Source organism: Protopterus annectens, chromosome 2.part0, assembly GCF_019279795.1.
Source record: "Protopterus annectens isolate FY-2018-M chromosome 2.part0, PAN1.0, whole genome shotgun sequence".
Taxonomy (NCBI): domain Eukaryota; kingdom Metazoa; phylum Chordata; order Ceratodontiformes; family Protopteridae; genus Protopterus; species Protopterus annectens.
This window is the reverse complement of record NC_056728.1, coordinates 668,994,709-669,066,797: the sequence shown is the minus strand read 5'-3', so window position 1 is coordinate 669,066,797 and position 72,089 is coordinate 668,994,709.

The following is a 72,089-nucleotide window of genomic DNA, read 5'->3' as shown; positions in this document are numbered from 1 at the left end:
TATCCTACAGAAATATAGGAACATTCATCTATACACATACACATCATGTTCAATCATAGCTCCATGTCAGGCTGTGTACACACCGAATGGTGCACAGCAATAGTTATCTCACCCCACAAAGGGGGAAACACCATTGATAATGGAACATAGTGCACAACTCCCCTGCTGACTCTGGTCTGTACGGCCATGAACCTTGATCAACGTATTTGATGTACTTGGTACAGATGTAGATGACAGTAGGGTTGATTCACACTGCATATCATGACCTTGCCAGGTTGTAGGACACCATCACCCTTACTGTGTTCCAGCTACACTCAGTAAACAAGGTGTATATTCCTATGTCACAGGAGTGGTTGGCAACTGGACTGCTGGCAGAACCAACATTACAGAAGGATAATAAAGAAAGGGTACCTCCTAATGCTAAAGTACAGCTATCAGTATCAAGTAAAAACAGTATTCAAAATGAAACGCTGTACAACAATGGCCAATGAAGTAAAGTTCTCTTGGAGAATAGGTAGTGTGATTAAATGATATAAAACTTAAAAGTGCAACATATATAGCAAAAAACTTGCATACATTTCCAGTACTTAAATTAAATGCACTTACAAGATATTCACGCTGTGAATGCAGTTATACCATAGCAAAATGATGGCTCCAAAGTATCCAGTCTTATGATGGCTTCAAAGTATCCAATCGTTTTGGTCTGATACACAAAGTATCCACACTGAAGATGTAGTAACTGCTATGTGACTGATGAACTGTGATAACAGCTTAACTAGTCTAACATATCAAATAAAAGCTTCTAGATTTAATGGCAGTTAAAATCCTTTTATTGTAGGCAAAGTTAAAATCTTCATGTCAAGTTAAAATCTTGATGTAGAATAAAACAGTCCCTATGTATTCCAAACGATAAGCGCTTTCGGTATCTTCTTCAGATCGTAGAGATTGGGACTGGAAGTTCCTTTTTATAGTGCTTGCTTCCTTTACTGTTGAGACAATTATTCAGTTATCACACTGTCAATCAGCTGTTTAAACGCACCAATCCTCTTTTCTCTCAGCTGGGGGTGTTCCATTTCCTATACCTTTTGCTTTTGAGGGGTGTGACCAGTCATGAATTATTAAGCCAGACACACCTCCATGTTAACTGATAGTTGGTCTTCTAGTTTTTAGTATAGGTTTCAGTGGAATGATGTTATTCAAGCCTGGCTCAATATCAGCACGGAGGTTCACAATCCACTTACTCTCCCTGCATTCAGTAATATTTTCAATGTCGCCTTTCCTTATTCCACTATATACATTCTCTACCACCTTATAAGTGAAAGAATGACCGACATTTCTTTCAGCATGCATTGCTAAATCATTATGTGGATCTTTATCAATGTCTCTTTGATGTCTCAAAATGCGATTTTTAAACATCTGATTAGTTTTTCCTACATAGAATGCAGGGCATAGTTTACAGGTAGCCATGTACACCACATTGGGGGTTATACAAGTGGCTTTGACATTAAAGGTGTATTTCTTCTTTGTCCTTGGATGTTAAAAATTCATTATTACAGTCAATCAGTAGGCATGCTGTGCAGTGGCCACATTTGAACGTGCCTTTATGTCCAACGATTTTATGTTTGCTAAACCCATCCTTTGTGCAAAGTAACCTCTTTAAATTTTTCTTATTCTTGTAGCCAAAGCATAGTGTTTCACCTACAATGTCTTTTAGCTTGGCATCCTGGGTGAGGATTGGCCAAAACTGCCTTATTATGGATTTAACTTGTGTGTTGTCTGTGCTGTAAGTTAACATCACTCTGGTGGTTCTGTCTTCTGTCTTGTTTTTCTTTGGGATAACTTCTTGAACATTCACATCTTTTTCATTATAGCCTCTCTTTATTAGGTTTTGTTGTAGAAACAAAATTTCCTTTTCTCTTGTCTCATCTTTGCTAAATCTTTTATGTATTCTTTGTGTTTCATTTTGCATAATATTTTTAGTGACATGTTTAGGATGCATGCTGCTTTTCAACAAGTAATGATTTTTCCATGTATTTTTTCGATGTAATTCGGTTTCCAACATGTTTTCGTTAAGAATAACATTCACATCCAAAAATGCAACTTGAGTATGAGAGTTTTCTGCTGTGAAGCTTAAAAAAGTAGTCGTCCTATTTAGATATTGATGGAATGATTCAAATTGTGGTACGGTTCCTTCCCATAAAATAAAAAGATCATCCACAAATCGACCATAAAATTTGATGCATTCATACCATGGATTATTTGAGTTCAATACATGCTCCAATTCCCAGTCTACAAGCACAAGATTTGAGTAGCTGTTCGCACAAGGGGTGCCCATCACACTGTCAATCAGCTGTTTAAATGCACCAATCCTCTTTTCTCTCAGCTGGGGGTGTTCCATTTCCTATACATTTTGCTTTTGAGGGGTGTGACCAGTCATGAATTATTAAGCCAGACACACCTCCATGTTAACTGATAGTTGGTCTTCTAGTTTTTAGTATAGGTTTCAGTGGAATGATGTTATTCAAGCCTGGCTCAATATCAGCACGGAGGTTCACAATCCACTTACTCTCCCTGCATTCAGTAATATTTTCAATGTCGCCTTTCCTTATTCCACTATATACATTCTCTACCACCTTATAAGTGAAAGAATGACCGACATTTCTTTCAGCATGCATTGCTAAATCATTATGTGGATCTTTATCAATGTCTCTTTGATGTCTCAAAATGCGATTTTTAAACATCTGATTAGTTTTTCCTACATAGAATGCAGGGCATAGTTTACAGGTAGCCATGTACACCACATTGGGGGTTATACAAGTGGCTTTGACATTAAAGGTGTATTTCTTCTTTGTCCTTGGATGTTCAAATTCATTATTACAGTCAATCAGTAGGCATGCTGTGCAGTGGCCACATTTGAACGTGCCTTTATGTCCAACGATTTTATGTTTGCTAAACCCATCCTTTGTGCAAAGTAACCTCTTTAAATTTTTCTTATTCTTGTAGCCAAAGCATAGTGTTTCACCTACAATGTCTTTTAGCTTGGCATCCTGGGTGAGGATTGGCCAAAACTGCCTTATTATGGATTTAACTTGTGTGTTGTCTGTGCTGTAAGTTAACATCACTCTGGTGGTTCTGTCTTCTGTCTTGTTTTTCTTTGGGATAACTTGAACATTCACATCTTTTTCATTATAGCCTCTCTTTATTAGGTTTTGTTGTAGAAACAAAATTTCCTTTTCTCTTGTCTCATCTTTGCTAAATCTTTTATGTATTCTTTGTGTTTCATTTTGCATAATATTTTTAGTGACATGTTTAGGATGCATGCTGCTTTTCAACAAGTAATGATTTTTCCATGTATTTTTTCGATGTAATTCGGTTTCCAACATGTTTTCGTTAAGAATAACATTCACATCCAAAATGCAACTTGAGTATGAGAGTTTTCTGCTGTGAAGCTTAAAAGTAGTCCTATTTAGATATTGATGGAATGATTCAAATTGTGGTACGGTTCCTTCCCATAAAATAAAAAGATCATCCACAAATCGACCATAAAATTTGATGCATTCATACCATGGATTATTTGAGTTCAATACATGCTCCAATTCCCAGTCTACAAGCACAAGATTTGAGTAGCTGTTCGCACAAGGGGTGCCCATCACACTGTCAATCAGCTGTTTAAATGCACCAATCCTCTTTTCTCTCAGCTGGGGGTGTTCCATTTCCTATACATTTTGCTTTTGAGGGGTGTCACCAGTCATGAATTATTAAGCCAGACACACCTCCATGTTAGCTGATAGTTGGTCTTCTAGCTCTTAGTATAGGTTTCAGTGGAATGATGTTATTCAAGCCTGGCTCAATATCAGCACAGAGGTTCACAATCCAGAAGAAAATCACCACCATGTTACAAGATGAAAAGACATACCATAGAGTTACACCAATCCAGTTAAATCGAACTATACAAAAAGTGTCTTCCTTACTTCAGGATATGTTGACTGAAGGCCAAGTAGATCTGGACCTTTACAATTTTTTGAACATCACAAAACCCACTGTTCCAAATATTAATGGACTTCCTAAGATTCAAAAGGACCTTCATAACCCTCCACTACGGCCTATAGTAGCAGGACAAGGGTGGGTGACAGAAACAATGTCACTATTTGTGGAGAAAGAATTGAGAACTATTTTAAAATATTTTTATACAGTTCTGCAGGATACTGATGACTTCTTAAGAAAGATAAATCAAACCATGAATAACATTACGGATTATGACCACCTACTTGTGACCACCCTGGATGTGAATAGTTTATTCACTTCCATTCCCAACGAAGCAGGCATAGAAGCTGTAAGAAAGATCTTAAGCCACAAAAAAAACTGTTAATGAAACCAGTAGGAGTTGTGCTTTATTAGATTTATTACTGTAAAATAATTATTTTGTGTATGGTACATCAATCTATTGGCAAAAATGGGGGGTAGCCATGGGCACCCCTTGTGCGAACAGCTCCTCAAATCTTGTGCTTGTAGACTGGGAATTGGAGCATGTATTGAACTCAAATAATCCATGGTATGAATGCATCAAATTTTATGGTCGATTTGTGGATGATCTTTTTATTTTATGGGAAGGAACCATACCACAATTTGAATCATTCCATCAATATCTAAATAGGATGAATGCTTTTTTAAGCTTCACAGCCGAACACTCTCATAATCAAGTTGCATTTTTGGATGTGAATGTTATTCTTAACGAAAACACGTTGGAAACTGAATTACAATGACAAAATACATGGAAAAATCATTACCTGTTGAAAAGCCGCATGCATCCTAAACATGTCACTAAAAATATTATGCAAAATGAAACACAAAGAATACATAAAAGATGTAGCAAAGATGAGACAAGAGAAAAGGAAATGTTGTTTCTACAACAAAACCTAATAAAGAGAGGCTATAATGAAAAAGATGTGAATGTTCAAGAAGTTATTCCAAATAAAAACAAGACAGAAGACAGAACCACCAGAGTAATGTTAACTTACAGCACAGACAACACACAAGTTAAATCCATAATAAGGCAGTTTTGGCCAATCCTCACCCAGGATGCCAAGCTAAAAGACATTGTAGGTGAAACACCATGCTTTGGCTACAAGAATAAAAATAATTTAAAGAGGTTACTTTGCACAAAGGATGGGTTTAGCAAACATAAAATCGTTGGACATAAAGGCACGTTCAAGTGTGTCCACTGCACAGCATGCCCACTGATTGACTGTAATAACGAATTTGAACATCCAAGGACAAAGAAGAAATACACCTTTAATGTCAAAGCCACTTGTGTAACCCCCAATGTGGTGTACATGGATACCTGTAAACTATGCCCTGCATTCTATGTAGGAAAAACTAATCAGATGTTTAAAAATCGCATTTTGAGACATCAAAGAGACATTACCAATAAAAATCCACATAATGCTTTAGCAACGCATGCTGAAAGAAATGTCGGTCATTCTTTCACTTATAAGGTGATAGAGAATGTATATAGTGGAATAAGGAAAGGCGACATTGAAAATATTACTGAATGCAGGGAGAGTAAGTGGATTGTGAACCTCCGTGCTGATATTGAGCCATGCTTGAATAACATCATTCCAGTGAAACCTACACTAAAAGCTAAAAGACCAGCTATCAGCTAACATGGAGGTGTGTCTGGCTTAATAATTCATGACTGGTCACACCACTCAAAAGCAAAAGGTATAGGAAATGGAACACCCCCAGCTGAGAGAAAAGAGGATTGGTGCGTTTAAACAGCTGATTGACAGTGTGATGATTGAATGATTGTCTCAACAGTAAAGGAAGCAAGCACTATAAAAAGGAACTTCCAGTCTCACTCTCTACGATCTGAAGAAGATACCAAAGGTGCTTATCGTTTGGAATACATAGGGACTGTTTTATTCTACATCAAGATTTTAACTTGACATGAAGATTTTAACTTTAACTACAATAAAAGTATTTTAACTGCCATTAAAGCTAGAAGCCTTTATTTGATATGTTAGACTGGTTAAGCTGTTATCACAGTTCATCACACTCACATAGCAGCTACTACATCTTCAGTGTGGATACTTTGTGTATCAGACCAAAATGATTGGATACTTTGAAGCCATCATAAGGCTGGATACTTTGGAGCCATCATTTTGCTATGGTATAACTGCATTCACAGCGTGGATATCTTGTAAGTGCATTTAATTTAAGTACTGGAAATGTATGCAAGTTTTTTGCTATATATGTTGCACTTTTAAGTTTTATATCATTTAACCACACTACCTATTCTCCAAGAGAACTTTACTTCATTGGCCATTGTTGTACAGCATTTCATTTTGAATACTAACACTACAGAATGTGTCTGACTAATACACACACATCAAACCAGTGCCAGCCACAGTAATACAGGGGTCATTCCTGGTACTCCCCCTCTTTGTTATCTATACCACACAGACTAATACAGAAGGCAACAGCCTATTGATGTTTGCAAATGACTATGAACTAGGAGCAATAGTCGACTCAATGTGTGCTGCGTTCAACATACAGAAGGGCCTTAGTGTGTCAGATGTGTGGTGTGTGATGTATGGCCACAATATGACAGCTAAGTATTGCATTGTCATCCCCTGTGTTACAAACCCTGTACCCATTAACTATCACCTAGGCAGCGGTCAACATCAACTGTGTGTATGGGATGCAGCTGGACAGTACTTTCCTTTGATAGTTATGTCACTGCACCAGACAGGTAGTCATATGTGGCACCCCTAATCATGACAGGGTGCCATCCAGGAATATAGAGATAATTGCTCAGCCATACTCAACACCCATGTGACCCATAATAGATCACATATTTCTTTTAAGGGTTATTGCCCATGTGTGGATGACCTACACTGCCCTTCCCAATCCCTAGCTGCACTATGTAGCATGCAGCCTACCCTGAATAAAGCCATGTCCTAGCCGATGGTGTTGGACATGCTGCACGTAACACAACCTGATCCCAAATAAACACATACGTCATGGACATCCATCTTTCTAGTACAAGGATCACAACATGCTTGACAGACCTTTGTCCCATACATTTAACATGCTCTTGCCATACTATGCATCCCTGTCCAGCGAAGCTGCACATCGCCCCTCTCTGTGACATGGTGTGATGACCACATGCCAAACAAATCAGTAACACTGTGGATCAGTTCTGTGGCACTGCTTGAACTAGCCACTGAAACTTACCTGTCTGTTGCCTACAGCTAGGTAACCAGTCTGCCTTGGCTCATAAATGGCCCAGGGCATATAGCCTACTAGATCACTATGACCATACACGCTATAGTTGATATCCTACCCTGCAAATACCATCAGGCTAGCTATTGTCCCATGTGTTACACATGTGCAACTCAGGCAATACATGGCAGGATGCTACACAGCTGTACAGTGCCATGTAGATGTATATGGCAAAACACATACATGCTTGCAAGTCTGCAGGGTCACAGGTCATGTCCCTAACGGCTATGTATGACTATATATATGACATATACACAGCATTAAGGTCAATTGCATTAATGTGAACACATCCAGGCATGTGCTGATAGGTAAAGACACCAGCACAGGCAAACAGACATGCCCACGTCAAGACAACATCCACATGGTATATGAGCAATGTCATCACATGATACACACACATATATGGCGATAACATCACATCACCAGTAAGTGTCAAATCTGTGTGACTTATACATGTCAGTGGTGTTAGTGTCACGTAGATTTACAAAGACGTATTTGTATTCTTAATAAATGTGATACACATGTATGTTCAGCTGTACTGCTGTACTTCTCTGTGAGTTACTGTGACCTGTCTCCATCATTAGGTCTTCCAGGTATACCACATAGCAGACTGCCGGTGTACAGCCGCTTGAAGGATGAGGTCCTTGTAACATACCTCCTTGACAACCACACAATGCTCTTCAGCCATGTGCCACAGGATGCACAGAAGTGAGATGCCCTGTGGGAGGAACTCTGCAGGAGGGTAAATGATGTTGGTGGTCACAATCGCACCTATCAGCAGGTGCGCTGACATTGCACTGACCTGATAAGATGGGCGAAACAGCATGCTAATGCAATCGCCAGGGAACAAGGTGCAACAGGTGGGGGGGGCACTCACCCAGCCCCCACTCACACATACTGAGGAACTACTGGCCAAACTGGGTATACCTGCAGACCTCCATCCACAAGCATTAGCTGGTGTTGTGATGGTGGGTGTCTCTCAACCACCGAGCCTAGAGTTGCCTGGTAAGTCACTACTGCACTTAAAATGCAACTATATTTCACATAGTTACATGTGTTACTGTACAATATGTAATGTAACATCATATGCAAGGCATGTATGCACACATGCCACTTACTATAGTCTGCTACTCTATTTATGCACAGATGTGCATACTCCATAGTATAGTGCATTGTACTGGCATATGCGCTAACATAGACATTGCACCCTGTAGCTATCACACAGGTGTGGATAATGATCTTACAGCTGTGACACTCCTGTTTAGGTACCTCTGGTGTTTTGCAGTGACAGCAGCCTGTGTCAGGTGAGATTGTTATTATTTACCAGGCTTGATAATGCATGGAACATATTAATTGCATGCTATCTGTCATAACACACATGCACATAATGTATGGTGGTCCTGTTAATGGACACTGGTCAGACCTGCAATGCATCACAGTGTTTACCTATGTGAAACAATTGAGGACTATATGAAACACCTGCACTAAGCCTTCCAAACTGTCATTGCCAGATGTGTGGACAACAGTGAATACAATGGTGGAGGTGTGTTCTACTGTAGGGACAGGTACTACATATCAGCATTACACATGTTGGGAATATGAATAGTACTGTACAGAGAGCATATGTGTGCACACACTCTAAAAGTGTTGGAGCTGTAGTATGACCGGCCCACAGGATACACCCTTGTGGAGTATACCCTTGCTATGAATGTCACATGAATGTCATGTTCTATCTGACATGTCCATGACATGTAGTGGGCTGACTGCAACACTGCTCAACTATCCTGCAAAACATGCCTCACATCCCATACATACCACTCTTTGTTTGCATAACCCTGTCCTCAATGGAGCATATGACATCTATGGGTGTATGTCATATGGGATAACACTGACATGTGAAATAAGATGGCCATCACAACCATTGGACAGAACATCTGTACACATGGCCATGGAGGATGGCCAGAGACATGAAGCAACACACACAGTAGAAGTGATGTACATGTGGGTACACCCTGTTGTACATTGGCTCGACAAAATACAACTATGGCCTTTGTGTAATGGTGATATTGCAGATGTGAAACCCTAAACATCATACAGGCCTGTGCACAGCTTGTGTAGGCATAACATGAAACCACCACATAACATGTCTTGAACATCTTGAGTGTGTCATGACATGGAAGCATTCACCTATACAGTATCCAAATACATACATTTGTTGCACAACATACACATACAACCACATTAAGCCACAGATACAGTACATTCACCTTGCTGGCAGACATCACTGTCATGCCTGCTCCTCATGTGTGTAAGGTAAACAGATGGCAGGTGGAACATAGAGTACTGCTAAGTTAGCCATGTGTGGACATAGTTGCCAGGCATCAGTAATATGGTTGCAGATGTGCAAGGGTGTCATCCGTATACCCTTCTGTGACCTGTGTTACACATTCCACATTAGGGTTTAGTGTGTATACACCTCAGTGACGTGGGTCACATTCCACATTAGATATGTATTGTATGTGAACATAGTCATGGCTATGAACTGTGTCAGTAGCTCACACTGTATAGCAATTGTGAAGCCACAGGATGCCCTGCAATGGCTATGTACATCAGCTCAATGTGCAGTATGTCCCTGCATATTTGTAGTGTGGACAGACAGCATTGCATCAGCTGAAGGCCCATGTTAGTGTAACACATCTCTGCATAGGGACACCATTACCGTACTGTAGATTGGAAAGGACACCATTGTGTTACACATGTATGCATGTCATTCAACACATCAGCAGAAGACATGTCATACTACATGTGATTGGCAAGGTCTTACGCCACACAGCAGGCTGGTGTACTGTAAACCTGTGCTGGTCTGTGGCACCATTGCAAAGTAGGGACAACCATGTCAAGCATGTGTGTACAGCCACATGCACAATGTCTAGACTCAGCTCATGGGTAGGTGGAATAATGTTGAACAGACATGCACTGCTTTGGGGGAGATATGCAAGCTAGGGCTCAGGCAAACATAGTATGCAACAGACATACCCTATTGCCCATGTCCTCACACATAAGGGTGGTGGCCAACAGAAAGCATCAGTGGCAGATGTACAAAGGTCAGCGATGGTCTGTTAACATGTGGTGTATGTTGCACACACCATGACAGTGCAGTGCAATGGTGCAAAGTGAATGCATTGTGTTGCAGGTATGGGGCACAGGCTATTAACACAAATGGTGCAATACAGGTATGTATGCTAACCACCACTATAATTGTGTAAGGTGCATGCCATCTGCTATAACACATGCATGCTGTTGTGTGAAACTCAGGGATGTATGATAACTACCACTATAATTGTCTAAGCTGAAACTATAATTGTCTAAGCTGAATGCCATCTGCCATATCACTTGTATGTAGTGTGAGTGTCTGAGTGTCTGTGTGTCTCTGTCTGTGTGTCTCTATCTGTGTGTCTGTGTCTGTGTGTCTCTGTCTCTGTGTGTCTCTGTCTGTCTCCATCTGTCTGGTATAACTTGTAATGTACAGTTCTTGTTATCCCCTCACAGGTGTTGATGTAGGTGCGTTGCCCTCTTGCGGTCCACCTGATGTTAGTGTCCACACAGACTCTAGCAGTGATGATGATAGTATGATTGAGGCACAGGCAGAGTTGTCAGGGGCTGAATCTGTGCCATTGGTTGCCATTCCACCTGTCTCCCCCTCACCCTCAAACACAGTTCCCCTGCCTGCACATACCCCATCACCACTGACCATAGAGGAAGGACAGTTGGTGAGTGGTAGCATGGAATAGGAAAGTGTGGAAACTATGGAAGATGTGTCTGCACACCATGATCCCAGTCAACAGACTGGTGATGTCCCACACAGGCATGTGCCCAGCACTACTCATAGGAGGACCACTGGCCAACATGCCCCTATGAGACATAGCACATCAGCTGGAGTCACCAAACGCATGTTTCAGGCTGTAGTGGTGGCACAGGCACGTGCTGAATGGTGCAACAGAGAAGGTGTGAGGCTTCAGAGGGCTGCTGTCCATTCATTAACTGACAACATCCAGGCACTTGCAAATGCTCACCATTATCTTGCAGATGTTTTGGATAGACAATTGGGTGACATAGTGGGAGTCCTTGACCATGGCATGTCAATCTTCGAGTGTGGAATGTCTGTGCTGGGACACCTGGTGGGAGTGAGGCATCGAGCATGTGGACATAGGTCAGCTACATCACCTGTTGAAGGTCTACATGAACATGCTACTGCACATGCCCACTCTCATAGTGGCAGTAGCAGCAGCAGTGCAGCTGGTGCTGTGCAGTCCACATCAAGACACAGCAGGTCATGTGTACAGCACAACACAGCTGTGCTGTGCACATGGTGTGCAGTCCACACCAGGCCACTGCAGGCCACGTGCTCATGGTCCTGGATGGTCCCAACAGGGACACGATTCCAGTGGACATGTGTCATCAGACAGTACCCAATCTGGACCTCTGCCTTTTAGTGCCTGTGCAACCCCTGGCAGGCGCAGGTCACGTGGCCATGGCCGGATAGTGTGAACTGTGACACCTGCCTTGTACAGTCTGCAGATGTCAATAATACCCCTGTGTAGGCCAGCCACATGCCAGACCTGTGTGCATGCATACACGCACACTGGAAACAAATGTAGGGCACCTCAACACATGCACGGATAACATCCACACACGCCCAATGATATCACAGGCCCTAACACATACACCTGATGTCATCCAATGGCGGAACCTAGGCCTCTGGCAAACATTATCACCCTGTGCATATGATGATGCCTGTGCTGCATTCCTGTCATCCACAACATCAGTGCACGGATATTTTCATATGGTCTGATGCACAGGGTGAGCATACTAGGTGGACAATTGTAGATTAATATTGTTGAGTAGTGTTGACAGGCAGCAGACATTCAATGTATTACAGTTTTAGAATGCATTTTGTATATCTGACAGTATGTATCATGTGTGACAACACTAAAAGCATGTTGATCTTGACATTCTGCCTTCCTCTTTCAGGTGTAGTTGCATGTGTTGGGGGATGTCGGTGTTTGTGGTTAGTGTCCCATATGTACATGTTGACTACCCACAGGTCAGTATGACAATGCCTGCATGCACTTTGGAGCTTCCACATCACAGTTATATTCTCCCCATGTTTCAATTATGTTTACTGTTCTAATGATCCAAGAGCATGATAGCTGTGTCGTAAGCTACTGTGTTTAGAGCCGTCACAGCCATAGTAGGTGACATCACAGGTATAGTTACCTGGAGCGTGGAGGATGTAAAAGAGTGGTATGCCGGATGACAAGGGTAAAGGCCGGTGGAAATAGTGGCTTCTCATTGGAAAGCAGTAATACCCACTGCCATGACAGCATGCAAACACAGACACACCCACACACTCAGGGATTCACAGACAAAGTAACACACACTCTGACACAGACACACACAGTTGCCAGTGTTCGGATGAGAATCCCTGCCTATGTCATATCATCATTATAGTACTACACAATTACAAGACGTGCCACAGAGATTACACATGTACAGGTAGTTGGAATAGCCTAAGATCGTGGACATCGGCAGGGATACTACAGTGCAGTGAGTGTATGTGGGGAGGGGGGTCCATCAGTATGATATGTAACAACAGTTCACACCCTGGGGTATACATGTTAACAGGTGGTTAGTATGCCCATCTATGATTGATGATATCCACAGGGATGCTAGATTGCATTGAGTGGATGGTTGGAGGGGGCATTAACATTTCACTATGGTAAAATACAGCCTCACTCCAGGGACCAGACAGCCATACACACGGACAGCCACACACACACACACACACACACACACACACACACACACACACACACACACACACACACACACACACACACACACACACACACACTGTGGCATTCAGAAAGATATACACCTATGTCACACACATAAAGACACTTTACATGTGTGAGGTTTAACCACCTGCCTATGCCTTTCTTTCTACACTTCAATCAGTACTGGTGTCAACAACAGTGTTTAGGAGAGTGATAACATGTGGGATGTATTCCCAACATTACATAACATATATGGACACACACACCCACACATGCCAGTACTGTGAATCAAACACCTGCCTATCTCATAATAGGTACTACAGAAGTACAGCACTATCCCATCCGGTGCAATGCTTACTGACTCTTTCCTTTGCCAACTGTGCTGATATATGCACAATATATGCACAGGGGAGGTATTACTGTTACAGGTATCATGATATTTGCCTTCAGTGTCACCCTTAAAGCATACTACATTGTCTGTCTTCCACTTTAATTAACAAAACCTGACCTTAGCAGTTACACAGGTTATTGTAGGACTGGTTGTAACACACCAGTGAGCTGTCCTCAGTAATCCTTCATCTGGAAAGAAGCCCCACCATTTTGTAGTCATGGCCAAACATCTGTCCATACCTCATGTCCGGCTTACTGTACTTAGAGCATATCACCATATAGAGTTGGCAATGTTGAGGCTGTATTGCAACAGCATGATGTACTAAGACAACAGTCACCTTCAGACATCATGCACATACATGGAATCTACACAAACATCAATACATGCACACATATGCGGTCTACATCAGTAAGTGCACTAGCAGGTCAAGAGGATACATTCCACACCTTCCCCACACCATGTGTAAAACATAGTCAACCATTACACCATAATGGATGTTGTATTCATGTAGTGGTAGGACACCACCACCTTGACTGAGTAGCCAAGTGTACATACATGAGAACAACACATATCAGTGAGACACACACAACATTATTCCATGTCTTGATCCTACAAACTGTTACCTGACTGTGCCATGGTGAAGCCAGGGCATTGTAATGGCCAACAGTGAACACATCATATTTGCCACACACACCTCATGTTTACTGGAAGAGTGTCAGCAATGTGCTCTATTAGAGCTAGGCAGCACACTCATTCAAGCATGTGTGAGGTCTGTGGCTTGTAAACATCTCACCCCAGCATGTACTGGCTATTGTGGTACTAAGGCTAATGTCCAGACAGTACACAGCATGCATGGCTTGCAATTGTTGACATGGGGTATATATAGAAGTTGTGGCCACACATGGCTGTACATGTCATGAACATATCACCTGTGACTACTCAGGAACATACAGAGCAGAGCTGTATTTCCCTGAGTCTGTCAATACAGGCCTTGTATAGGTCCTATGGTCCTGCTATTTGGGTATGTTTGTAGGCATTGCATTAGGTGGACATGTCTAAAGACATAAATGCCACATGGGGTGTTGTATGATATGATAGGTGTCATGGGTGACCAGTAGAGAGGGATTATTACCCCTGTTAACATAGATATCAAACCTTATGTACTGTTAGCATACGATCTGCCATGTGCATGTGTGTAATGACCTTAGCCACCTGTATGTAGAAAGGATAACGAAAGCTATGGTGATGTCATTTATGTTGTATGAGTGTGGGATGTACATATCCAGGGCAGGTACAGTTAGGTCATATCCAACCATGAGGGTGTTGTTTACTGGTGTACAGCAATAGTCGACCATGTTAATGAAGACAATATCTGAGGGACCCTGGTATGTGTACAACTGAGCTGGCTACAAACAGTGGTATTATTGCATTGCATAACACATTATGCAGCTATGTCTGTACATGGGTACGTTGCACAGCTGATGTAGGCCTAGGTACATTCCACCAATCGAGGGTTATCAGGTGGTCTATCATACTATATCATACCACATATGGATGTTTGTTGGTAGTCTGGGGACAAGGTGGTGGATATATATGAGGATACAACCTAGAATGCAGCATTTCCCACTGTCTCCTGTACCTAAATCATATGTGATGTGTTATGTCAGAGTAGTGGTTTTTACATGTGAGTAGCCTTTATGAATATGTGTGCACCATTACTTGGAATGGTCCATACCACTATTATGGCCCTCATGTCTGGATCTGAATTATATGGTGTTAGTGCAATTATGCACTACAGAGCCTTCAGCCAGGTGTTCCTCACTGCATAGATGCCAGTATTCCCCATTGTAGGATCTACATTGAGCAAATGGATTACTGAAGCCACACATCTAGCAATGGTTAACATAAGCATCCAATGCAATTGTCTTGTAGGTGTCAGGGTGTTACTTCTGGGTGTAGGACATTTGCCTTGGAATGTGGCTATATGGGTAAATGCGACCTAGGTATTATCCACACACATGTGAAACATGGATGCATGTGCTCTGTGTTGAAGGGTCATCATTCGGTCATGACAGCCTGGAATGACAGATACTGGACAACCTCATAATAACAGCAGGGCATTGGCTCATTGTTTTGGTCTAGCAGTTGCCACTCATACCATGACATCACTGCGAGTGGCATTAATGTGCTTGGTAGCAAATGCCTCATGTAAGGTGATGGATAGCAGCAGAACTTGTGTATATGACCAAAGTGAGATATAATTAGGGTAGCAGTCCTGCTAATAATGACAACTACTAACACAGCCGGGAGAGGGTCATCTTGACACCTGCACCTCAGTACCATTACACAAAGTGTCTCACACATTATGCTTGCACATGCCACTGTTCCATGTATAATGCTACTATCCACAACCTGCTATCAATGTATGCCTTTTAGGGCAGCAAGGTGTGTGACACATGCTGTAGGTAGCATCTACCTGTGTGACCCAGGTAACCTATTCTCTGTCACCCAGGTAACCTATTGTCTGTCACATCCACACATGCATGAATGTGTATACTTAACATATATATGTCAGTACTTCATGTACTTGTATGCATGTGTATCACACAGCACAAACACTGATATATCATTTACAGGCCACATACAGGTATCAGGTAGTAAACCAGTAGGATGTGCATCTATAGTAACAGGTAAGCTGTACATAGCTGTAAACCTGTGTGTTTACAATAGAAGTCTATTACAATGTGTTCTGTATATGTAAAGGAATGAACATGCACACTGTGGCCTTCAGTGGTTAGAATCAGAGTGCATCCCAAACAGCCCTGTGCTACTAAGTGTATGAGCGTACCCACTGCCACCTTGTGTAATTTGGGTCAGTGTATCCAACAAGCCCTTTGTTACTAAGTGTATGAGCATGACCAGTATAACCTTGTAGTCATAGTGCATCCCAAATGGCCCTGTTCTACTTAGTGCATGAGCGTGTCCACTGTAACCCTGTATAGTGATAGTAGTTGTCCATTCCACAGATGGCCATACTTCAGTTCAGGTTCCTGTTGTGCTATAACTATACCTCTCAGGCCTACCTGCAGATGATGTGTCTTGTTTGTGCATACAGGTTGTAATGGACACCTACTTTAAACACACAGGTTTACAGCTATGTACTTCGTGACTGTCAGGCTCTCTGTTGTTGTCCTCAGTCTTAGAAGGGCAGTCTGACTGCATTAGAATGTGTAAGCTCTGTGGCATGTCTCGTAACTTCATAGTACTGTAAGAGTGATCTGTAGATAGGCAGGAGTTCTGATCCGACCACTGCCAACTGTGTGCATGTGGTTGTGTGTGTGACAGCAAATGCCTGAGTGTGTGTGTGTCAGCAAATGGCTGAGTGTGTGTGTGTGTGTGTGTGTCTCAGTTTATTGCCTGTGTGTGTGTGTCAACAAATGCCTGAGTGTGTATGCCAGCAAATGGGTGAGTGTGGTTGTGTGTGTGTATTTGTGTCTGCATCCTGTCATGACAGCAGGTTTTGCTGCATTCCAAAGAGATACCTCATTTTGCACTGGCCTTTATCCTTGTCAACTGCTAAACCTCTCTCTTCCCCCCTCCCTACTGCAAGTAATCGGTCCTGTGATGTCACCCAGCTCAGAAGTGGAATTAGAGTAAGTGTAATTGTATGTGTTCTGTGGCACATACCCCAACTGCATACCACTGTACTAGTTACATTTACATAGGCAAGACATGTATGCACAATACTAGCAAGTGTGTGCATGTTTGTGTGTGTGACAACCCTGTACCAGGCATACGTATGTGTAATGTCTTTTAGCACACCATGGTAGCCATCTGTGGTGACTGGTGTCTGCAATGTATTACATACTTAGAAATGGTAAAGAATACACAGTCAAGCAAGACTACAGTTAGATATGTTATTTTCCCATGCCACTGTCGAGCAGTGACACAGAAGTGGTTGCTGGGGTGTAGGTCCATACCCATCATTCCCCCACACTAACTCCACAGTCCCCAGGGTAGATTCCTTTGCCATCATTCCCCACTCCAAACTCCACATACACAACAACCATCCCTTCTCTGGTGAACTGCTTAAGATTTAAATGTTATAACACAAGAGATGCCTCTGTTTTGTGTACACAACAGTTCCTTTGGAACCCTTCTGTGTCACAAAGTGTGTTCAGTCGTGTATATAAATATATATATATATATGGCTATGACTGTGTCTGTGTATATGCATATATATATATATATATATATATATATATATATATATATATATATATATATATATATATATATATATATATATATATGTGTGTGTGTGTGTGTGTGTGTGTGTGTACACATCCCATAGGTGTGTGTGTGTGTATATATATATATATATATATATATATATATATATATATATATATATATATACATATATATATATATATATATATATATATATATATATATGTGTGTGTAGTTATGACAGTTGTACAGATGTACACTTGCCTTTGTTGTTTCACAGAGTACAGTACATTCAAGGATACTGTACATATGTACACAGAGTGAATGTCCCATTTGTTTTCAGTACTGTGGAATACCTGTAGTAAGATGTGCTTTATAGACTCCATGCAACATTTATACAACCCAGATGGCTTAGTAATACATCCAGTGACCTCAGTGTTCATGGTTCAAGGTTCAAGACCTTCAAGCCTTGTTGATACTGGCAATTAGGACTGCATAAGACAGTTGTAAGCAGGTGTAAATTTGGTTTTGTGACAGTAAGCAGAGGGTGCATGCAGGTAACAGACATGTACAACTCGCAGTACACTTGACATGCCCTTCTTTGGCAGTCCTGCTAATGTCACCCACCTACAAATACACCTCTGGGACTGCTGTAACCCAGTAATCTCCATGGTGTGTGCTGTAACTGCATAATGCTGTAGTGTGTTAAACTAGTTAAGTAGGGTTTCTTTTCCAACACATGGCAGGTGTGTGTGTGTGTGTGTGTGTGTGTGTGTGTGTGTGTGTGTGTGTGTGTGTGTGTGTGTGTGTGTGTGTGTGTGTGTGTTTTACAGTCAGAGCCTGTGTGGAGATGGCTGTGAGTTTCTAACCACTGGACACGTTGGGGAGTGGATTTTGTAGTTTTCCTATATGATGCCCATATTATATGTCACAATGTCCACCTCATGAGGAGTACAGATGTCAGTCAGCCAAGGGACTGTGTTGGCAAGCCATACCCCAACATCTGGCAAAAGGCCTGGTGAACAAAGTATGCAACCCTACTATTACACAGAGTACGTTCTGAACCCATGTGTCATACATAAACACTCTTGCCTAGAATATCCCGCTATGTTGCTAGTACCCTGCACATTGATGACAGATAGCAGACATGGTGTGATTGCAGTGGGCTGCAGAGAGCATGGCATCCTGTACATCAGTACAATTGGCACATAATTGCAGACAATGTGCCTTCACTATGTTCCCCACTGGATGCCTGCAACATATGTGGTGCCATCAAATGTGATCCACAGAGGCCATACAATGCCTTACACATGTGCCCTTTATGGACCAATGCCACTGATATCAGGGAATACCTGTATCATGCTATCAATGCAGATGCAGGGTCAACCTGCTGTCTATAAGCAGGTCCTGCCACACTAGGCCAGTATTGGCATATCTGAGGATAACAGTCTGTGTACAAAACATGTGCCAGCCAAACATGTCACTGTACATTATTGTGGGATGTGCACATCCCAGGCAATGTCCATGTCAAGGACTATCAAACACAGACATGGCATGCATTGCAAAGCTATGGCCATGCATAATGGTAACCAGGATGTCAGGACATTTCATACAATACCCATCTGTGTGGGACATTGCAGACACTACACCCCTGTACCACACTGCACACCATTGTTGGGTGACATGATGCCAAGGATTACCCCTCACCCAGCCTTGTACAGCCATCTTGCACAGCCAACCATTACGCACCCATGAAGCAATGCACACATGCATGTCAGTACTGGCACCTTGTGTCTGCATGTGGGGTATGATGATCCCAAACACTGCCACTCCCAGTATAACCCTCATTGGCATACCTACAGATGTCAAACATGTTCACATGCCCTAGCCTATAGAACCTCTGGATATCCCCTGTGGTGCACGTAGTACCTGTGCATTACTGCAGTGTGGCAAACTAAGTAGTTAGGAAGTGTATCTGTGGGCCTGGCAAAGTGTGTCAATGTGAGTCCATTAGAGAGTGTGGCTGTGTTGACAATGACATCCGTTCATGTGGACAGCCATGTGTGCTACACCTAATGTATGTCTACTATATCTCTATTGCAGATGCCGCTCACCAGCACACATATATGTTCTTACAGTACACTGACATGTCAGCTTTGTGGCACATGGAGTAACTGCATGCAGTTGTAATAGTAATGACTAGTCAGTGAGGTGTTTAAACCCCTGTACTGGTAGGTGTGTGACAGACGATGCTTAGGTTTTAATCTCCAAGCCCTTCTCTGATGTACTTTGCCTCTGTCTGTCCCTCCCACACACTCTCTGGTGGATGTGGAGTTGTACACTTGCTCAGCAGCAGCTTGTGTTTTGTAAGTGATGGTCATGATCAGGTGATGGCCTTTGCACCTATTGCAGTCTTCCTCTAGATGATTGCATGTGGAACAGCTGTGATGATGTTCCCATAGCCAATCGCATGGAAGCACAGTACAATATCTAGGAACATCATGTTGGTGTTTGCCCATGACAGTCGCTGTGAGCAGTACCTGGATCTGGTGTTTGGTAAATGGCATCACAGATGATATCTGGATATTCTTCAAATGACATACAAAGTGGGAAATAGCCTAATGACAAAAGGGTGATGTGCCAGACATGACTACAGCATGTAAGTGTAGTTATGCTTCATTGAGACTACTGCCTGTTTAACAAGTTGTGTGTGGTAATGGCTATTCTGCATGTTTTAAAACCAACAAGACAGTGCTCTGTGAGAGACCCCTATCTGTAGGGCCATCTGTAGACTGGTCAGTGTGTGGAACCATTTGTTTCCTGTGTTACTCATTGAACACACATCTGTGAACTGCAGGAGCATAGTGTGAGGATTGCAGCCAGTACATGGTGATAGTGATGAGTTACTGCCATTGCATCCCTGATTCGGCATATGTCACATGAAACAGTGGCATGACAGACACTGTCTGGGGTTCTCAGTGACATACCAATAATGAGCCACTGTGCATAGCTGCAGTCACAAGTCTTCTACGCTTTGTACAGATGTCATGCAGTATACATGCATGTGTTGTGCTCCCTCTGCAAATGTATACCATCTGTTGTGTTGAGTTGATGGTCATATCTATGCATGCTGTTATAAGTACTCCTGAATGCTGTTGACTATTAGTAAGCCATATCTGTGTTTAAACTGCAACACCATGGGCTGTGTGGGTTTGGAGGTCCCGGCAGAATCTCATGTCTCACTTCAGCTGGCCAAGACACTGAGCACCAGCACATCTGGGGCCAAGCCTTGGACCTCCACCTCTGTTGGCTCTGCACCACCTTCTGGTGTAACTGCCATTGAGGATGGGGCTTGTCCCCCCTAGGAGCAGGTCCAGACAGGAACATGTCTGTTGTCATACAGTCCCAGATGTGGTGCATAGGGGGCTCAATAAGGGATTTCAAGACTAGATACACCAGCTGGAGGGCAGATTGTCACATTTACAGGGTGAGCCTACCCCTCCTAAACAGCCCCCAGCACTGCCACCTTTGTGGCTGTTTTGATGCAGTTGTGGCTGCCCATGGCTAGGAACTTCCATCCCACTGTTCCATCTGGGGGCTCATGGGCATTTGACTGCTGAATACCCCATCCACGTCCAAGGTGTATCCCCCCACATGTGTCATATACCAACTCTGTATGCTGTCTTGTCTGTCATCCTACCCAACCTATCCTCCACGTGCATACCTACTTTCCTTCCCCCACATCCCACTCTCACCCTACGGAAATGAAAGGCCAATCGGTTCCTAGAACAACATTTGCCCCATACATAGCTGCCCATTTCACACATGTGTCCACTGGACACATGTAACCCTTTTAATATGCATCACAACATACTCCAGTTGTCCTCACCCCTGTCTCTCAGGTACATGATCCTGGTATGCACATGACTCCTAATGATTCCAGGTACATGTGATGCAGATGACCCCATTGTACACACAAAACTACCAGTCCCTCTATGGTTACCCCATTTACCTTTATCATGATGAGGATGTTGCACATAGCACCTTGCAAAAGTACTTTTCTCACATAATGACTGGACAGGAACTGTTGTGTTAATGTAAACAAAATTCACAGAGTGATGTATTTGGCCAATGTACAAATGTTTGCATGTATTAATGACACATGTCTGTCTGAGGGAGTCTTGATATTTCATGGGACACCACCACTACATAATACAGGCATTGCTGGTGTTTCCCTTTTCATTCCTTTGTAATGCTTTGTTATCACATGGGATGTTCCTGATATATCTATATTTATGTATGTATCTATATCTGGACATAAACATTCACACATACATCTACATGATGGAATACATGTCCTATACTGTTGAATGACTGGAAGCTTACAAACATTTAAATGGTTTACAAACATTATATATTTTATTTTTATTTATTTATTTAAATTTGTTGACCGGGAGTGTCCGACTGGACGTGGGTCCATTTTCAGCGGAGGCCCGGGGAGAAAAGCTCCACAGTAAAATAAACAGACAGTAGTTACATTGGATTACATAGTGATTAACAATTTAACATAGAAATTACTTACAACATATTTACAGATGAAGAACATAGTACATCAGTAGACAACTAGAATCTTATCTGTGAAGTACATAACAGGCATTAACAAATGTAACAATGCGAAGTTCATGCTGTATAATAAGTACTAGGCTTATGAGCATCTGAGCTTGCTATCAACAAGGTAGTTAGTGGAGGTGAAAGAAAGGTAGTAGTTGGATGGGATGGATGATATTAGAGTGGGAGTTGCAAGGGCATAGCCAGCATGTTTTTAGGTGTGCTTTTAATAAAGTTTTGAAGTTGGTGCATGATGGTACGGAGGTAATTGTGGGTGGGAGTGAGTTCCATAATTTGGCTATGGCGTAAGAGAATAGTGCTTCACCAGCAGAGTTATTGGCTTTAGTGATCTGCAAGTGATTTTTGTTGCTGAATCTTAGTGGTCTGGTGGTGCGATAGGGTTGGAGTAGATTCTGGAGGGATGGGACATTTAGTGGATGGTTTACTAGTTTGTGGGCGAGTGAGAGTTGATACCACTGAAGGAGGTGAGGGAGTTCAAGCCAGCCCAGTTCAGCAAGTGAAAGACAGTGGTGACTATGGTAGGATGCCCCTGTGGTGAATTTTGCGATTTTGTTGTAGCAGGTCTCTAGCTTGTTTGGATCACATTGCCTTAGGATGGTATATACTGGAGAGGCATAAAGTAGGGTGGAGATAAGGTGGGAATTTGCTAATGAAATCTTTGCTCCTTTGGTGAGAAATTGTTTATTTCTGTATAATGCTCCTAGTTTTTTGTGGACTTTTTTTATGGTCATGGATATGTGAATGTCAAATTTTAGTTTATTGTCTATTTCCACTCCTAGCAATTTGGTGTGTTCAGTTGGATATATAGTGGTGTTGTCTTTTGCTGTGATGTTAAAGTGAGAGTTATTTTGAGTATGTTTGGAGGGTTGGAAGATGAGTAGTTTAGTTTTGTTTGGGTTGAGTATTAATTGGGCATCGGATAACCATGTTTCAACAGAGGAAAAGGCTTCCTGTGTGACTTTTTGCAGTTTGGGTAGGGACTGGGCTGAGCAGATGATGGTAGAGTCATCTGCGTATTGGATGAGTGTGCCATGTTTGGTGGCAGAGGCTAGATTATTGGTGTAAACAGAGAAAAGTAGGGGTCCAAGGATGGATCCTTGGGGAACCCCTATGGAGACAGGTAGTTCGGGAGATATGTCATTCTGCCATACAATGGATTGTTGGCGGTCAGACAGGTAACTCTGAAACCAGTTGGTGACTGATTGTGAGAAGGATAGGTTATTGAGGACAGAGATAAGTTGTTTGTGTGGGACCATGTCAAATGCTTTAGATAGGTCTAGGAAAGTAGCAGAGGAGAGATAGCCATTGTTTTTATGCTGAAGGATAGTGTTTGTAAAGGAGAGTAAGGCAGTGGTGGTGCTATGGTTTGGTCGGAAACCATGCTGAGTACTGGAAAGGAGGTTGTTAGTAAGGAGGTAGTGTGAGACCTGAGAGTGTATGCATCTCTCTAGTATTTTGGAGAGTGGAGAGAGAATAGCTATGGGGCAGTAATTGGTTAGTTCTGCAGAGGGTCCGCCTTTGTGTAGGGGAATTATATGTGAGACTTTCCACAATGTGGGAACGTAACTTTCTGACAGAGATCAGTTAATCAAGATGGATACTGGGTAGGCCAGAGCATCAGCTGTGATTTGTAGGTATTCACTTGGGAGGTTGTCTGCTGCTAATTTGGTGGGTTTAAGTTTAGTTAAGAGTTTTTTTATGTTGGAGGTAGGTACAGGAGAAAAAGAAAAGGCAGTGGGGAGATTACTAGTTGAAGGTGTGGGTTGGAGGGGAGGGGAGTTGTGTTGTTTAGCTAGTGATAGTATGGTTTGGGTGAAGTGTGTGTTGAATGAGGTAGCAATATTTTCTGAGGAGTGAGGGATGTTAGGAGGAGGGTACCGACTTTACCTGGGTGGAGGATGGAGTTTATGGAGGACCAGAATTGTTTGGGGCTGTGTTGTGAGGAGTCTAGGGCAGACTGGTAGTATTGGAATTTGTCCCGTTTTATTAGCTTTTTGACTCTATTGCGTAGTTCTAGGAATTTCTGTCTAGCAGCGGGGGTTTTGGTTTTGCGCCAGTGCTCCCAGGCTTTATCCCTGTTTTTCATTTCTGACTTAGTGGTTTTCTGTAGCCATGGGGAGGGTTGTGCTTTGGTTCTGGAAAATCTTATGGGGGCATGGTTATTAAGGATGTTCAGGAAGGTAGTATTAAAAGATTCAACTGCGTCATCTAGACTGAGGTACTTTAGAGCATGCCAGTTACATTCTTTGAGGGATGAGATGAATGTGAGTTGGTTAAAGTTTATTTTTTTACGTATTTGATGATAGATGACAGGTTTAGTTTGGTACAGTTATTTTTTGAGTAGGAATGTTGGGGAGTGATCACTGAGGCTATCTGATAAGCAGCCTGTTATATATGACTGGGGGTTCTTACTGACTAGTATCCAATCCAGGGTAGAGTGCTTGCTGGAATTTTTATTTATCCTTGTTGGTGACTGGACTAGTTGGGTGAAGCCATGAAGGTGTACATGATGGGTTGGATTGTTGCCAGAACAGGATTGCCAGTCAATATTGAAATAGGTTCATAGGTTCATAGGTTTATACTAGGCTATCTGCCCTTAGGCATTTATAAGCCTAGCCCAAATTATTGTGGCTTACGCCACCCCTTATATGAAAAAAAATACTGTGCCCATTAGTTTGTTGTGCCTCTGTCCAGCAGTGACACAGAGATGATTCCTGGGGTAAACCTACGATCTCCCATCCACAGGTCTAGATTTCTCTTGAACAGAGTCAGCGAGGTGCTCTGCCTCACATGGACCGGGATTTTATTCCACAGCATAGGGAGTCTCTGAGTGATAAATCTATCCCTCCAGCACGTCCTATTTATATCCGTGCTAAGGTTTAAGTCGCTTGCTCTAGTGGTTCTGGTGGATTTGGATTTTTGAGGTGGAGCATGTCCATTAATTCGGGTTGGACATGGCCTTGTATGTCAGGCACATGTCACCTCTGAGCAGGCGGTATGCGACTGAATAGAGCTGGAGTTTCTTCAATCTGGCAGCATATGACAGATTTTGGAGTCCCTTTATCCTTTTGGTGAGGAACTTTTGGGGTCTCTCCAATTGCTGCAGATGTCGGGTGAGATACATCCCGAATGGGGCATTGTACTCATCATTGGTCTGATAAGTGAAGAGTACAGGGGAACAATGACCTCACTAGATCTGGATGTGAATCCCTTCATGATCAGGTGGGCAATGTAGAAGGTCTTTCTAACCACTTTAGCAATGTGAGTGTCAAAAGAAAGGCCACTGTCAACCTGGGTCCCCAGGTCCCTGATAACCTCTTCTGTGCTTAGTGGATTGCCACCTATATGGTAGCTTGGGGTTACCTTGTTTTTCCCGAAGGGTATGACTATACATTTTTTGGCGTTTAACTTCAGGCCATGGCTCTGGCACCAGCTATCTGTTTCCGTGATTCCCTTCTGAAGGATATCCGTGTCCGATACACTTTCCACTATGGCGCCCAGTTTGCAGTCGTCTGCAAACTTTGTCAGCCAAAGTCCTCCCATGTTGGCCTGTACTTCTGAGAAGTAGATGCCAAACAATAGGGGGCCAAGGACCGAGCCCTGTTGGATACCAATTGTGACCGGCTTGGAGTCTGACACAGCGCCAGCAACTCTAACCCTGTGGGTTCTGTCCTTAAGCCAGTTTGCAACCCATCTTGTGACATATGGGTTTACATTTAAGCTGGTAAGTTTTTCTACAATACCCGAGTGGGGTATTGTGTCAAAAGCCTTTGCAAGGTCAAGGTAGGCTGTATGGACTGCCTTTCCCTCATCAATGGCCTTGGTGACTGTTTCGAAGAAGTCAACCAAGTTCAAAAGGCATGATCTTCCCTTGACAAAGCCAAACTGGGTTGGGTCCAATGTCTGCAAGTCCCCTATATCTTTGTTTATGAGCTCCATTATGATCCTCTCCATAGCTTTGCAGACTAGACTTGTTAAGCTTATGGGGTAATTACCAGGGTCCGTAGAGGCACCGCCTTTGTGGAGTGGGACCACAGTTGCCATACACCACTCCTTGGGCACATATCCTGTGGTAAGGCTAAGATTAAACGGCAACCTTATGTGCGGGTTTAATTCCTCATTTAGCTCATGTAGCACACAGCTGGGGACACCATCCGGTCCCATCGATGCTGTGTTTTTAGCTTTAGAGAGAGCAGCTTTCACCTGCGCATTTGAGATGTCTGGGAGGCTACACTCCGCTGGGATAGTTATCTCTCCTTTAGGGGAGAGGGTGAAGTTTGCACTGAACCTGTCTGCCAGTATGTTGGCAATGTCTGTGGGTTCAGTGATTTTTGTATCATTTTGGACTAATTCTGAGCATATCTGGGAGTTTCCACCCAGGTTCCTAACATAGCTGAAAAAGGCCTTATGATTGTCCTTTGAATCCATGGCAATTTTCTCTCAAAATTTGCCTTAGTTGATTTTATGAGTGCTCGTATTTTTTACTAATAATGATCAGGGTGAGTTCCCTTTTATGGATTTTGTTCTATCATGTAATAGCTTTCTCCTCTTATTGTAAAGTTTGTTAATGACTGGGGTCCACCAGACTGGACGTTTGCCCTTTGTGGAAAGAGTCTTGGTTTTATTTGGGATTGCCTGATCCATGCAGTCCTGGAGGTGTTCATAGAAGGCATTTGTAAGGGCTTCCGCAGCTTGGGTTGTGGTTTCCTCTGGCTCAGGGGCCTTGAAGGATACCACACCAGTCTTGAGTAGTGTGAAGTTTGCTTTAGAGAAGTTCTTCACTATGGTCTTTTTGCTTGGGGTGGGGCGGATGTGGATTTCCAGTGAGATTAGTTTATGATCAGATCTCACCAATGAGGGATATACTTCCGTGTGGAGCATTTTGTCCCCATGTTTGTGACAATGAGATCTAGTATATTTTCTCCTCTCGTGGGAACAGTGACTAGCTGTTCCATGGCATTTGAATTTATGAACTCCAGGAACCGTTGGGCTAGAAAGTTAGGGCTTGAGTAATGTTCCCAGTCTATATTCGGGTAGTTGAAGTCACCCAATATGATGGTGTTTGGAGATACATTTATACCCTCCAGTGTCTTCAGGAAGGCTGTGTGGGGTTCCTGAGTTTGAGAGGGTGGCCTGTAGCATGCTACAATTTGTAGAGCAGTTTGCCTATGGTTAGTTGCACCTGGATGGTTTCCGAGCTTCGTCGGCGTTGCCACCAACCTGGAGGTGTGAGTATCCTTTATGAATATGGATACACCTCCTTTTGTGGTGTGGTCCGGTTTTGGGGCGGACGCATGATATGAGGTAAAACCTAATAGTGCCGGGTGCTCTCAGGAGCCTTGAACCAGGTTTCAGTTACAGCACAGACATCGATGTTCTCCATACTGAGAAGGGCCTCGAAAGGCATTTTGAGATTTAGACTTCTGGCATTGAGCAGCATTACCCTCAGTTTCTTCCCATTTTGTTTTCTAGAGTGGTAGGTTTAGAATTTGAGCCTTACCTAAAAAGGCACTATGGGGGTGGCAAGAGCCTTAGCCAATATCCGGAATCCCAGGGTGACAGGTGCAAGCCGTCCCTTGAAGCAGCGTGGCTTGTCAAGCATGTCATCCCAGGCAGACAGACACTGGATCCTCTTTGAATGACACCAGACATTAAGCCAATTGTTAAAGCTGATCATCTTGTCTCTATATTGTGGCATCATTCTTGGTGAAGGAAGGATACTGCTCAGGGTTAGGGTCATACCTGCCTGGGCTACATAATCAGAGAGCTCCTCTATGTCTCTTTTCATGTAGTCCAGGGAGGTACGTCTCAGGTCGTTCACACCAGCATGGACAATGACTGTGTCATATTTGTACTTGCCATGGAGTGACCCGAATGCTTGTGTTATGTGGCGGATTCTAGCGCCCGATAGGCAGCTTACTGTGACCCTCTCCTTGTTCAGCCTGGTGAGTGGGACGTCAGTGTGTCTGACTATGGAGTCACCTATGACAAGTATGTTTGGTGTTGTATTTGGCCTTAAGGGCTGTGACTGCTTTGCACACTGCTTTTGTGGTTTATGTGTTGCTTGTGGGGTGTCTTGAGGTAGCAGTTGTTTGGGTGTCTGCTTTGGAGGCCTCTGCTGTTTAGGTAAATTTTTACTCAGAGCCTCCGAGTATGTCTTTGTGTGTTTATGTGTTTGATTCAGTGGAGTGGTAGCATTATGTGAGGCTGGTTTTGTGGTGTGTGTAGTTGCCTTCTCCTCCTGTCTGGTCTTGCCAGTCCTGAGTTGAGAGAGCTCAGCCTCCAGTTTGGCTAAATAGCTGCATCTCTCGCAAGTATTTGTGTTATGTGGGAGGAGGAGAGGGTTGTCTGTGTACATGAGGCAGTTATAACATTGCCTCAAGATTCCCAGATTCACCAGCTGGACCGAGAGGAGATTGACAACTGACCTTTGGACATGCTAGAATAATATTGGGAAATCCTTAATTGAAAACAAGGGCCAGTGGGGAGTGAGGGTGTAGTGCTTTTAATTTTTAGTGCTGACTTATATAATTGCTTTAGTGAGCAAGTGCCAGGTAACTTGAGTGCAATGTGTTACAAGTAACTAAATGCAAAACGACAAACAGTAACTTTCTTTCAAGTGAAACAAGGAAATAAGTACAGTAAGCAATGCAGATATCACTAGTGATCCACAGAAGCTGAGAAGTTGCGTATTAGGTGGAATTAGCTTCCAGGGAAATAACAAGCAAACAAACAACAAGCATATAAACAAAGCTAGATTCAGTAGGCCTGGATCTAGTCTATGCTAGAGCAAACAAGGTGAACCAATTTCAGTAAGATACAGTTCAAATATTCAGGCACTATAAACCTTTAACCAGAAAATTCCCAGCTCAGAAGGGCAGAGTCCAGCCTCTTCTCCCACAAGAGTGCAGACCACGAACCTTCTTAATGTAAAATAACTGGCCTGAAGCCCAAGTGCCTAAACCAGAACTAATACACTTGGACACTGGGCTCTCAATCAGCAGTTCCCAACTTAGAAGGATGAAAGCTACCTGTCCTGCCACCACAGTGCTTGCCACAAACCTTCCTAATGTAAAACAACTGTTCTGAAGCCCAAGTGCTTAATCCAAAAGACTTGAATGATAGCTACACTTTAATCAAGTTACAACCAAGCAGTAATAAATACCATTGAATACTTTAGAGAATGTCTGGATTAGTGCTCAAGTTACACAAACAAAGCTAGATCCAGCAGGCCCGAATCCAGTCTATGCCACAGCAAACAAGGAGCACCAACTTCAGTAAGGAACAGTTCAGATATGCATGCACTATAAGCCTTTAACCAGAAATTCCCAGCTCAGAAGGGCAGAGTCCAGCCTCTCCTCCCACAAGAGTGCAGACCACGAACCCTCTTAATGTAAAATAACTGGCTTGAAAGCCCAAGTGCTTAAACCAGAATTAATACACTTTTAGAATAACAGACACTGAGCCCTCAATCAGCAGTTCTCAACCTAGAAGGATGTAAGCTACCTGTTCTGCCACAACAGTGCAGACCACACACCTCTCAGTGCAAAACAACTAACTGGTCCGAAGCCCAAGTGTTTAAACCAAAAGGCTTAGAATGAGTTACACCAAGCAGTAATAAATACAATTGAGTATTTTAAGATGATGCAAAAGTAAAAAGAAGTAGGTAAAAACACAAGTACAGTAAAAGCAGATGAAATTTTTTTTTTTTTTTTTTTTTTTTCACCTAAGATGATAGTTTCTTGGGGGAGATGGTGGGTAGACCAGCTGAGGAGGTTTTCTAGTGGAGGTATGTTTTGACCAGGTGGGAAATAGCATCCAATTATGTTGATGGTTTTGTTTTGGTTAATTTTGAGGTTGGTATATATTATTTCTTCATTGCCTATTTGTGGAGCTGATGATTTTAAGATCTGGATGTTTAGATGTTGTTTAAATATTATAGCTACACCCCTCCTTTTTTGTTTAGCCGGTCTACTCTTAGTATGCCGTAACCTGTAGGGAGTATTTGCTCACTGGTAATGTGAGGTTTTAGCCAGGTTTCTGTCAGGACGACTATATCTGGGGAGTATAAGTCTATGGTTGCATGGAGTTCATGAACTTTGTTGGATATACTTCTAATATTTAGGCTTAGTAGAAGGAAGTCACTTGGCTTTCTATTGGCTGTAATATGGGAGAAGTTGTGGTTTCTAGTCTGATTTTGAGGATTGGGGTTGGAGATGGTAGGGCCAGGGTTGGGGTGGATGTCTCCACTTAGGGCTAGTTTTGATATGCATGAGATTATTAGTTTTCTCAGTTTTTGAATGTGTTTGTTTATAAGGGAAATTTTATGATTGTTCTCTGTGGGTAATAGGTATGGTGGGAGGGTTACTATGTTAAGTTGTAGGGATGCTTTACTTTTGAGTAATAGAGTTGGTAGAATATGTAGGGGGTGCATAGGAATGGTTCTTGAGCTGGTGGGAGGGGAGCTGAGTATGGGTGAGACATGGGTGGTAGTGTGAGTAATAGTACAGTGGTAGTGGTTGAGTGGGGGAATGATGGAGCTTTGGTAGGATGTAAGATATGCAAGGAGAGTGCATGCAGTGAGCAAAGGAAAGGTATGCTTGTACATGTTAGTTGAGGAGGTGTGATAGTAGAGGGAATATGGAGGAGGAAGTGTTGGGTTAGTGCTGTGGTTGGCTATTGGAAAGATGGGAGGGGTTTGAGTGCAATAAAGGTGGGACCACTGGGGGCGGTACGGAATAGGGGGCAGGGCGAAGCGGGTAGAGACCCTGTTAGGTTCTTGTATGAGGGGCTGGAAACAATCACAAAGCAAGACAAGTATGTGTTAAGAACAATCACAATTGACCAAGGACTGCTCTGAAACTGTAAGTCTTGTCTTAATTTCTCAGGTGGAAAACCAGGATAACCTTGTATCAGTAGGCTACTGTGGTATAGTTTAAATAAACAAACAGACAGTATTGATCAGTTATGGATACTATTTGCTAACAGAAGGGAATATGAGAAAGTGGAAGATGTGTGTGGTGGTGGGGGGGGGGGGGCTGCTGCCGATGAACATGTAAGTCTGGAACTGGATCCAACAAGTATTTTTTAAAAATTTATTGAATGCTTTTTGAATGAAATGGTTATTAATCAGGTTATACTTTCTGAAGTTAGAACTCAGTTGGTTAAATATCCAATAAGTCAAAAATGTTATGCTCCAGGAAGACCAATTGTTTTAGGAATGGACTCTGTTAATGAACCCATTTCTGACTTAGGAAATTTTATTTAAAACCTCTTTTTGTGCATGACAGGTCAAGACTACGTCTTACAACTGAGTTTTTGTCATTACTGGATGATGTACAGGTATACAACATGACATGATTATGCACTTTAAATACAGAAAGACTTTACATAACTATACCCAATTTTATGTGGTATTTAGGGTGGGTCTATATCACTTTCATGAAAACACAAGTATTCAAACACCTATCTATTGATTCCAATACAAGAGCAGCTGTTTATTGAATGTTCACATCAGCAAAGTTTTTTCCCAGGGCAAAGAGTTAAGTGTCCAACATCCAGAAATTGCTGTTTTCCCCACTGTAATGTGATCTCAGACTTGGTATATTTAAGGTAAGGGGGTGTGGAGGCCATAGCCCCTACTTGGTGGGTTGGTATGCAACAATGAGTGTATTTCTCAGCATGTTGGGCAGCTACCTCTTTGCCCTGGGAAAAGTTTCACTGATGTGTAGTTTTGACAATAGGAGCATTCACTGTATTGGGGTTGATGGATAGGTGTTTGAGTACTTGTTTTTTCCTGAAAGTGATATAGACACAGTCAGGATATGAAATATTGCTTAGATATGGCAGAACTATATCCTTCACAAGTTAATACATTTTTGCTGAACTTTGGTTGCATTGTGTTGGAAATGACCATTATACACTTTGATAACAAATGTTTTTTACAGTTAAGGGGTACTGCGATGAGGGATACATTTGCACCTATATAAGTTGACTTACAAGTGGGTTATTTTGAGATAATGTTTATTTATGATATGGATCATAATTTTTTTTTGGTTGACAGTTGGTTATGTGGAGAATTTTTTTCTGATGATATTTGAATTTTTCTGGAGAAATAGGCAGATTAGGTCACATCATTTCAACATTATCTTAATGACAATGATATGGGACTTAAATTTATGGCCCAAGAGTAATTTGCTTAATACTGATTTTTTTGGATGCCACGATGGTACAGTGGTAGCATTGTTGCTTCACAGCAAGAGGTTCTCCTGTTCGATTCTCAGCTGGAGTGTCTTCTGTGTGGAGTCTGCATGTCCCCCTGTGGTTGAGTGGCCTCTGAAAGACATGCGTGAATAGGCGTGCCTTTGCTGAAGGTTGGGCATCAGGCTGGCAATTTGGCACCATGAAAATCGACTGCCAATCATTAGTGGACCAGAGTTCCGCTGTGGTGACCCCTAACCAGGAAAAGTCAAAAGGACAAACAAACTGATTTTTTGGATGCTTCAGTGACAAAACTGTTGGATGGCACTATTGATTCTACTTTCTATCATAAGCCTTTTAGTAAAAATTCTTTGTTGTATGCATCTAGCTGTCATCTCTTTTTATAACTAAAAGATATACTTTATTCACATATGTTAAGGGTCAGATGTCTTTATAGCATACCTCTCAACATGGAAACATCAAAAATCTGGACAAGGCCCATGAAAAATAGGTACAAATCTGTACGCTGATTAACATAAAAGCTGTATACATAATTACATAACCCCACCCACTCCAATGGAATTGTGGAATACCAACTTTCAAACACAAACTGAAGAACAGACAACCAAAATATGGCACCAGAGTCCCCCTTCAACTATTCCAATGTCCCATTACCTGGCCATTTCACCCCGTTTACCATAAACACTAATGTGCATACTGCTTTACTTCTAGAATGATTATTTGGATTTTATTTTTACATTTTATAGCACATTGTACAAACACAAATAGACATCTGCTAAACAAAGCAATACTGCCCCACAATAAAAATAGACTTCGCATTAAAACTTCTCTGCCATTGAAACTCACATTCATTGAAACAGCATTGAAACCCACGCCACATCCAAAGAAAATGCATCTGGCCAGTGGTGGATAAAGATTGCCTTTGGACTGTTTTCAAATCATAGGCCCCTTGCACACAAAACAAGAAACATACATGTGTTCTTTGATACACCTTTCTGACTTTATTAAATTGTATTCCTTGTATAATACAACACACTTGTTAGACTTAGAGCACATTTTAAATTTATTGTTTAAACATTTTTCCAGTAGACAATAAAATTATGAAGCAAAATGCATGAACCACACACACACACACACACACACACACACACACACACACACACACACACACACACACACACACACACACACACACACACACACACACACACACACACACACACACACACACACACACACACACACACACACACACACACACACACACTCACCATAATAATAAGTCCCTCAGTCCCCAGCAAACGTCAATGCAGCATACCTCTGCAATCCAACTTCCATTCCTGTTTTCTACCTCTGCAGTCAGACTTCCATTCCTGCTTGCTCTCTCTGCTGTTTGCGGCAAAACTGTTACCACCATCATGCCAGTCCTGTTTACTGTCATTATTCCTCGTAACTTGGAGCAGTGCAGCTGGAAAAGCATGTACATGAGCTCAAAGCTCAATACCAACAGGCTGTTTCACGGAGCTGATGTCATCGCTCATGTGATGACGTCAGCTCAAAATGCAGAAAAAAAATTAAAATAAAAAGCCAGGAAATTCAGAAATTAAGGGGTGCCACTCGAGAATCATGGCACCCCATTATTTGGACCCAAAACTCAGTAAAAAATGAGTAATTCGGTATACTTGGGAGGTATGCTTTATAGTAATGACCAAGAATGGAATCGAAAAGGCATCTGATATTTTAATAGATTATGTAAGAGAGGATATAATTGTGTCAATGTTCTTAAAGTTAAAATTATAAGGCAGCTACTCAAACAAGACAAAATGTGTTGTGTTACAGGGAACAAAGGAAGACTGATAGCTCTGAATGTTTGAGGCTTGTTACCATTTATGGTAATAATTCATTTTAAATTAGGAATGTTACTGTTAAATATTGGCCCCTATAAAAAGTTGGCAAGTATTACAGTAATATATTGCCACAAAGATGCTGTTACTGACACAGAAGGGGGAAACCTATTGCTAATCATCACTCGAGTTTTAAAGATACATATGTTGAAATTTCCAGACAAGTTATTTTAGGCATGAAACCTTCTGGGTATTATCATTGTGGCAATTGCATTTCTTGTAAACTTATTACAAAAACTAAGGGCCGGATTCACGAAGGCTTGCATGGAGTCTAAGAGTAGAGTAAGACTACAGACAGCCAACATGTCTGGCGAGCAATCCAGGAACAGCCGGCAGGGGCGTGCATGAGAGCTCTTAAAACGACTCTTGCACAGACAGTGTTAGGATATGCAAATTACCTCATCTGCTGCTGAAAGCTATGCAAATGAGGTAAATTTGCAATTTAGGAAACACTAACCTGTCCGAGTAAGAGTAGTGCAAATAGCAAAACGGAGCTATGACAGCTCCAAATAAAGGATGCATCCAGTTGAGGAAGCATGCCAATGGCCAAATATAAGGACAGTGGCATTATTGTGTGTTACAAAATAACAAAAAAAAACAATTTTTTCCCCGATCTTTGATGTTTAAGCATAGCGCAGCGCAGCACAAATGTATGAGCTCTAAAAACCAGAAAAAACCCCCTAAAAATAGGCATTTTATTAAATATATTCATCTGCCATGCAGGTGAATGGCAGGCTGAAGACAACATGGCTACTGAGTAGAGGTTGCTAAGGGGGGAAGCTCAGTCTGAGAGATGTAACCAAGCATTAGTAGGCAATCCTATACAAATGAGTATATGGATAGTGAATCCCAATTTTCCCTGCCATGTGAACCATGTCCCTAAAGTGTAAGAGTAGGATTAGGGGAGTAACAGAGTAAAAGATAGGTGACATCATGAGGGGGGTATGTTACAAAGACTGTAAGCTTATTGGAGCAGTGGCATGTGTTTGCTGTGAGTTACTCAGGACCGGAAGAGGCATGTCTACAGTTGTCTGAACTGAAACTCAGAAACTGAAGGTGTACACCGTGGATATCACTAAAGTTTCTTGCAAAGATGCTTACACTGTGTGCATGTGTGTACACGCCTGTAAACCCGTCTAAGCCTGTGTGCACGTGTGTGCACCCGTGTAAGCCTGTGTAAGGCTGTCTAAGCCTGTGTGCATGCATGTGCACCCGCCTAAGCCTGTGTAAGTCTGTGTAAGCCTGTGTGCACACATGTGCACTCGTGTGCACGTGTTTGTGCTTGTTTGTGCATCGCTGCCCCCTGTGGAAACAGAAAGGGAAAAGGAAGGAAAAGAAGTAGTAAGAAGTTAACCAAGGAGAACTAGCAGAGCTGCCAGGTGAAATCAATCAGAATCAGCCAATTACACAGGCTGTACACTAGCCCAGCCCAGCACTTAAAACTCTGCAAACAACATTCCCCCATGTTTTTCTCAGAAACACTGCAACACTGCAGTCTACAAAGAGAAGTGAAAACTTTAAAAGCTTAACTCAGACAAAAAAATGTTAGGGGCTGCCATTGCTAATATAAGACAACATGTGCAAGATGCTGAGGGTGGTGCCATTGCAAATGCTGCTGAACAACCCACAGTGAGGAGACGGAGAAGAGTGTACAGACCCAGGGTAACTTACCAGGGGCTACATGAGCTGGAGATAGTGGAGCGCTATAGAGTGGACAGAGACCTGCTGCAGCAAATTGTTGAGCTGTGCAGGCCACACCTCACATACAGAACCAACAGAGGGGAACCCATCCCAGTCAAAACCAAGGTATGTGTTGGCCTAAGAATACTAGCAACAGGTACATTCTAGAGACCAACTGGTGATATGATGGGGATTTCACAGGCATCAGCATCCGGGGTACTGCACCAGTTCCTGAATGCCATGTCAGCACATGTCAGTGATCATGTATATTTCACCAATTCCCATGAGGTATTGGCCAGCAATATGCGCCTCTTCCAGCAAATAGCGGAATACCCTGCGGTAGTGGGTGCAATTGACTGCATGCACATACACATCAAAGCACCAGCCAGTGAGTGGGGTAGGGCCTAAATCAACTGCAAGGGCTTTCACACCATCAACTGCCAGGTTGTATGCGATGCCCAGGGCATAATACTGAATGTGTGTGCTGGCTGCCCTGGGAGCTACCACGATTCCCATATCTGGCATTTGATGCAGCTGTACCAGACATTTGCCAATGGGGACATCCCTGACGGTCACCTAGTGGGGGATGCTGGATACGCACTGGAGCCGTGGCTGATGACACCCATCAGAAATGCACACACACACCTTAACAAGAACTCCATAATGAGGTACATGCACAAATAAGAAATGTAATCGAGCATGTGTTTGGGATGCCCAAGTCACAGTTCCGGTGCCTGGACACATCTGCTGGAGCCTTGTAGTACCCACCAACTACATGTACCCAAATTGTCATGGTATGTGCCATGCTACACAATGTGATCCTGTGAAAACAGCTGCAGCAGGAACAGCATGGGGCAGGGCCACACAACCCCTCACCATTGCCAAGGCCTGCACAGGCACAGCATGACTCAGAGGAGGAACAACCTGAGCCTTCCCCAGTAGGCAGAAGGAGGCATGCCCAGTATGCCTTGGCCTTGGCAAAGAGGCAAAGCATAGCACATACACTGGCTCAGTAGGAACCCTGGAAATGATATCTCTCTCTGACTCACACATAAAATAAAAGGGATGCCTAACTTGACAGTACCTGTTTCCAAATATGTATAGGTAGTGAAGTATGTGCTTCCAACACAGGCAGACCTGCAGCACCACCTGAGGCATGATTGACATGTTTTAAGCAATATAAAGCAATGCTAAGCAGCATTTACCAATATTTAGTATATGTAAACAAAATTGCCCGTGTTAACTAGCGCAATGTTAGCCAACGTTGAGCAACGTTGAGCAAGGTTGGGCAAAGTCGTGCAAAGTTGGGCAAAGTCAGGTAAACATGCTCATATTTGCTTTACTGTTCCTTAAGCAGTCTGGTCTGCCCAGCATGAAAATGAAAAGCAGTGACAGGGCTCGAACCTAGGATACTGTGCACTATAGTCAGAGTACTGAACCACTAAGCCATGATAGCATTTCAGTGGCACTGACACAGCAGGACAATTGTACACTAATGCAAACACAAAGAAATGCTGTATCATGCCCCTAAAGAGGCATATGAGTAACCTCCCCCACAGGCCTATGCAGACAGAGAACATCAGGCCAGGCAATGTGATGTGGGTTGTGTAGGCTATGAAGTCACAATCTAATATACATGACATTGGACAGTAGGATTTGTAGCACAGTAGTATGCCTCAAGCCAGTATGATAGGCAACAGTACAGACTGAAATAGTGTACCGTACATAGCAGTGCAGGCATAGCAAATGTGTAAAAGTGACAGGTGAAACCTTCATCCTATGTACACCCACAGTAACAATTAGGTGTGCCCCCAGGTAGAGATGTACAAAGAATAGCTGTCCCCCCTGTATGTAGAAATGTTGGACCCAAAACCATGAGTGAAATACAAAATGAAGGGGTGTACCCATTTACCTTATGGATACCCGCACATTCAGGTCAGATCATTATTAGGAAGAAACAATGATTGCTCATAAAATAATCCAAGGACTGTTTCTAAAGACAAATAGCCAAGGAATGTAAGAATAACAACCACATAGCCTTCGGTAGCTATACTAGACATGTAGGTTTCAACTTCCAAATTTGCTGTCAGCTACTGAAAAAGGAAAGAAATACATTGAACCAGCTTTCATTGCCAACATCCAGGGGGACAAGTTCAGTGTAAACTCCCCCCATCACTCCCAAATGGCCCTGTGTCCATCACAGAAGGATGCTGAGCCACAGACATCATGGACATGCAGGTAAAGACAGCCCTCTCCAAAGTTAAGAACACAGCATCAGTGGGACTGGATGGTATCCCAGGCTGCATCCCACACTAGGCCAAAAAGGAACTACACCCTCACCTACATCCACTGTCCGGACTCAAGCGTACCACAGGCTATGTACCCAAAGAATGGCATACACTAACAGTCATCCAGCTCCACAAAGGGGGTGCCACAACAGAACCTGGAAACCATTGCCCTCTATGTCTACTCAGCCTGGTCTACAAAGCTATTGAGCAAATTGTTATGGAACCCATAAACAGAGACATTGGAGACCTCCAGACACTGGACTGTACACATCTCTGCCTTGTTAAAGGCAGGTCCTGTCTCCTACACCAAGTTGACTTATGTCAAACAGTTACCAAGGACATAGATGGAGGTGAAAGTAGTCCACACAGCCCAGCTGGACCTCACTAAGGACTTTCTACACCATTCCCCACTCTGTCATCATGGACAAGCATAGCAGCTTGAACATTAACAGCTATGTCACAGGATGGGTGGCCAAGTGACTCACAGATCAAACACACATGTTCAGAGTTGCGGGTGCTATGTCCGACTCTAAGCCAGTCACAAATGTCATCCCACAGGTGTTGGTCCTGGGACCCCACCTGTTCAGTAGATACTGCTCAGAGGTACAGGCAAGCACAGGAGTTATATGGCTGAACAGGTTTGCAGATGACTGCTAACTGTGGTCCATAATCAACTCTACGGCTGACACAGACATCCTCCAGAAGTGTCTTACAGAAACTGATATCTGGTGTCAAAACAATGCCCTCAAGCTGAATGCCAATAAATGCGTAGTCATCCCCTGTGGGTAAAACAATTTGCACACAAATTACCCCATAGGTGGTAATCCAGTATGTACGGAAAAAGTCATTATGGCCCTGGGGACACAGGTAGATAGCAAACTCCCCTTTGATGGCCAACGTGTTCAGACATTCCTTCTATGTAGCCCACCTAATGTCACCTAATGTAGCCCACATTGTATAGTCTGATAACGTCACCATCCTACAACTATACCTGTGGAAAGGAGAACTCACAGTAATGTGCATAGTGCATTGTGTAAATGCATACTCCTGTAGTATCATAAAGTAATCAGGTAGGCGTTTGAATCCTGCACTCGACAAGTGTCTGTCTGTGTGTGGTCTCCTTGGGAAGGAGCAACCTTTTTGGAGAGTAGTAAAACACCTTAAAAGTGGTATACTAATCATTGTCAAGTCTGATGATGTCACCATCCTACAAATATACCTGTGGAAAAAAGACTTTCCAGTAATGTGTATAGCATGTGCTAATGCATATCCCTCTAGTATCATGAAGTAGGTAGGTAGGGGCTTGAATCCTGCACTTGACAAGTGCATGTGTTTGTGTGTGGTCTCCTTTGGAAGGAGCAACTTTACCGGGGAGTAGTAAAACACCTTAAAAGTGGTATACTAAGTATTGTCAAGTCTGATGATGTCACCATCCTACAAATATACCTGTGGAAAAGAGACTTTTCAATAATGTGTCAAGCACTCCGTGTTAATGTGTACTTCTCTAGTATCATGAAGTAGTTAGGTAGGGGTTTGAATCCTGCACTTGACATGTGTTTGTGTGTGGTCTCCTTGGGAAGGAGCAGCCTTTTTGGAGAGTATAAAACACCTTAAAAGTGGCATACTAATCATTGGCAAGTCTGATGATGTCACCATCCTACAAATATACCTGTGGAAAAGAGACTTTTCAATAATGTGTATAGCACGATGTGTTAATGCGTACTCCTCTAGTATCATGAAGTAGTTAGGTAGGGGCTTGAATCCTGCTCTTCACAACTATGTGTGTGTATAATTACCTTGTAGAGGAGCAGCTTTTTGTAGAGTAGTAGTACACCTTACAAGTGGCATACTTATCTTTGTCAAGTCTGATGATGTCACCATCCTACAAATATACCTGTGGAAAGAAGACCTCCCAGTAATGTGTATAGCATGTCGTGTTAATGCGTACTCCTCTAGTATCATAAAGTAGTTAGGTAGGGGTTTGAATCCTGCACTTGGTGAGTGTGCATGCTCTATGTGTGTGACACTGTTGGTCAATCTGTTGTGGGTTTTGCTTTTACTACCATATAACATATCAGTAGGCATTGCACATGTGAGATAGCTGTGAGGCAAATACATATATGTACATGTTACCTCAATTATTGCATGTGTGGGAACCCTGCTTTATCCAAGAAAACAGCTGTCATCTTTGCCAAATTGTGCCGCAGCTTCTCAGACCTTAGGTCACATCTGTATGCTTGTGACAAGGCCAGCCACTGCAGTGATGCCTGGCCTAGATCATCGGTGTCACACACACTCATTACGGTTCCTATTGAATTGTTTGAGTGAGGGTTTATGGCCGAGGTATATGTCAGACCTGTTGAAATGCAGCAAAGTCTGTCAATGATGACTATTCATGATAGGTGTACAACAACCTTTGTGGATATGCATGCAGACCCCTTATTGCTTATGTGACCCACCGAGGGATTTCAAAATACCTTAGAAAATGTGATTATCAAAGGAGAGATGATGTAACACTAGGTTGCATGTATACATTGGCACCTGTTCATCATGTTGGTGGCTACTACCTATGTCATACTGTGGGGATACTATGTTCCGTAAAGGTGGATGACTATGCTTAGTTTGGCCTATAGCTTTACAGCATGGGTTTGGCAACAAGTATCTGTCTGTATGATACCCTTGTGGAGGATGTGTGTGTCACCTGGAGAATGCAGTATACGACACAGTATGCATTACCAGACGTGGACAGACATATCCCTACTGTGAATGTTTGTGCCTAAGAGAGCCATATGCCAAACAGGAGTGTTCTCATTAATGGGTGCAGGTGAATACCACTGGTTACTGGCATAGTATAGTACCTGAAGGATCCAAATGTTGCTGTGTGTCCTACATCAGTGTGTCAGTTGTCAAGACATCATCGACCGATTGGTTATGGTCAGGCTGTTGAAGTCATGTATACTACCAGAATGCAAAACAATGACAGATAGTAACAGTATCACCCACAGCACAGTGTCAAACCATGTCATACACACATGGGTAGTCAGGTTTTGAAATGTGTGTAGTACAATGCATACTGGCCACCAACAGAAACTATGGAGTGTTGCTGTGTAATACAGAGCATGTCACCCTGCCCATGTGTCCACTATGTACGCACATGCAGACAGTGCACCTCTACCATGTTCACAACTGTACACCTACAAATCTGTGCTACACACATCCCACACATACTGTCCACTCTCTAACACATGCTGCCAATATTGTACACATCAGCCAAGTGGCACGTGGGTGGACAATACACAATTGGAACTAACACAGGTGTAAACAACACTACAATGACAATCATAGCTTTAATGCATCATGCCTGCTCATCTACACCTTCAAGCATATCATTACACTCTACTGCTGACAACATGCTAATATTGCAATACTGCTATAAAGACACCTTGTGCATCAGTACCATGGTAGCCTGGTCCTGCATCAATGTTACCGATGACAGGTTTTGGTTTTTTTTGCAATATATTTTTCTTTTCAATATAATTTTTTCAAGATACATATATTTTTTCAATATATATATTTTTTTCAATATATTCTTTTAGTTTTTCTTTTTTTTTGCTATATATTACTTTTTCTTTCAATATATTTGTGGTTGATCTTTTTTCTTTTTTCCTGCTGCTGTTGGCTGCATCTGTACGTCTCTCTCTCTCTCCCTTTGTACTTGCAATGAAGTGATTGCATGTGTGGACAGCAAGTACAGGCTGCTTTTATAGGCATCTGCACATGTGCATGTGATGGCCTCTGCACCAATTGGTGGCCACCATTTGGCAATTGCATGCAGCCTCCTGTGTGGTACTTGCAGTACTCACTGTCATAGCAACCCAATACTATAAATTGCTAAGTCAGGTAGGCGTAGCCCTTTCAGCTTTCCAAAAGTGGGGACCGTACTTGTTTGCTGTGGACACTGTTGTATAAGTCAGAAGGTTGGTATAGTTCTCATAACTGATGCTAGGGGTATAGCCAGTGATTTGAATGTTGTACTCAGACCTGAATGTTGCCACTTCCAGTACACAGTTGACAGTGCAGAATTGTACTCCCCTATACAAATGCTAACACAAGATACATGGGAGTATGTATTTTCTTTTCTACTTATACAATTAGCTGGCATACATACATAGTTACTGAGATGTTTTCATTTTGCACATGAACTGTTTGGGAACTGCTGTACTGTGGATATTAATGTACTCACTTCTGCACAGTTTGTGCTTTTTCTTATGTTGACATTATCACAGGATGCTCATGAAAACTGGACAGTTCCAGTACTGAGTATGCCTACCTACATCCTTGCTGTACCTTGAACACACTGGTATTTTGTACATTTGGGTGGGGATTGTCCTGCTATGATACTGTGTGGGGGTTGTAAAGTGCTGCTGTAATATTATTTACTGCTAGAATGTCTTGTTCTGTTATCACAGTCATGTAATACAATTCCACAACAACTGCTGGTAAAGTTCCACAGAACAGGTTTTGTGTTATGACATTCCTATCTTTCCTTTACATTCACACATTCTGATGCATGACATATATATTTCAGCAACAACTGCTGTATATCTACTGTGGCCTAGTGGTACTTCATGCAGTCTAGTGTGTCCAAGGTCCGTGGTTCGAGACTGACAGTGGTGTTTTATTTTGCTGCTGAGCAGAACAAGGCCCCTCATATGCAGGGTGACTAAGGCACTTTTAAGCAGTTGTAAGTGGGTTTGCACGATGCTTAGCAATACTAAGCTAAGCGCACACATGCGCACACTCGTGCAAACCCGCTTACTACTGCTTAAAAATGCTTACTCCCGCAAACCCCTGCGCTCATTTCTTTGAAAGAAAAGAAAATGGGGAGATAGGAAAGTGGTGAAAAAGGGGCACAAAGATGGAAATACAGTAGGGAAAACAGCTTGGGATGTGCAGGATGGGTGTAGGGAAGGTCCATAAATGCCCATTTCTTTAACAGCAGCAGCTGTGCATATACTAGTAAGTTGGAGGGAAATTTGAAACCTTCCACCCCTGAGAGAGGGGTGAGGACAACGAAGTATGTTGTACTCCCAGTTGAATTTCAGTTTCTGTGTCCAGCGGACATTTGTGCAAAATGGGCAGCTATGTATGGGACGTAATTTTTTTGTGGGAACAGATTGCACTTTTTTTTTCTGGTGAGGGTGGAATGTGGGGTAGGGGAAGTAGGTATATTTTGGGAGGTAGGTTGGGGAGGTAAACAGACAAGACAAACAAGATGCATGCAAGTTTCTGTGTCCAGCAGACATTTGTGCAAAATGGGCAGCTATGTATGGGGCGTAATTTTTTTGTGGGAACAGATTGCCCTTTTTTTTTTCTGGTGAGGGTGGAATGTGGGGTAGGGGAAGTAGGTATATTTTGGGAGGTAGGTTGGGGAGGTAAACAGACAAGACAAACAAGATGCATACAGGGGTGGAATATGACACATGGGGTGGGTGAACACCATTGACGGGGAAGGATGTTTGGAAATCGCAAGCCCATGAGCCCACAGATGGCAACAGTGGAACTGAGATCCCCACCCATGGGCAGTCACCACTGCACCTTCACAGCCCAGAGGGTGGCTCTGCTGGGGGCTGTGTAGGAGGGGCAGGCTCACCCATGAGTCGTGCCACTCTTGCCTCGAGCTGGCATAGAGGATCAGTGACTGAACGCTCGATCTCCCTACACACCGCAGCCCGGACTGTTTGGAGGGTGATAGGTGGCCCTCCTCTGGCCACGCTTGCAGGGGGGACAAGCCCCATCCCCTGCAGTACTCCCACCCGAAGGTGGCACAGGGCCAATGGAGGAGGAGGTCCTGGGCTGGGCACCGGACCTGCTGGTGCCAGGTGCCATCGCCAGCTGAGGTGGGACAGTTGGGTCCGCTGGGACTGGCCTTCCCATACGTTCTGTGTTTAGGAGAATTTAATGACAATATGGGTTGGTAACAGCCAACAGCATTCCAAATTAGTTGTAACAGCATGCAGTAATATTCCCATTAACCCCACACACCAGAGTTCCAACAGTTGAACAGCAAGCATAACACATGCATATATAGAACAACAGTGGACATTCCAACAGCATGCAGTATTGATTGGTGGCAACAGGCCACCAAGATTGTGGTGTTTGAACAGGGCACATGCATCAAAGTAAATGCAGATATTTATAAACCAATAATACATATGTCCCAACAAATGTTTTGAGATTATACATACCCATTGAGGTGTGGAATTGCATTGTTTATGCACATACAGTAGGGTGTAAAAAGATACCTCCATTAACAACTTATATGTACTTATAGTTTACACTACATTCCTATTGACTGCAGGTATATATCCCTTACATGTATTATTACACTAGGCAATGTCCATTACATTGTGAAATGTGTTTTGCTAGTTCCTTATATACCTGACCTGTATCTGACATACAAACTTTCCAGGATGCAGATGTTACTGCTATGTATTTATATATTTTATTTATATTTATATGTCTACATATCTGGATGTGTTCAGGTGATGTTATCAGTTATATTTTAACAGCCCCCTACATTTCTAACAGCACACTGACATTTCTGGTGAACATAATAACAAGCTACTCATGTGCCAGATTTACCTGTACATGCCAGCCTTGAAACAACAGTTGAGGACTGTATATATGCTTAAGAGATACTGGCACTCCCTTCATCCACTTTCTATGGGCCTACCCAAGTGTGGGTTGACAGCACTTAATACAACACTACTATTTCTATACTGCAAGAGTACATCAACATTTCGAAGAAAGTGACACGGACACACTACAGGAGTTATACCTTTATTAATTACATTACACACTTTTCTAGTGGCTCTCTCATTTATTTGATATTACAGTGCATGCAGACGTCTTATTCAAGATGCATTATACCTTCATTTATGGTTTACGACACTCTTTTTCAGGCTCTCTCACTTATTTTATATAACAATACATGCACAGAAAGAATTCAGGACTTATTATACCTTTATTAGTGGGTTACAACACTCTTTTTCAGGCTCTCTCTCACTTATTTTACATAACAGTACATGCAGAAAGGTTATTCAAGCCTTATTATACCCTTATTATTGGGCTATGACACTTTTTGTCAGGCTCTCTCACTTATTTTATATAACAGTACATGCAGAAAAATTACTAACCTGTCTGGTGGCACAGCCTTAGCAGCCTATCTGCATAGGCTTGCTGATTCACAGCATGGACACCTGCAGCTGTGAGGTAAATGAAGTGATATTGAGACATATACCTATCCATACTATCAACTACACTAGCAATTTTTACATACTTTATTCCGTGGCTACCTACACAGTAGTGGGGCATTTGGCATCCCACGGGCCTCCTTTATCTATTGGATCAGTTGGCCCTGCTTGCATCTCTTCAGGTCTGCATGGTGGTGTCTGACCTGCTCACCAGTCCAATGGATGCCTGTGGCACTGGTGAGTTCATGTGCGAGGTGGTTCCAGGCTTCCGCTTTGTATTCCATGCCCTGGAACTGGCCCTGCAGGAGTCTAGCATCATGATGATGGACGAGGAGCCAAGCCATCACTTTTGACTCCTCAATGCCCCACCGTTGCACTTGGAAGCGAGAGCCCTCTCCGACACCAGCCATTTCTGCCTGCAGATGGGAGCTACAACCAGTTATGGCAAGTATTCCCACCTATGGAGCTTAAATATGCCTGATTTCCCGCACTTATTTGTGATTGGCCGGATTTGAAAATTCTCAGAGGAGTGCACATTTGCTTAGCACTGGGTAAACTTTGATTAATATGTATATGTGTGTTGACAGTCCATGAACATCAAATGCTGTCATGGCTTAGTAGATCAGTACTGTGATTATCGTGCACATTATCCCGGGTTCGAGACCTATCATTGCTTTTTATTTTACTACTGGCCTGACCGGTAGGGGGTGTGGCTGTGTTTAGCTGACTTTGCTCACCTTTGCCCAACGTTGCTCTATGTTTAACGATGTTGCCCAATGTTGCCCGACATTGCGCTAGTTAGTGCAGCTTCGCGCAAATATGTTTTGTTTGTGCTAGTTGGTGCGATGCGCAGCTCCGCACAAAGCTATTGTGCTAGTTAAAGCACTGCTAAGCTATGAGCAATTATACTTAAATATGCTTAATACTGGTAAACTTTGCTTAGCAGTGCTTCACACTGCTTAAGATGCATTACTTATGACTTTATCATTATGCATGTCCATTTCACCTTCTTATATATATATATATATATATATATATATATATATATATATATATATATATATATATATATATATATATAAAATATTGTTCACCACTACATAGGCCATTTCAATGCATTGTACTAATATTTAAAAGGTAAATGTCAGGAATTAATTTTATGCACAGATGTACTACAGAAAATGTTAAGGGGAGTGGTGGGACTCGAACCGGGAATGCCTCCTCTTTGTGCGAAGGCTCTACCACTACACTATTGCTATTTGGCTTAATTTGCATATAAGTAGTTTATTATCCTCTTTGATGTCTGAACTGCTAACTGTAGCTAAGCAATGGGCAAACCCGCGCACATATGCGCAAATATGGGCAGCTATATCGGGAATAAGGAAAAAAATGGATTTACATTTTATTATATTTGTACATGGGTTTGGAATGTGGGGGAGTGTAGTGTTGGAGATTTACACATTTGAGCGGACTCACTCATGTCTGGTGGCATTTGCTGTTTAGGCACTTGCAGGGGCGTGGATATTTGGACTGCTCGGCAGTCTGACACGCCCCCTGTACTCATGCACACTCCGTGTTAGCCTTAGAGTTGAGTCAGCACGCCCTCAGTCATATGCATGATGCGCTGATGTCATACTCTTAGACTGCAGTCTCTGAGTAAGACTTAGTTAGTCTTACACGGATGATTAGTGAATCCCGGCCTAAGTCATTCACTCCAATTAATATACATGGGTTTTTGATATTCATTAATTTATTACATGTTCAGCTGAAAGGGTTATTTGTTTAGCTACCTGTAAATGTGGTGCTTTTATGTTGTGAAGACATCTGGAATGTTTAAACAATGTTTATCCATCCATCTGAGTGATTTGAGAAATGCAGTGTATTAGTGTGACATCAGAAATCCCATAGGGAGGAAACTTTTTACTTTATAGGTGTTGACAAAGTTAACTCTAGTTTACCCAATAGAAATGACAAGCTGTGTTTTTTGCATATGTAAAGAAAAAGGTAGACTATATAAATTTGGGTGCCATCTAGGACATAGGCTTAATCAAATTAAGTGAACATTTTAATATATGATATAAAAAATTCATATTTTATGTATTATATTTAGGCCTTATGTTTCTGTTTACTGCTAATATGTTTTAAAATGAATATATTATTGGTGTTACATATAGGAAAGAAATTGCTTTTTATACTAAATTTTCAGTAAATAATGGCAAGTCATTCTGTTATTTGCCACTTGATGGCACTATGTGTAAATGAACTGCATTTTGTTTTATTTGCATGCAGTATTTTGTTTTGTCACCTGGTGACACTGTATTTAAGAAATGTATTTTTTTTGTTTATTTTTTTACATTTGTATGCATCTTCTTATTATTTCATATTCATTGGGCGTATATTTAGTGATCATTTATGATTCTACCAATTATCTATTGCTTATAAACTAATTTTATTTGAAAAATGAAAATTTCGAGCCAGAAAAAATAAATAAGTTGATTATGTCATAGAGAGTAATTTGACACTGAATAAGTTCCTCTTTGAGAAGGGAAGCTTGGTTTGTATTTTTCTATTCTACAGAGTGTGCTTTGTTTATTAAAAGTTAATTAGAGCTTCTGTTTGGGTGCTGTATTAGAATGTCGACCATTCAGAATGCCGACTTTCATATGGCCGACACCATATGATCAACATTCTGAAAGACCAGCATCCTGAAATAGCACCATTTACCTACCTGTAAACACAGTAAAACTGTGTTATGCAGGGGGGCAAACCCCCCTGCACCTCCCACACCCCCCTGCTACTTAAATATTCTCACTTCTGAGGTCACACTACAGTGCAGGAAAGGGGAATCTCCCAGTCCCGCACTGTAGTGGGATCTCCGCTATCATTTGTCAGCCTTTCAAATGTTCGCTCATATGGTGTCAGCCATATGAGTTTCGAACATCTGAAAGTCTGAGCAAATGAAGGGCTACCGTATATATATATATATATATATATATATATATATATATATATATATATATATATATATATATATATACACATTACACGTGTAAACAAATAAATGCATATGTGCATGTTATATATGCATATACAGATACCCACAGAAGTCTATGTGTGAATCTGTATTATCTATAATAATAATTTTAAATATATTTTATGTATAATGAATACAGATCCTTGTTTTGAGGTGGAATTATTTTCCAGCCTTAGGGGGTAAGATGTCTCATACCATTAATAAAAAAAACATTAAACCCCATGGAAAACTGGTAATTCATAAGCATTGAACTTGTTGGCTGAGCCTCCTTAAAACTGACAAAGAATAGTCATAAACTGTAGACAGTCTCAGCCAAGACCTCATAGTAATGGAGCACTTATGTCTTGTTTAGAAACCGATATATACTTGTTTATTGATAAATAAAAGATATTAAATAGATGAGCACTTTCACTCTTCATCAGATCTAACTCCAGTTTACAAGACTTGCATTATTAATATGAACTTTAACACATAGTTCATTATCAGTTTACTCAAGCTGGGGACATAAATGTATGCTTTAGGTTGTTTGACCAAGCTAAAGTAGGTTAGGGCTCATCTTTCATTCCTGTTCTATTCTTTCCCACTCCTACTGTAGCAAGTAGGTTATAGTTTATGTGCTGTACTTCCATCCCATGTTACTAGTGTCCAATTGATACAGATGCTTTACATGCCTATTGTCACTAGCTATGTACATTCATTAGTACATCACACGATAAGTATATCTCAATTGTTACATTTAAAATGAACAAGTACTAATAAATACAACATAGCAACAGATCAAATTATAATCCTTAAATATTATAGTGTTGCGATAAGTGCAGCTAGTCAGGACCATGATGAGAACTGTCTAGCTGTCCCAGACGATGCACCTAGCTTGTATCCCTTATGTCAGGGAATGCGCATCCTTTCCATAGATATATAAATATATATAAATACCATTCCATACGTACTAACAGATGTATATATATTTCCATATATGTATATTTAAATCATAGTGGTCCTGGATTCTGTTATTTGGGAAACTTTGACCAGGACTGTAACTAGGCTGGGACAAAGTTTTTGGCTGCTCATGGTGCAGATTATCAGGTGGCATGGAGTTGCCAATCAGGTATGAGTGAAGTTACTGTATTGACCTTAACAGATGAGCACTACTGATATGAAAATGCTTAGAAACAGAAGTGTTGCACAGAGCTTGGAGAAGCTCCTTGGTGCAATTCAGAAAACCGTTTTCTTTGAACGTTCGACTATATTTACCTTAAAGGAAATTGGGTGACCACTGTCAGAATGTAAAAAGTATTTCTTTCCACTCATTTCCTATATACCTTTCTCACAGCTTTTGTATTTTAACATTATTTATTAAATATTAATCTGAAAAATGTATGCTGTATAGATAACATATTAGAAGAAAAGTAATTGCACTTGCAACTGTGCTTAAGGTCTTTTATTTTGCCAGGCCTAAATGAAATTGTTACCGTTAAGCATGGCATAGGTTTATGTTTATATTAACATAATGAATAATTAAGTATTGATGTCTGTTAAATATGCCATTTGAAGAATGAAGCTGTTTTTTGACTAATTAACATAGAGTAACAACTATCATATACTGCCTTATTTATCAAATGTGTAGTACCTGAATTATAAAGTTCATTAACTTCAGAATTCTTTCCTATAGACTCATTCGAATAATTGTAACTGCTATCCTTATAAGAACACATTCTTCATGTCCTGATGCTTACAAGCAACCATTTGAAATTTTGGGATCTCGTAGAGTGAGTCCCAAAACACGAAGACTGAATGGCTAAAAGATTGAACTTGTATATATTAAATCTGAGATGCAATTTCTCAGAATAATCCCTTTTTTCCAAGGTATGGTGAGCTCAGAGTTGTTATATAAATTTCAGGGGGTATGGTGGGCTTGTCCCACACATGGATGTGTGTGGGGGAGGCTTACCTCCCTGCAAAATGGAGTTTTAAGGAGAAGAGCAAGTTTTGAGATTCACTCTTCTCCTGTGTTTTTGGTCTTTTTCAAGCACCAACATTTCAATAGGGAGACAGTCTTGTATGCATAATTTATTTTTCTTTTGTTAATAACTCTATTTTTTTGTTTGCTTTTTGCAAAACCTGTTATGAGTTTGAGTGAGACAGTTAAGGATGTATGCTATTAAAATCAAAAATAATTATAATGCTTTATATCATCATTGTTATTGCCATAATCATTACCAACAACTCCTTTTTTCTCATTTTCTACATGAGTTCAGGTTATCACATAACTTGTCACCATTTCTCTCTATTCAGTGTTACTCTTCTGCCTTATTCAGCAGTAATGCCTGACTGTCACCAGTCTTCTCTGTGACAATCCATCCCTGTCTTTGCTCTTTTCTTCTTTCCTTCTTCTTCTCTGTCCCAGATCTCTGTTACCTGATCATCTGAGTTCCTGCACATGTGTGAGGACCACTGTAATCTGTTCTCTATGATCTTCTTGTGTAAGGACCACCATAATCTGTTGTCTATGACCTCCTGCTCTTATGTGATCATTTCTTCATCTGTCCTTCAGCATGCATCCTACAACCCATCTCAGATACTTCATCTTCATCACCTGTAGCTTTCTCATCTGCTCTGTCTTCACTGCCCATGTACAGTACTGTTCACACCACTGCTTTGCACACCTTACTTTTCAGCTTCTTTGGATTTCAGCTGTCAAACACTCCCCAGACACTCCATGCTAGTTGGCTGCAGCACCTCTGATTCTAGTTGTCATCTTCTCATTCAGATCATCCTTCTCATCAACCACTCTTCTCAGGCACTTGAATCTCTTAACTTGTTCCACTTTTTTCCTTTTCCCTCAATGCTTAGCTTCTTCTGACTTTCCCTATCTGTTGCCATTACAACTGTCTTCTCTACATTCAGTTTTATCCCATGTTTCTTCAGTTTTACATTGTATTCAACTATCCTTTGCTAATGCTCTTGTTCAGAGTCTGGGAGTAATGCCACATTGTCTGCATAAGAAACTTTGTTGATCTGTCCTCTGTGAACTGTTTGACAATGTAGTCCATCACCAGTATGAACAGCAGTGGGCTCAGAGCAGAACTCTGATTTTCACCTGTTCCCACTTGAAACCCTCTGTGACTCCAAACACTATTCACAATTGTGTCATTGGATGCTTGTACATAGTCTGTACTAACTTTACTAATGTTTCTGGGATTTTGAACTGCTACAGGACTGCCAGAGTTACCTTTCTTGGGACATTGTCCGATACTTTCTTCAAATCTAAAAATGCCCAGTTGGACTCTTTCCTCATCTCTAGCTTCTTCTCAAATATCTGTCTCACTGCAAACATCAGATCAATTGTGCTGCATCCTGATCTGAATCTGAACTGTTCATATCCCATCTTACTTTCTACTACTCAAAACTGTGAATAAATAGCTTCTGTAAAAAAAACAAAGAGCTATTAAAGCTAGGCTACCCAACAAACTGATCTTGTCTTCATATCGAGTAAATCCTGGGGAACCTTGTTATTTCTGGTATGTGTTCCCTTGTCTGATGTTTAAATTATTAGGGAGAAAACAAAAAAAAAAACATGAAGAAAAACAGATCCATCCCATTATTGACTGAAGCTACAAGACTGTCTTTATTCATGAGAATTGAATCCTTTATTGTGGAAAAACATCAGCAGATAAGCATTCTTGCTGTTACAAAAAAAACAAAAAAAAAATTGCGATTCACAATTAAATATATTTTAGAGAAGTTGCAGGTATATTGTTCCTGTACTTACAATGATAGCTTTCTATTGGCTACTTTATGCTTGGGCTGAATCTATATTGGTGGACCTGTTCTTAATGGGAGTTATCTAAGGATGGCCTGCTCAGTTCTGAGCACAAGGCTTCAATTAGCAGTTAAGGAAGAAATTCTATTTGTTAAGAAGTCTCTAAACCTACCAATCATAGAATCATGTGGGTGGGTGGGAGGTGGGCCTATGTCTCAAGTGAGTGGGGCCTTAATTACTTCACCTGGTTGGGTAAACTTTTTGTGAAACAAAGGCTCATGATAGGTTCCTAGTGGGAGAAACAAGTGTAAGATAGGCAAATTGTGGAGGCCAGTGAAAATTACTTCACCTAACTGGGTAAATGTTTGGCTCATGATAGACTCCTAGTGGGAGAAACAAGTGTAAAATAGGATAATGGTGGTGGCCAGTGAGAATTGGGGTGTGTGTGTTATTGGGTCAGTTGGGGCAGTGTGGTTGATACGTCCTATGGCACATCTCCTGTGCAGGGGAATCCATGACAGGAAGATGCCCGTTGCTTATTCATGGTGAGTGCCCCAATAGAAAATCTGTGATCCTCAGTTGATCTCAGTGATTTTGAATTAAGGGCTTGAGCAACCATCATCAAGTCACTGGTTACGGGAAAGGGAGTTAGTGATTTGAGTAATGTGGTTGGAGCTACCAAATTTACTAAAAAAATTTAATAATGTGCCATCTATAAACCACAAACACTATCACACACTAATAGTCCTGGAGCTTTGCCACTACAGAAACATATTACTGTATCATGACCACCATACACGTTTGCAGAGACATGGCACCTTTAAATGTGGACAGTGCACGGCATGCCAATATTTGTTAACAGGCCAGAATTTCCAACATCCAGTTACAGGAAAGCTATATAAAACCCCAGCAATTGTGAATTGTGCTTCAAAGAAGATTATATATGCCAATATAAAATGTACACATTTTTACGTTGGCAAAATGAACTGCCCTTTTAGGGTTAGGATACAGATACATATAAGGGATATTAAACATAAAGTTCTCACCAATGCTTTGTATAAACATATTAGCATGAATACAGATCATATTTTTTGCTTCATGGCCCTACAAGTAATAGAGCCTAATATGAGAAGAAGAGATATTAAAGGTTTAACTGAACTTGAAGAAACTAAATGGATTGCTGACTTGAGGGCAGATAAAGCACCAGGACTTAATGAAGTGTTACCTATGAAACCCATTCTGAGAAGGTGTCAGCTAAGATGATGACACTGATTGGGCACGCCTCTTTTTTTGTTCATGTGATTAACAGAAGAGAAGTCTGCACAGGAAATTATGTCAGTGATGATGTAACTTCTGTAGGAAATGATGTTAATGATGATGTATTTTTAATTTTATTGGATGATTTTAGTATTTAACTGAGCTCTAGATTTGTAAATGCAGATCTGAAAAAGACAAAAAGCTGAAAGCACTCATCTCTTGTTTTTAGTGCCTTTACAAGTGCATTGGAATTTTAATAAATACGCTTTGCCATGGTATTATCTCTTGTTTTTTTACACCTGGATTAGTTTATTATGAGTAATTTTGATGGCTTACTTGGATTCATTTATTAATTTGCTTCATTGCTACCAGTAAACCAGACATGGCAGAAAGCAGTCAAGTGGAATTAAGTTATTGTCCTGACAGGGATGCTATTTAAGCCAATGGAATCAGAATTTACATAATACAGTCAAGGAAATATTTTTTGTAAACAACAACAGTAATCTGTTGTTACAATTGAATTTTGTGAAAGATGGACACGCCAAAGAAATAGTAAGTGACTCTTTTGAGCAATTTCTAACATTTTTAAAGAGGTGGAAAGGGCTGCCTTTAAGCTAAAGCATTTGTAGTGGCAGCGCTTCCATCTAGAGGCATGGTTATTTCATGGCTTAATACCTAGAGGCATGTGGATTAAACGCATGCCTTCTTATGGGAATGTTTATCCGGAGTTATTGGTCAAATGGCAAGAGATAAATATGAACACTAGTTTTAATTACATTAAACTGCTGTTACAATATTTTCCACCAATTGAGAAGGAGGTGGAACAATTTTTAGAGTCTAAGCAAAAGGAATTAGAAAAAGCTGTCTTACCTGACTCTATTTTGAACAAGTTCACGGAGTTACACATATCATTAATCAAGTATGATGAAAAACTAAAAGAAATAAAAACAAGGAAGCTTATAAGAGACTATAATGATTTTTGTAATCTGAATATATTTGAATGGTCGAAAGAGGAGAGGAAGGGGACAGCTTATAAAGCTGTAGACAACAAAACTCCCTCCCAAGTTAACATGGTTAATAAAGATGGAGAGAAGAAGGGATGGAAAGTTCATCCATTAATAAGAGAAAAAGAAAAAGAAAAGGACAAAGGAGATTTTTTAACTAAAAATCTACTGTTCAAATGGATGCAGTGAACCAAGATAATGCAATAACAATACAAGTGACTACTCCCTCAACTATAGAAACTAATGAACATGATGTGATACAAATAAGTAATGTGACTGCAAGAGGTGAAACAACAGCTTCTTTGCCTGAAAGAGTGGGAGGCAGTAATAACTGGCTAGCAGGTGCATGTCCAAAAACCTCTAGTTTACTGGTTTTTTTGGTTTTTTTTGAAGTTTCCAATTTTTCTGAAACAGAAAGATACATTACGCAGAAACCGCTCCCAGAGCAGGGATCAAAAGAAACACACGACATCTATGTGAATATGAATACATCAGATTTAGTGGTCAGTTTATCCAGTCATATGTTAACAGATGTGGAATATAAGCTATTGAATAAAGAGTTGACCTTTATTCCTGCAGTGCCATCTAGATACAATGAATTCGTATTTGATGTAAAATATTTTGCTAGAAATATTGCCTTAAAGTTATTATTTAATCATGGTAGTCAGGGTGAAACAATTGAGACAGGAAATACTATCAAGTTGAAGAAAGCCAGTCTCATGATCCGAAGCTTGCCTCCAACAGTAGAGACGTTTGTGAGAATCTGTGAGAATGAAGTATTTCATTTAAGACAAATCAATAGGAACAAAGATTTTCATAACATGGAGAGAAATAAAAGTGAAGCACTACAAAATCCGATGAACAATCAATTGATTACAATTAGACCTGCAGATAAAGGAGGAGCAATTGCCATGATTGATAGCTCCTGGTATGAACAAAAAATGTATGAACTATTGAATGACGTCAGAGTATATAAACCCATAAATGGGTGTGAATTAGATAGACTCATACAGGAAGTAAATCAATATGATCTTATGTTAGCCCATCTAATCACCTTAGATTTATATGAATATTTTCTTGTGAAAGATCCTACAGTTCCAGCAATAAGGGGTCTTCCAAAAATTCATAAAAAGATGAAGAATCCTCCTATGTGTCTGATTGTCTCTGGTGCAGGATGGATCACAGAACCCCTTTCCATATATACTGAACAACAACTGAAGAGAGCATTGACCAAAGCGACAACAGTCCTCAGAGATACAAAAGACTTTCTAATGACCCTTTCCGGATATTGTCAACATAATGATAACTCCTTAGAAGGAATACACTTGGTAATGATGGATGTAAAGAGTTTATTTACAGTCATACCGAATGAGTATGGTATTGAGTCAATCAGAAAGTTTCTGCTTATGACTAATGACCATACTACAGTTGAAGTCATGCAAATATGCTCACTGTTGGGAATTATACTGGAGAACAATGTGCTCACATTTGGCAATCAATACTACATAAATAAATGGGAGGTAGCCATGGGCAACCCATGTGCCAATTCATATTCAAATATAGTGATGGCACAATGGAACCTGGATTTTGTGTTTCACCCCAACAACAGATGAAGGAATAGACTTAAGTACTACAAATGGTTTGTGGATGACATCTTTTTGTTATGGGATGGTGAAGTGGATGAATTGGAACAGTCTGTGGATTTTCTCAAAACCACCACTGAAGTCCTGGACTTTGAGCTAACTAATTCGAACACTCACATTGACTTTCTGGATGTCCCTATAATAAAGAATTGAGACAGAAATATACAAACTCAAACCTTTAGAAAAGGATGCTGAAGGAACAGTACACTACATCATAATAGTATGCATCTATGGCACTCATTTCCACAGTTGATTAAAAATAAATATCTCCGACAGTCCAGATTGACTACCATGAATAGTGTTTATGAAGGAAGTGTTATGGAAACTAAAGAAGAACTGGTACAGAGAGGGTATAAAGCCAAATAAATTTATAGTACCATAGAAAGTATACAAGGGCTAAGAGATAACAAAGGGAAACCATATTTCCACAGAGGTAATACATATGTCAGTGATAGTAATAGTAAAGAAAAATTAACAGAACTACATACTATCCAATGCACGTTGACTTATAGTAAAGATGCCAAAGAAATATGTGATGTGACCAGCAGAAATTGGTGAATATTGATATCTGATGAATCTACATGACATATAGTATGAGATACACCGAGGTTCTGTTATAAAAACAGAAAGAACTTGAAACAATTATTATGTGGAAATAAGGTGACAAAGAACCATACATGTTCGCACAGACATGGCACCTTTAAAAGTGGACAGTGCACAGCATGCCACTATTTGTTAACAGGCCAGAATTTCCAAAATCCAGTTACAGGAAAGCTATATAAAACCCCAGCATTTGTGAATTGTGCTTCAAATAACATTATATATGTTGCCAAGTGTATGAAATGTACATGTTTTTATGTTGGCAAAATGAACTGCCCTTTTAGGGTTAGGATACAGGCACATATAAGGGATATTAAACATAAAGTTCTCACCAATGCTTTGTATAAATATATTAGCGTGAATACAGATCATATTTTTTGCTTCATGGCCCTACAAGTAATAGATCCTAATATGAGGAGAGGAGTTCTTAAAGGTTTAACTGAACTTGAAGAAACTAAATGGATTGTTGACTTGAGGATAAATAAAGCACCAGGACTTAATGAAGTGTTACCTATGAAACCCATTCTGAGAAGGTGTCGGCTAAAATGATGACACTGATTGGGCACACCTCTTTTTTGCCCATGTGATTAACAGAAGAGAAAGCTGCACAGACAATTATGTCAGTGATAATGTAACTTCTGTAGGGCACAATGTTAGTGATGATGTATTTTGAATTTTATTGGATGATTTTAGTATTTAACTGAGCTCTAGATTTGTAAATGCAGATCTGCTGAAGGCAAAAAGCCAAAAGCACTCATCTCTTGTTTTTCGTGCCTTTACAAGTGCGTTGGAATTTTTATAAATACATTTTGCCATGTTATCATCTCTTGTTTTCTTACACTTGGATTCATTTATCAGAAGTAATTTTGCTGGCTTACTTGGATTCATTTGTTCATTTGAATTTAAAATAGCTGTAATTGAGAAGCAGTCAGAGTAGTCTGCTGATGGCCTAAGTTTCTATCACTGGTTGGTGGATCCTGAGGATTCTGTAACTGCTGCAATGCAGTAGTTGTGTGGAAGCAGTGTGTATAATGCTTCCACATTGTTTGTGACCAGCAAGGAGTCATCACTGATGGGCAGGTTTCTGACTTTTCTCAGGAAGTCACCTGTGTCAAAACAATAAAGCCCCTCATTGGCCCTGCTTAAATGTAATATGGATGATTGGATGGGTAATCAGAAATTCACCCCAGGGGTTACACCTTTGTCCCTCTTGGACAAGGACAATAGATATTAATTTTAGTGTCTGCTTGAACCACTCGCCCTTGGGAACATGGATTGAACTTGGCTAGGCTTGTAAGGGCCCAGGGGCCATTAGCCTAGTAACCTCCTATGATCCTACGATCCTATGAATGAAAGGCTTCCTTCAGCGAGAACCTCTAAGTAGATAGAAATTGTTTCAGTAACACTGCTGCCACTAGCTCTCACTGGTCTGTAAGGGGGATCTGTAATGTTCTTGTGAGGGTTAGGTATGCCAAAAAATGTTGGGACCCTGGGGGAGGGAACTGTGATAAATCTAGCATTTTCTCACTAATCAAGCCTCTCATTGAGAAACAATAGTTCTTCAGTAAGATTTTCGTATGCCCTTTTCACTTATTCACTGTCGCATTTTGAGTGGAACTCCTTGTTGCCTAGCATTGTTGTAATCTTCATGTTGTATTGAGCAGTGTCAGTAACCAGGATGCCCCCACCTTTACCTGCTTTCATGATCCTTAATATGAGGTCTGCGCAAATGTTTCTCAGCACCTTGTTTTCGTGGGGGTTTCAAGTTGCAAAACCACTTAGTGCAGGGTCTCTTGAGAGTTTTCCTGATGCCAACCTCACATTTAGATTCAAAAGTGGAAACTGCAGGGTGTGTGGTACCACAAAATTGCTGGGTTTTCTCCATTTTTCTTTGATGATCAAATTGCTCAGCTCTCCCGTGTTATGGAAAAATAGTTTAAGGTTTATTGTCCTGGTGAGTAGCTTAAGGTTGATAATGGTTTGTACTGTGTCACTTCTACTGTGTGGAGCAAACGTCAGACCTTTTTCTAATATGTTTCTTTCCATTTCAGATAGGGGTTTTCTTGGAATGGTTCCAGATTTTGTTGCTGGGTTGGTGGCCATTCTGCATTTCAGGAGGTTTGAGGGGTCATTCCCAAGTTGTTTTAGGTCCCTCTTCCCTTGCCACTTCTTTTACCTGTGGTATGGGGGGGGGGGTTCACAGGCAAGTGGTTGAGCCTGGCCTGGTAAACCTCCATCCTGTGCTGATTTCATGGAATTTTTGGTGCTGTCAGTTCTTGTCTTTTGCAGTTCTCTTTGTTCGTTAGAGGCAAATGTGAATAGTGGTACATCCAGGGGAATCTCTGGCCTCCTTGAAAAATTTGTTGGTTGTTAATTTGATTAAGAGGATTCCCTAAAGATGGTATTATGTTTGTCTGTTGTGTGGTGCAGCTGTTTTGAACTGGTGGAGGATCTGCAGTTGAGTTGTTAATCCTCTTCAGTTGAGGGTTATGGTTTATGCAGTAAAAGTTTCTCATCAGTTTCTTTTGTTTTTGAATTTTTAGTTGTTGGCCCAGTAGTTGAATTTTGGTTACGATGGGTCTTAATTTTGCTTTTATATCTTCCACTATGCCCACTAGTGGTCCAAGTTCCTCCAGTCTTTTAAAGTGTGTGTACTGCAGATATATGTTGTGTTTGAGTAACAGGCTCATCAGTATTAGGCTGGTGTCACTAAGGATATTGTTCCATCTTTTGTTTAGTTCATTAGTCTGACATCTACATTTAAGAGTTTTGTAAAGTATGAGACCTTTGGGGACAGTTCTGGTGTTGTTGTTGCAGCTTCTGAGGGAAGTCTCTTCCCATTGTAGACTCTTGAGGCTGATAAGGGTGTCCTCTAATGTGGTCAGAGTATGATATTCTGTGTTTTTAGGGACCCAGAGGTCATCTGGTGGATGGCCCAGTAAGGGGTCCAGCAATGGTGGGAACAGTATGTCTTTGATGCAATCCATAATTCAGCTTGAGGGTACCAGCAGTGCTGTTAAATCATATGTACCAGGATAGAAAAAGACTAACCAAACCTTAGAGAGGGATATTGCACCAGTGGCTACACTGATGTGCAGCCTGCCAAATGACTACTGAGGCAGGAGAAACTCGAGTCCTTCACCCCAATCAGAACCTAATTAAAAATGGTGAATTAATAGCTTCTGTAAGAAAAATAAAAAACTGTTAAGGCTAGGCTCCCCAAAAAGCTGATCTTGTCTTCATATCTAGGTAAATTCTGGGAAACACTGCTATTTCTGGTGTCTGTTCCCTTGTCTAATGTTTAAATTACTAGGGCAGAAAATGAAAAAAATATGAAGAAAAACAGATCCCGGCCTTTATTGCTTGAAGCTAGAAGAATCTCTTTAGTCATAAGAACCGATTCCTTTATTGTCAAAAAACATCAGTAGATCAGCACTGTTGTCATTACAAAAAAAAACAAAAACAATTGAGAGCAGAAAATGATTGATTTCAACAATTGGCTAAGTTTCTGGTGTCATTCTAAAGGGATCCAGTCTGCTGAGATGACACGATTGACAGACCTCAATGCTTTGCCAGAGATGGCCTTTATCTCTCACCCATGGGCTTCTGGATACTGGCCAAGGCTCTTGCCCTATAGTGCCTTTTTTAGGCGGTGCTCCAAAGACCAAATTACCACTGAAACAGCTACAAACAAATGCACTCTGAGGGTCATGCTGTTCAATGCTAGAAGTCTAAATCTCAAAATGCAGTTGCTGAAAGCACTCCTTAAAATGGAGAACATCGACATTTGTGCTGTAAAAGAGACCTGGTACAAGGCAGCAGAAAGCACCCCTACACTACCAGGCTATAACTCTTTCCACACCTTTTAGCCCCAGAACTTGGACCAAAGCTCCAAAGGTGGTGGTATTACCATATTCATAAAGGATGCACACACCTCCAGACTGGTAACCCAACATAACACATCAGAGATACTTCAGGTGCAGCTAACATAGGGTAAGACAGCGATTTAGGTTGTAGCCTGTTATAGGTCCCAAACCATGTCCCAAGACTCGTACTTCACATTCCTAAGCACCTTGGAGAATATTAGGGTCCAACCTAACACTCTCTTACTGGGCGACTTCAACTACTGCTCCATTAACTTGGAAAGCTACACATGTACCAATACATATGCCCAAAGTTTCCTGGAATTCATTAATTATAATGCCCTGGACCAGCTCATTCTTACCCCCACTAGAGGTAGCAATATCCTTCACCTGGTCATTACTAACACAGGCGACTGTTGCTCCATGCTAATAGTCAACTCCTTCCTGGTTAGATCCAACCACAAACTAATCACCTTGGAAATCCACATCCCTCCCACCCCCCACATAAAGGTAACAACCATGAAAAACTTCTCCAAAGCTAACTTTGGGCTCCTCAAAACAGAGGTGGCTAACTTCACGGCACCCATGCAAATGGAGAATACTTGCATGACTGCCGAATCATGCAAAAATGCACTATACGAACAGGTAAACAAATGCATGGATCTCGCCATACCCAATAGAACCAAGATGCTCTCCTCCAAAAAAAGGAAGCCAGTCTGGTAGTCCTCTGCCAAAAACAAACCTTACAACAGCAGGAGGAAACTGGTGTGTAATAAGGTGAATTCCCAAGACTGGAAAAACTCCCTTATCAGTCTCAACAAAAAGTTGAGATCCCTCATCATATCCTCTAAAGCTAGCTATGAAAACAGATTTGTAGCAGATAGTAAAGACAACCACAAGGCCTGCTATAATTATGTAAAGAATTTCCACGGCAATACCCAGATTTGCTCTGAGTTAGAGCACAATGGTACTTCCTATACCGAGCCAACAGATATTGCCAATATACTGGCCGACAGATTCAGTACCAACTTTACCCCTCTCACCCCACCCCCAAAGGACCAATCACAATACTAGAAGATTGCCAGGCACCCAGTATTACTGCTTCACAGGTTAAAAACCACTGTCCAAGGCCAAGAATACAGCTTCTATGGGACCTGACAATATCCCAGGCTGTGTTCTACATGAACTACAGAGTGAACTGGCACCTCACCTGTGTGCCCTGTTCAATCACAGCCTCACCTCAGGCTTTGTCCCTATTGAATGGCGCACTGCTACAGTCATCCCTCTCCACAAAGGAGGAGCAACTACAGACCCTGGGAACTATTGCCCCATTAGCCTGATAAGTCTGATATGCAAAACTATGGAACGCATCATCATGGACCTAATAAACAAAGATATAGGGAATCTCCAAACTCTGGATCCCACACAGTTTGGCTTTGTGAAGTGTAGATCATGCCTGCTCAACTTGTTTGACTTCTTTGAGTCAGTCACCAGAGCTGTGGATGAAGGCAAGGTGGTTCATAAAGCCTAACTTGATGTGGCCAAGGCCTTTGATACCATCCCCACCTTAGGAATCATAGAAAAATTTCACTAAGCTAGGCATCAACCCCTATATCACTAGGTGGGTTGCAAACCGGCTCATAGATATAACCCACAGTATGAAAGTAGCTGATTCCAAGTCAGACTGCCGGCCAGTCATGGGTGGAGTCCCACTGGGTTCTATCCTGGGTCCTCTCCTGTTTGGTATCTACTTCTCCTAAGTCCAGACAAACATGAAGGGACACTGGCTGACAAAGTTCACAGATGATTGCAAGTTGGGAGCCATTATTAACTCCTCAAGTGATGTTGACATCCTACAGAAAGGCCTCACTGAGACCAATGGCTGGTGTCAGAACCATGGCCTTAAGCTCAATGCCAAAAAAAATATTGTCATCCCCTTTTGGGAAAAAAACAGTTCCCATTAATTACCACATCGATGGTAGTCCACTGAACACAGAAGGTGTTATAAGAGATCTGGGAACACAGGTTGACAGCAACCTCTCTTTGGCAACCACATTGCCACTGTGGTCAGAAAGTCCTTCTATGTGACACATATCATTACTAAGGGTTTTGCATCCAGGAATAAATAGGTCATTGTCTTCCTCTACTCTTCCTTCATTAGGCCAGTCATCAAGCACAATGCCCCATTTGGCATGTACCTCACTAGATACCTGCAACAACTGGAGAGGCTACAAAAGTACCTCACAAAGAGGATCCTAGGCCTTAAACACTTGTCCTATATGGATAGAATCAAAAAGCTCCAACTATTTGCTGTCTCATATCGTCTTCTTAGAGGTGATCTCTGCTTGACTTACAAAGCCATGTCTGACCCAGCTCTGTTAGAAATGCTACATCTAAAGAAATCCTAATCCCTCTGCACCACATGCTCCAGAGACCTCAACCTCATTACCACAATCAACAGAACGTGCTTGAGGGACAGGTTCATAACTCAGAGATTGCCCATGCTATGGAATAAACTTCCCATACATGTCAAGCAGAGCACCTCACTAACCCTCTTCAACAGAAATCTTGATGAGTGGATGGGAAATAGAAACTTCACCCCAGGGATCACTCCAGTGGCTCTACTTGACAGAGCTACTGGGAAGTAAGGTCAGATGGCACAATACCAGGATAATCCTATGGGCTAGTGTTATAAAGGCTCCATGGCCATTAGCCTAGTACACACCTATGAACTTATTTCATAACCAGGTAATTGAACTAGTCATTTGACCATTTTAAGCCATGACTACAATGACCAATTGTTTGAAAAAAACATACTTTCATTTTGTCTGTTTATAGTACTTTACATACCCTAGGAACACAGCCCACAAGCTGTGGCAAACTTCTGTCTAAAACAGTGTAAGATTTGAACAGGAAAAGTAGGTAGGCATTTGTGATCTTTCACAGGAAAACTAATGAAATAAAGCAAAATTGGAGGATTGATTGTACTTTCTGAGCAATTAACAACATCTAGTCCATACTATATTTAGAACAATTATTCTGGGTTAAGTTTAAAAGCATTGGAAGGTGGAGCTTTCCTTTAAAGAACTGAAAAAAGTGGTGTGAGACTAAATGTTTGCACATTTTCTGAGAAAATATTTAAGTTACAGTCATAACCAAGTTATTATATGATGAAGAAAGAGTTATTAAGAAATTTACCTGAGATTGTTGAGAATCAAAAATTAGAGAGAGAAATCTTGACCTCTATTTAAAAAATACAACTACCAGGGTATGATTTGAGAAAGATCAGAATTCTTTGTAATACATGGAGCATAGTGCTTTGCCCTTTCCATGTACTTGTAACTACCAGGAGTGAAGCAGAAAATGTAGAAGACCTAAATGTAACTCATTCTGTGACAGCTTTAAAAGTTGTAATACACTTCGAGATGCAACACAAAGAAGTATAGCAGCTTATAATTTGGGATTTGGAAACCTATGTGGACACTAACTTTTGACCAACATGTGCCCATTGTTGTAAGAAGGTCCTGTATTGCACAGCTTATAAACAAAGAGATTTGTCAAGATCTAGGGATGTCATTGTCACCCTTTACTCAGCCCTCATTGGGCCAGTCATTGAATAGAATGACCCTTGAGGCATGCATCCATCCAGATAGTTGCAATAACTGTAATGCCTACAAAAATACCTTACAAAATGGATAGAAGGCATAAACATGTCCTACATGAACAGACTCAAAGTCTTATCACTATACTCCTACAGACTGCTAAGAGATGACCTGTGTCTTGCATACAGGACATCCTCCAACCCATTACCTATGTATTTGCTGCACATCAGCAAGTCAAATGGCATCACAAATACTCCGTCTAGGGATCTAAACCTATTCTGCAAATCAACGAGTAGTTTGGAGGAACAGATATAATTTGTAAAGAATACCACTGCTGTGGCACAGACTCCCCACCTACATAAAACAAACTTAAATCTTGTCCAATTGCAACTTAAATCTATGGCTGGAAAACAGAATATTTACCCAAGGACTGCCCCCTGTACTACTTATGGACAGAGGCAGTCCTAAATGCTTTGTCCCACCAATTATTTATGGTTTGATCCCAGTTATTCTCATCAGCGGTAATATACAGTTATTGACCATGAGATGGATAAGGCCAGTCTATATCCAAATGGGACAGATTACTTCAAGCACAAAAAAGGGAAACTTAAAATGGCCCACAAGGGCAACTAGCCTAGTTCTTACCTATTCACCTATAAAGCTGTATGAGCTTTCTGAAGCTGCTGTGTGTTAGTCACTGTTTATTCTTTAGCACAAAATATATAATTAGCAGGGGTGTAGAGGTGCAACCTCTCACATAGGTGGTGTGTGAGGGGGGGGGGGCTCACTCATCACTGCAAAATCATTCACAAAATCTGACAAGCTCTAACCACATACAAAAACATTGACAACATCTGACAAAATCTAACCACATGTAAAAGCAATGATTTATAGGGAGGTGGGGGAATGCAAGCCTTGCTTGCCCCCCCCCATACTCCCTGCTAATTATGTAGGTTGCACAATAGTGGAGAAAGGGTGTAAATCCGTCCGTAGTATAACTTCAATTTTGTCATTTTGTGTTTAGATATGTTTGCCTTGTAGACATTTTGCAGTTTGCTGTTGATATTTTGATCGACGATCATATGCTGGTTTGCATCATGTGTAGTACTCTGACAGATAGATAGATAGATAGATAGATAGATAGATAGATAGATAGATAGATAGATAGATAGATAGATAGACAGACAGATAGATAGATAGATAGATAGATAGATAGATAGATAGATAGATAGATAGATAGATACATAGATAGATAGACAGATAGACGTAGATACCTTTTCTGTGGAATTTGATGAACCTATCTCCATAAAGATATGTAAGGGAGTTAATGCCAAATGCAGAAACTAGTGAGCAATGTGATTTAAAAAAAAACTGTCTTCGAAACAAACGTTTCTGCTCACTTGGCATCTCACTATGGTCAAAAGATAACATAGTATTACTCTTAAACATTTTGCAACACATTTTATGGTAGATATGTAGCAGAACTGCATACTAGGACCCCGACACATGGTTGAAAGACATCAACATACCAGCCCATCTACCCAGGTAACAAAAAGAAATAATAATAATAAGAAAAAGTGCACTGACATTGTTAGCATTGTTGTGGGATCAGTCATCCTCCAAAGCACTGTGCTGACATGGACAACTATTTTATTTTGTTTTTCCCAATAATATTAATGCAGCCTTTCACAATGCATATTATAAGCATTTTTCCATTGTCTAACATCTCTGATGGATATACGTATTGTGTGGGCAGCATTTTTATTAGGTATATGTATATATGTTTGGGTCTCCTTCAGAAACCCGAATGCTTGCTTACCCAACTTCCAAAATGCCGTGACAAAAATGCTGATGACCGCACAACACCAGCATCCCAGAACACCAACTTTCCACTCCAGGTAAGTAACCACTTGGCCATCCTGTTGAACTTTTCCCATTAACCCCTGGTAATGCAATCTCAGAGTTGGTATAGTTAGTTAGGGGAGTGTGTGGGGGGGTAAATCCCCCCACATGGGTGGGTTTGCTTTCCTTCAGTTTTACTTTTTTGTCAGGATTGATTGCTTACATGGAGTGGAAAGTCGGTGACAGCCTTTTCATCTCGGCGTTTTGGAAGTCAGGTAAGTGAGTGTTCGGGTTTCTGAAGTAACCCATATGTGTGTGTGTGTATATATATATATATATATATATATATATATATATATATATATATATATATATACAGTATATGTATACACTTTTTTGAACATGAAGACCGTGGTGATGCAATGGTTAGCATTTTTGCCTCACAGCAAGAGGTTCTCCAGTTCAATTCTCGGCTGGAGTGCCTTCTGTGCGGAGTCTGCATGCCCTCTCTGATGTTGAGTGAATCTTTAAAGACATTCAGGTAGGTGTGTGTGCGTGTGCCTCCTGTGAAGGTTGGGCACTGGGCTGGCAACTTGACACTGTAAAAACACCACTGCCAGTCAGTCTGCGGACTGGTGATCCACTGCTGTGACCCCTAACCAGGAAAAGCCAAAAGCATTAAGACACAAACTGATGCAGGCCATAGTCTGTTAACAAATATGTTAACAAAATTCTTGCTTAAGTAGTACTATTCAAAGTGTATTCTGCTTAGCTGTATCAGTCAACACTTAAGAATTCAATTGTGATTTTGTTTATATTTCTCTCCTCATCCTTTCTGTTAAATACAGTCATTTTGTTCATTTTATCTCTACATTTCCTGTCCTATTATATGCAGCAGCACAGGAAGTTGTACCTATCCAGGTGGCATGGCCTTTCATCCCCACCCAGGTGGCAGTGGTAGTTCCAACACCACCACCAGCACATCTGGGTCACAGCCTGTAACAGATGATTCTGCAACCCCTTCCCACCTTCACCATATGTAGCAGGCAGCCTTGCACAAGCGATAGGTATTTTGTTACCTGCCATTGGTAGTACAAGTGGAGGCAATAACTTTATCTCGTTGTGGGGGAGATAATAGACAATATATCTCCATTAGCTGCATGGAGAATATGCTCCAGTAACTTTTTGAGTTGTATCCTTAACCAGCACAGTGTCTACCTTCTAAGGCAGGACCCAGTTGTTATGGTACCCGGGTTTATGAGTAATCTCTCACTGAGACTAACCAAGCAATGACCACATCTGCAGACACCCTTTCCATCACCCAAACTGGAGTTCCTGCCTCCCTTTTGTGTCCATGCTCAGTCTTGAATGCTGTACAATCCTCCCCTTACCATTGTCTTTGTTTGTCTAATGTTTCCTTCAATGTTGTTTTTCCCCTCCCTCATTTTGTTATTCATTTCATGTTTGTCATGTCTGTCTTTCTCTGTTACCTTACCTCCCCCTCTTACACTCCTGTTACTTGCCTGACTTCCTTTGTCAACTTTCCCTTCTCTTAAAAAATAAATAAAAAGTAAAAAATAAATAAATAACTAAATAAAAGGTCACCTCTTCCATATGTGTTCCCACCCATACCTCCCATCTTCTCACATATTTCAATAAGTAAGATCAGTATCACAAAAAGTATTATAATAACACATTGCAAAATCCATTACAATTAAACGTAAATCAGTAAAACATTCTTATCACCTAAATGGAATTTCTATGAGGGAGTTTGGCAATTTGTACTCAGATTTATTTGTGGATTTTAATAGCATAGTTGAGCTAAGAAGGTGTGAAATAAACTCTTCTCCCATCTACATCCTGCTCTTTCCTAATTAGCTGACCTTGTGTTCTACCCTCTGTTTGCTTCCCCTTTTCATCTCTTTCCCATATTCTCATTTCCAACCTTTAACCTGATTAATATATAAATAAAGATACCAAAAAGAACTTATGAACCAAAAGTATCTTTCTGTGGTTATACATTTTCCGATAGTTGGCAGAGAGTAATATCAATGCCAATATACAGCCACAGAGAAATTACAGTTCTCTTCCTATGGCAAAAATAAAGAAAAGTCCTTGTCATGCACTAACAATAATGCCACTGGACACACAAATGAGCTATCAATGCACGTCACCAAGCAATTATGAAATTATTTAAAGTTAATAGTTTCAGTGCAACAGCTTCCATGGTTCATTGTACTCATGAAAAGATGTTTACGTTATCAGTACACTAGATGCAGAGGTCAAATCCCCTGAGAGTGATGTGTTTTTCTACAAAATATGATTTTCATTCTACAACTGCATTCCACTTCACTGCAATGTTTTTTTTTTCTGACAACTTTCCTATGAGTGTTTCTTTGGCATCAATACACCAGATGCAAGAAACAAATCCCTTGAGAGTGATGTGTTATTCTACAATTTTTTTCCATCTACAACTGTATTCCATTCCCCTGCAATGTTTTTTTTTTCTAACAACTTTTCTATGAGTGTTTCTGTGGTATACCCGGATAATGTTCTTGTTCAAGGAATATCAGTGATATAGTTATGGGCTCAAATCCATACAGTTGTGTGTCTCTTTTCTTGCTAATATGTGCTTAATTACCCTGAAAATGTGTTTTACTAACACCTGCCCTATGAGTGCTTCTGTGGCATAACTGGCTAATGCATTAGTTCGGGAAATCTCAGCGTCAAAGGCATGAATTCAAATCCATTTAGGTGCATTTATTTTTATCTTGTTCTCTGCTATGATATTGAAAATGTTTAAGTGTTTCTGCACTTCTGTTTTTACTGTATATCTGTGTAATCTGTGCAACTGTTTTTTAGTCTTCTTTTTGTTTGTTAGAATTGAATATATGTTACTGTTTGTGATCTTTTGAGCTTGTAGTGAAATATTTTGTCTGGAGAGGCCTAGCTGTTTTCTTTGTGGGAGAGTCAGTCTAGTTTGATCTAGCTTAAAGCATTCTTGCAACACTGTTATTTTTGATTGAATAATTGGGTTGGTTTCTGTTTCTCTGCCTTAAATAGCCAGTGTTTTAAACTAGTTGTACTTATTTGCTCAAGCTGCTTAAAGCTGCAGTGCTCTGCTGTGATAGTGAAAAAAGATAAGTGCTTATTTTCAACTGTTTCTGCACTTCTGTTTTATTGTATATCTGTGTGATCTGTGGAACTGTTTTTTTTTTGTCCCACCCACGTGTGCAGCTGTTGTGGTGATCTTAAGCCTTAGTGGCTTTGAGTTACCCACCTCTTATATAAAGTTGATACTGGGCAATCCCCCCAATCACATTAAAGCAGCTCATTCTACTGTTTATAGTGAGAACTTAGTAAAGGCCCACCCCTTTAGTTTCTGAACCTTGAATTATCTCATTATCTTCCGTCTCTTCACTTTCTACCAAAAAAAAAAAAAACTGTAACTCCTTCATTTTGTTGCTTGTGCTTAGGAATTCAACTGCATTTAGTTTGCCATATTTATTACTGCTTGTTGGTAGCCCCACTAAATTTATGACAGTATTCTACTGAATCGCTGCTTTATTTGTGCTGTCTGTTGCTGCTGTGATTTGTGAGCTACTGTTTCAAACCAACTACTGATTAACAGTATTTCATTGCTATCTACTGCAATTCATTACTGTTTAACTGCATTTTACTGGATTTTGTTGCTGTTTAACTATATTTTTTCATACTTTGAGTTCTATTCTTTTGACTATAAGTGATTAATCTGTGCTTCATTGTGAGTTTTGTCTTACTGAGTTCTTAACCTTAAACTCGAGTAGCATAGTCTAGATACAGATCTCCTGCATCCGGAGCTTTAGCTGCATGGTTTTTAACCCTTTTTGATGCATTCCAGCTACAAGTTTTCCCTTAGTAGCACTTGTGCTATCATCTAGTAGTACTACTCGTAGACCTTCCTCCCTTTACCCTCTTAGCCTTTTCAGTTTCTGACAAATATGGATGGACAATTTCCTATATTTTCTCCTGCCAGTCTGGTTGATATGGGCATCCCGAGACATTGTAGCAACTACCTCATGTACATGGACAACCCTCTACTACCAGCACCTAGGAACACAATTGATGAGAGATGCAAATACATCAAGCACCTAGTGTTATTACTCTCTCCCCCGCAAACCAGTATATCTGGCACTGAGAGGGTTGGCAATATGAACACCACACCTCAAACACCACCCACACCTAAACAACACACTCCCACATATGTGAAGGCCCTCAACAAAAGTATACCCAAACACAAGAGACCTCTGAGGCATAAACGCACGCAGACTCCCACTGCCCACCACACACCACACATAGCCTACACACCTGTGTCTCACAGCCACTAAGGCCTAAACATAAACCCAACATATTAGTCAGAGGAGACTCCATTGTGAGAGAGATGATCGAGCTCGCTGAGTATGTGTCCTAGGCAGGTATGTCCCTAGCCATAAGCAACAGTCTACCATCACCTGGAATGATGCCTTAATACAAACAGAAAGTGATTGACTTTAACTGGCTTAGTTTTTGGTGTCATTCAAAGGGGATCCAGTACTTGACAGACTGGGATGACATGATTGACAAGCCACGATGCTTTGCCAGAGATGGCCTGCATCTGTCTCCCTTGGGCTTCAGGCTCCTGGCAAAGGCTCTTGCCTCCCCCATAGTGCCTTTTTTAGGTAATGCCATGAGGTCAAAACTACCAACATGAAGATTTCATCAAAAGGTAAATTAAAGGTCATGCTGCTAAATGCTAGGAGTCTAAACACAAAACTGCACTCATTGCAAGTATTCTTAACCCTGGAAGAAGCTGACATTTATGCAGTCACAGAAACTTGGTCAAAGCAGCAGAGAACACCCCAGCCATACCAGGTTACTCATCCCATCATTCATTCAGGCCGCAAGCTGTGGGCAGCAAAACAACAGGAGGTGGAGTTGCAATATATATAAAAGAAATGCACACCTCTAGGCTGATCAAACAGTATGATGCACAGGAAATACTCCAGGTGCAGTTAACTATTGACAAGACCCCTATTCAAATCATAGCTAGCTACAGGCCTCCAACTCTGACTCAAGATGCTCACTCTGCCTATCTGGACCTCTTCAAATCTATCAAAATTCAACCCATTATCCTGATCCTGGGCTACTTTAACTATCCAACCATAGACTGGAAGAAATACTCATGCCAAACAACAAATGCCCAGACATTCTTTGATTTTGTCAATGCAAATGCCTTGGACCAGTTGGTTGACACCCCACAAGAGGTGAAAATATATTGGACTTGGTATTAACCACCATGAGTAACTACTGCAGCATCCCTACTGTGTCATCATCCCTGATAAGATCCGACCACAAAGCAGTCACCTTCGAAGTCACCATCTCCCCCGACAACCCCCCCCCCCAAGCTAGGATCAAACAAAAAATATTCTCCAAAGCTGATTACAACCTCCTGAGGGAAGGTATAAGCAGCTTCATAGCCCCCACCCCCTGCACAGAAACTGGCACATATGTCCAAACTTACACCAAAGTAATATATGAACATTTATATAGCTGCATGGAATCATGAATATCAGACAAGACTAATCCTCCTCAAAGAAGAGTAAACCTGTCTGGTGTGCATCTACAATAAATAAACTCTATAATAAAAGGAAAAACATTGCTGTCCATGACCAAGAAGGAGCAGGTGTCTAATTGGAAGCAATCTCTCCTTAGCCTGAACAAGCAAATAAGAACACTAGTG